At 41.0% G+C, this 62,071-nt stretch overlaps 5 protein-coding genes and 3 non-coding genes across 12 annotated transcripts; 3 read left to right on the plus strand and 5 right to left on the minus strand.

The window, feature by feature from the left end:
* Positions 1 to 10,659: 10,659 nt before the first annotated feature.
* LOC113747926 (U7 small nuclear RNA) lies at positions 10,660 to 10,717 on the plus strand. The gene has a single exon (XR_003463998.1). It is a non-coding gene; the product is annotated as a U7 small nuclear RNA (small nuclear RNA).
* Positions 10,718 to 11,132: 415 nt separating this feature from the next.
* Positions 11,133 to 11,190, minus strand: LOC113747924 (U7 small nuclear RNA). Its single transcript, XR_003463996.1, has one exon. It is a non-coding gene; the product is annotated as a U7 small nuclear RNA (small nuclear RNA).
* A 1,469-nt stretch (positions 11,191 to 12,659) lies between these two features.
* On the minus strand, positions 12,660 to 12,717 carry LOC113747925 (U7 small nuclear RNA). Its single transcript, XR_003463997.1, has one exon. It is a non-coding gene; the product is annotated as a U7 small nuclear RNA (small nuclear RNA).
* Positions 12,718 to 14,163: 1,446 nt separating this feature from the next.
* On the plus strand, positions 14,164 to 18,061 carry tpi1b (triosephosphate isomerase 1b). The gene is made up of 7 exons (XM_010747789.3): positions 14,164 to 14,389; positions 16,329 to 16,452; positions 16,546 to 16,630; positions 16,739 to 16,871; positions 17,025 to 17,110; positions 17,197 to 17,284; positions 17,376 to 18,061. The coding sequence occupies exons 1-7, from the start codon at positions 14,281 to 14,283 to the stop codon at positions 17,492 to 17,494; spliced, it is 744 nt and encodes a 247-aa protein (XP_010746091.1). The 5' UTR covers positions 14,164 to 14,280; the 3' UTR covers positions 17,495 to 18,061.
* Positions 18,062 to 21,127: 3,066 nt separating this feature from the next.
* LOC113747905 (zinc finger protein 436-like) lies at positions 21,128 to 22,353 on the plus strand. The gene is made up of 2 exons (XM_027289736.1): positions 21,128 to 21,420; positions 21,500 to 22,353. Exons 1-2 carry the CDS (start codon positions 21,258 to 21,260, stop codon positions 22,186 to 22,188), a joined length of 852 nt encoding a protein of 283 aa, XP_027145537.1. The 5' UTR covers positions 21,128 to 21,257; the 3' UTR covers positions 22,189 to 22,353.
* A 9,049-nt stretch (positions 22,354 to 31,402) lies between these two features.
* Positions 31,403 to 42,340, minus strand: atn1 (atrophin 1). 2 transcript variants are annotated; one of them, XM_027289704.1, is made up of 10 exons: positions 42,009 to 42,340; positions 39,987 to 40,124; positions 39,419 to 39,520; positions 38,941 to 39,060; positions 35,900 to 38,760; positions 35,557 to 35,773; positions 33,868 to 35,413; positions 32,810 to 32,953; positions 32,421 to 32,601; positions 31,403 to 32,021 (listed from the first exon to the last, which is right to left on the minus strand). In XM_027289704.1, the coding sequence occupies exons 2-10, from the start codon at positions 40,011 to 40,013 to the stop codon at positions 31,988 to 31,990; spliced, it is 5,232 nt and encodes a 1,743-aa protein (XP_027145505.1). In that variant the 5' UTR covers positions 40,014 to 40,124; positions 42,009 to 42,340; the 3' UTR covers positions 31,403 to 31,987. The 2 variants fall into 2 exon arrangements, with proteins under 2 accessions (XP_027145505.1, XP_027145504.1); XM_027289703.1 differs by having other exon boundaries at positions 32,786 to 32,953.
* A 2,647-nt stretch (positions 42,341 to 44,987) lies between these two features.
* LOC104932541 (gamma-enolase) lies at positions 44,988 to 51,376 on the minus strand. 3 transcript variants are annotated; one of them, XM_010747791.3, is made up of 13 exons: positions 50,325 to 51,376; positions 49,580 to 49,665; positions 49,256 to 49,351; positions 49,048 to 49,106; positions 48,890 to 48,959; positions 48,650 to 48,783; positions 48,342 to 48,564; positions 48,058 to 48,255; positions 47,454 to 47,530; positions 46,332 to 46,456; positions 46,144 to 46,252; positions 45,746 to 45,804; positions 44,988 to 45,572 (listed from the first exon to the last, which is right to left on the minus strand). In XM_010747791.3, exons 2-13 carry the CDS (start codon positions 49,662 to 49,664, stop codon positions 45,503 to 45,505), a joined length of 1,305 nt encoding a protein of 434 aa, XP_010746093.1. In that variant the 5' UTR covers position 49,665; positions 50,325 to 51,376; the 3' UTR covers positions 44,988 to 45,502. The 3 variants fall into 3 exon arrangements, with proteins under 3 accessions (XP_010746093.1, XP_019116814.1, XP_010746094.1); XM_019261269.2 differs by lacking the exon at positions 50,325 to 51,376 and adding an exon at positions 50,122 to 50,253; XM_010747792.3 differs by lacking the exon at positions 50,325 to 51,376 and adding an exon at positions 50,118 to 50,253.
* Positions 51,377 to 51,502: 126 nt separating this feature from the next.
* mlf2 (myeloid leukemia factor 2) lies at positions 51,503 to 59,381 on the minus strand. 2 transcript variants are annotated; one of them, XM_027289739.1, is made up of 8 exons: positions 59,032 to 59,381; positions 55,841 to 55,952; positions 55,699 to 55,734; positions 54,562 to 54,615; positions 54,327 to 54,455; positions 53,906 to 54,065; positions 53,501 to 53,715; positions 51,503 to 52,000 (listed from the first exon to the last, which is right to left on the minus strand). In XM_027289739.1, the coding sequence occupies exons 1-7, from the start codon at positions 59,073 to 59,075 to the stop codon at positions 53,504 to 53,506; spliced, it is 747 nt and encodes a 248-aa protein (XP_027145540.1). In that variant the 5' UTR covers positions 59,076 to 59,381; the 3' UTR covers positions 51,503 to 52,000; positions 53,501 to 53,503. The 2 variants fall into 2 exon arrangements, with proteins under 2 accessions (XP_027145540.1, XP_027145541.1); XM_027289740.1 differs by lacking the exon at positions 51,503 to 52,000 and having other exon boundaries at positions 53,266 to 53,715; positions 59,032 to 59,075.
* Positions 59,382 to 62,071: the final 2,690 nt, after the last annotated feature.

Here is a 62,071-nt window from a genome sequence, read left to right on the forward strand (position 1 = left end):
TCATGTAAGGCCACACTATGAAGAAGAACCTGATGGAACTGGATTGTCCCTATTCGTGCGGGCTGATCAGGGATGTGCATTGAACTTAATAATGCATGTGTAGGAGTGCTTGCATGGGTATGTAGAGGGCCCATGTTGTAACTGTGTTAATGCTCCCTCACAGCAAGTGTAGACTCGGTACTGTAAATACAAACCTTTCTACAAATGAGGTTTTATTTTGGGTACCAAATCATAGGCTGCTAGCTGTTTAGCATCAGGTGACAAACTTCTATGCACATCTTTTTGCCAGATTCAAGAGGTTACTTACCGCATAACCCAGCACTGACATATTTATATTAAATGACTTTACCCAAAGCAGAATAAACACCACAGCTGATACCAGAAGGGCTGAGCCTGTGGAAAGGACACATTGGTACATTTTAGACACTGCGAAAGATGCCCGAAATACTGAAAAAGAAGCAGTTGATGTAATGTCGTTCCTCACCTAATACTCATCGGTTAAGTAGTAGCTGTCTGGATAATAAGGACCTAAATATTGCATATATCACCAGGGCAGCGGAAACCTAAGCAAACCTCTTTATAGCCGGTATAATGTGGAAGAGAACGGAACAGATGAGGTGGCGAAAGTAAGCAGGGCTTACTTTTACAGAGATAGGTCATTTTTTTTTCATACTCTTCCTTTTCACTTCTTTACCTGTTCGGAGGTGTCCGGGACCGTCATGTGAGCTCCCCCGCCACCAGCTTTGGTAGCTGCGAGTGTAAATGGGGCCCACCAGGGAAGCTCCATAGAAGTAGGCAAAGCGTACACCTCGAGGCAGGGAGGGCACCGAGGAGGGCTGCACTCTTTTGTTCTAGACTTCAGCTGGGTAACTGAAGTTTAAGGATGTGAGAGGAGAAAGATGATGAATAAATTAAAGAAAGAAAGAGGATGATGGAGTAAAGGAGACCAGAAATGTCATTTCAAAAGCACATTGATAATGCCTCGGATGTATCTAGTTACAAAGATTTGACCACAATCTAGACTGACCACAAAACTCAATATGGACCACACTAAATTACTGGCTTTTAACTGGGAGGTACTGTGGACCCTGGCTTTCATTCGATCTAGATAAGCGCAGGTGTATACATTTTTAAAATCAGATGAAAAGTTTAAAACACAGAATTAAAACGCACAGCATCAACACTCATTAGAAATAAAGCACAGAAAGGACATTTAGCTTGCTGTCACAAAATGTGCTAGGCTGGCCTAAAAAGGAACCAAGTTGTTGCTGCCGATAAGCTCAGTGCCGGGAATGGGAACAGAAAAGCTGCTCGGACAGACAGAGTTACTGGAACTCAACTTTAGTTAAAAGGAAAGCCAGGGGACACAACATTGGAGGGGCAACCTGACGATTCAAATTTGTCGACATTAAGAGATTTGACTCTACAGTTCATACTGTAATTATCTCTCTGGTTGTTATTCTGCCTTAATGCTGGCAAGTCAATAATTGGACCAATAATGTTTTTGCATAGAGTAAATCACCGTTTAGGAATCAGTTATGGATTAGCCGAAAATAGTTACTCTTATAGTATCTGGTTACACCCTCATCAAACATTTACTGACATCATTAAATAGATACAATATTACATAAACCGTGGGGATGGTTTTTCCTGATTTCCACACCTATTTTAACAACATTTTCTGCTGACATTTCCTTTGCCCTTTGATTGAATAGCTTTAGCATCAAACAGGAGGAAAGTCGACGTAACAGGGCAGATACCTCCTCACAGCATTAAACTCGTTTGTTATGTTGGATGTTATTTCACTCCCTGGCTGTTAGTCTTCCTGTTTCAGTTTCTTGCTTGTTTACTTTCGGGACTGGTTTTGAGCTTGCTTGGGGTGTCAAAAGACCCTTTTCTAAGTTGTTTTCTAAGTTAGCACTGTTTGCTTTGCAGTGGAGCATTGTTTCGGAGTAACCTCGTGGTGTAATATGGTCTGTTAAAGTAACAAAAGCTGCCTCCCCATCACATGAGATTTATAGTATAGGTATGTTTCCACACCAACATAGCAACAACCTTGCTTGCAATACATGTTGCAGGCGATTATGATTTTTGTGTATTTATCAATCAGTTAATGCGACAAAAAATCAATCAACAAACCTTTTGACACGCTGAATATGACTTTTGTTCAGCAAAAAAAATACAAATATTTTCGGTTTTCAGCTCCTAAATGTGCAGATTGCAGATTTTCTTTTTTTTTAGATAATAAACGAACATCTTTTGTGTTTTTAACTGTTGCTTCAGGACATATGTCATTGGGTGCTAATGTTGGTTTTGGCTATAACTATTTTCTAAAAATGTATAACAAAAACAATTGATTGATGAATTAAGAAAATATTTGGGTGAATAATCAATGATTAAAAAATTAATGTTTAGGCCACCCAGCAACGCAGGGTGAAAAGATCACTTTCTTGTGTGGTTTTTGCCTGAGATATTATGGATTTAAATACGATCTCTTCTGTTTCTGTAGTTCATCTAACTTGTTGGTGGTGACAAAACTATTGAATTGTTTCAATCAAAAAAGTCTCTCTAACTCTCTTTCACATATGCCCTATGAACAAAAAGGAACAAAACAAAACAAAGGAAAAGCGACAAACGGAGCTCTAAACAGAGGGGATCAATGCGAAACTCCGACCACACATTGATGACATGATCAACAAGGTCAAGAGCAAGAGAGATCAAACCAACTCACTGGGTCCTTCCCGCCGTCATAGTAATCAAATGACAAACCTTGTAATCAGAAAAATGCAAATGGTGTCAAGCAAACATGTTCTGGTTGGATAACGGCTGACGTTCATCATTTGAATGAACACCGTAACGCCTGAAAAATGGCCATCCATGTCAGCACCAGTTTATCAGTGTGTAATCGTTCACTAGAGCACAGAGAGAGAATGCAGCAACAGAACAGAAGGATATCAAATCAGAGTGCAATCTGCTTAAAACAGGGGGTGTACGCAAACTCCACCGACGAGTTGAGCGTGAGGACAAAGTGAGGCATTGTCCATTTGATGTCGTACTCTCTGTCCTGTGTAGTATAGTAATACCCTGCAGAGGTTATACTACAGGAAGACAGAGTGAGACGGGTTAAAAGTCAAAAAAGACACATTTAAAACTTCAGTAGAAACTTAATGACAAAAGGAAATTGCCCAACAACAAAAATCGCAGGAAGTGGTGTTTAAAAACAGGAAATTCCCCAGTGGGCTATTTCTGGTTAGAAACTTGGTTTCGTTGGTATTCTTAAAAAGTTGCCGCACTAAATGCAGAGCAGCAAAAAATAAAGTGTGCAGCATTCCCACAGGAAGCACGTGGGACAACGTCACAGGATTATGGTTATAAGCATGGCCCCTTTTCAATACTGGTACAAACTGTGTTTAGGCCTTAACAAGTCATTTTTAAAAAGGAAAGGTGCAGAGCTTACAGAGCAGATATCAGATCTGAGGGGACTGTGCCAGACCAACATTACCTGCACCACTGCATAAAGAGTTGACAGCGGGCAAAAATAAATAAAGGGTGCTAAACGCTTATAAAGTTAAGCCTGGATGCAAAGGGGGCGAGGAAACCCCAGGACAACCTCACCATTTGAAAGGTAAAGCTGCACAGGACATTTGTTACGTCCTCCCTAAGCCCTCAGCAGCAGGAATTGGACAAGGATGACATTTACTGCGGATTGATAGATCTGAGAGCCTGGACTGAGACGGACAGAGGGAGAGGGGGCGGGAGGTTGGGACTGACGGTTTTGAGTGCAGGTCAAGTGTGACCTCTAAACCAGACATGACAACAGCATCTTCCCTGCCACAGTTCACTATCAGCCAAAGATGGAGAACAGACAACAAGGCAAATCTTACGATCCCCACCTCGACTCTTGAAACAAGCTTTCCAAAGAGGGTTGAAAGAAAAAAAAAATAAAAGTATTTCCACCAAGGAGAAAGTTTAAAGCAACAGACCTGCTGTAAAAATCCACGCGCAGCCAAACAGAAAAAGAAGAAAGAGAAAGAGATCAATGTAGCTGTTTGTGTTTACTCCCATTACGCCATCTTCATCTGTGAGGAAGCTCCATCCATTCATCTATCAAGAGGGCAATACTTACCATGCGTTCACTTGGCAACTATAAGTTATCTTACTGTTAGAGCTGTGACGGCCATAGTCGTTCATTCGAATAGAGATTTAGATTGAAAGTTAGTGATTCTAGCTTCTCAAATTATAAAATCTGCTGTTTTTACCCTCTATGATAGTAAATCACAGATAATGGTTTTTTTACTATTGCTAAAGTAGACAATAAATGTAAGATTGATTCGATTCACTGTTTGTCCGTAACAATGTCCGAAATATGCCTGTTTGTTTGTTATAATTTACCAAAGTCAAAAGACGGTCTCTTCAAATTGCTTGTTTTATTCAACCTGTGGTGAAACAGAGGTAGGAACACAGAGGCAAGCAAATGTTGGCATTTTTTTGGAAATGATTCATGAGCTCTAAATTTAAATCTCTGGGTTTTGGGCCAAACAAAACAAGCCATATCTGAAAAACACACCACAACACAACTCTTGGGAACTTAATGGGGAATTTTTCATTATTTGTAACATTTTTTTGCGCCTCTAACAACAAATTTATTCAGTAGGACCTATCAACAGATACTTCAATGAAGAAAAAAGTTTTTTTTACCAGCAGCTCTGACAATGGTCACAGGAAAAGTACATTTACATTTGTCCAAAACCTGCTGGTGTAGTTTGTTAACAAGCACCACGTTTACTTCCTCGTTCAACCCGAAATACCTCACCAATAGTTGATGATCCAATTCCCAGAAAAGATATTTGGTGGGGCACACTACTCTGTCAAGGACTCCTAACCTGTCTTGTGTTTGCGTGTTAAACCTGTCAAAATCAACATGTATGTTTCTTGTGACACACAAGAAAGTTAGTCAACTGTAATGACCATATGCAAAAGCAGACCCTCGCCCTAAGCATTAAGTATCGGGTTATTTTAGTTATGTGTTTGCATGTATCCTCTATATCCTGTATTGTTCGTTTTTCTTGAGCACGGATATAGTTTGTGTCGATCTGACGCGCGGGGCTGCCGTCGTGTCTTGCGGAGCATGTAGGGAAAACTGGCAGTGTTGGCAGTGCACGGACCAGCAGGCAAAAAAGAAGAGTAACCCCAGATTGTCCGATTCTCTGTGTCACAGTTCCTCGTGTGAAGCAATTGTGACAGCTTTATGGGGGAACTGTGGCCACAAAATGCCTCGGATATATATCTATATATATTGTATATATATATATATATATATAGATATATATATATATATATATGATATATTATATATATATATCTATTATATATTATATCTATATATATATGTTTGGAAGCTGTGAGTTTAAACTTTTTGCGGGTTTACATGAAAAATCACCAGGCAGCCCTTTAAAGAAGGCTGACACACATCTTTGCAAACTCAAAAGAATAGGAAACTTACCAGCCGATTATTTAAAACTCTGTATGATAATGGCAAACAAAACATTCTTGAATCATGCCATCTCATTTTCATGGGTGAATAATAACAACAACAACACGCCCTTAATCTCCCTCTCCATTCTCACCAAAGTTGAATGCTGCTAGTGCCAGCCCAGAGAACGCGTGGTGGAACCAATGTTATAAAACTGTGGCGGTGTGGGTGGAACAAGAATTGCCGGTATAACCAGTGCCACAGGGGATACCTGAAGGAAGGACAGCGAGAGGGGACAAAAAATGTTAGGTGGTAGCTACAGCATATTCCTATCAGCTTAGGAGCCGTTGTTGACAACTCCTGAACATTAACAACACTGACCTTGCTTTTAAAACACGTTACGACACCACACACCACACACACACACACACACCACACACACCACCCCACACACACACACACACACAGCCCAGACATTAGTACCATTTGGATGTAAGTGTTGCGGCTATCTGCATTTCAAGGAGAAAGGTGCTGTGGAAAAGACAAACTTTCATCACTCACCACCAGTTTAGTTTGGCTTGTTCTTGTTCAGATTTTGACTCTTCCATAACGTGATTACTGGGACATGTAGATATCTAAAACGCCTTCATAGAAATGCTATATTTGTCAGGATATATGAATTTGGGTGTGAATATGATCTACAGCCCAACATTTCAATTACTCTTCTGGCTGGACGAGAAGTCCCTTCACCTTTGCCTACCGGGACTAGCAAAAGATCTATAATTAGTGTCATCAAGGGGGGACGGCATAGTCACGTGCATGACAGCTGCAGACTTTTAAACAACATTCAAGCTGCTTTTCTGAGATACGTTAAAGTGAGTGGTGAGGGGATTTTCTACCTTTTTTTAGTTGCCAACAAGCAAGCTTGATACAGCTTAGCCCTCTTTGCCATAGACCTCCTTTATGTCCCAAACTAAACACACTCGATGGCCACATTGTTGCACTAGGGTGACATGTTCCTTCGCGAACGATGAAAAGAGGCACTGTTGTTCATTTGAGTCAAACCCCCTACATGCAAATCCTGCTGTCATAATACATTCCCTAGTGCAAGTGCATATTAATACCAGTGTACCAACATTCAGCTGAAGATACAATACTTACTGCTGCTTGAACAACGTTTGCATACAGTGGCCATGCTGTTTTAGGAGGCAGCGAAAACTATATCACAGAGGTGGGAAGTCCAAAAATCAGTGAGAGGCACACAAAAACATACATATCCTTTAAAAACATGTGTAATCCCAATAAGTTAAGTATAGAGCTGTCACAGGGCTACAATCCTCATAGCCACTGGGCTGCAGAGCTCCTTTGAAAACTGATTTATACTGTAGTGGCACCATGTTTTAGCAGATCCTTGATCTGTACATGTTATCTATATCAACTATCAAGTCCACGCGGTGCATTTACTATGCAGTCGCTCTTGCAAAGGCGTTGGCTAAATATGAGCCTATGTATAACAGAGGAAACAGCAACAAAACCAGTTGATATTTTAAGCTGCAAAGCAGTTACTATATGACTGGGATATTACGTAAGACACTGTTGAGCAACACCGGGGCAAGGAACATGTGACAGGCGCACTGAGAAGGGTTTGAGGCATTTCGCCAATCAAAGTCTGATGTGAAGGGCCACGTTCAGGTTGTGTTTTGTGGTTGACATGTCCCTGTGTCAGAGCAAAGTTCAGGAGAAGGAAACAAGCACGGAGGACGACCTCTTACCCTACGTCTCCACAAATAACTGAGGCAACAACACCACTTGTCCTAAATTGAGGCCTTGTTCCAAATGTTTTTTATCCCCCGTCATCTGTCAAACCCTGGAATGTAAAATGGAGGTTGGGGGGGGGGTTGACAAATTTTGGCAGCCTGTGCTTATTATCCTTGTCAAAGCATTGTCCCCTCTCTCCTCCAAAACAACACTGGGGACATTACTGTTTTTCTTCACGCCGTATGTAGTAACCACCATTGCAATTCTTTTCTTCTCATTTGCACTAAATCAACACTGCCAATTTGTTGTATTACTTTTGTACAATATATTTTATTTACTATTGCTATTTTTGATATTTTATTATGTATAGTTTGTTCTTTTATTTTTCTTATGTTGTGGTCTTCATCACTGGGTGTAATGCTGCTGCTGCCACTGAATTTCCCAGTATATCTATATATCTGTCGTCTGTTGTCTGTCTGTCTGTTATTCCACCAAACACCAGCCACCAGATACAATTATGCTAATCCCCACAGCTCAAAAACAATGTCATCCAAACTGCAGGAGGGGTTGTTGTGGTTAGTCCAGTGCCCAGCTCAACTGACCTAACTGTGCCAAGAAATTACCTAAGACACGGACACCAAACTAGCCGCATGTTCTGATTCATGTCCACCTAACACACATTAAGTCAGCCGTGTTTTAGGTCACTAATTGAAGGTTTTGGGGTGTGTGCCGTTTATTATCAATCAATCTGAAGCCGGCGTTAGTTCATGAAGAAACGGTTGCTGGCTTCACGGTGAGTCGGTTTAGTTTGACCAAAAACAACAGTTTGTTTGTTTTCAGTGAATACCTGACTGAGCCTGGTGTTAGCCTGCGTTAACACTCACCACACACACACACAGAAAATTAAGCCGTTTGCTGACCACAAGGTTTGGTTTGTTCGTCTCGGCTAGCCAAACCAGAAACAGACGGTGACCGACGAGTGAGGCGAAACTCACCGATTAAATAGTAAAATGAGGCGGACCCGCCGGCTCCGGGGAAACTAAGGACTCCGACAGACTCCAGCAAGGGAGCCGCCATCTTTCTTGTGGGCGGGGAAAACGTCTCTTCGCGACGGTTCAGTGAACTCTACTGATTCACAGCACACTCACACTCACACACACACACACACACACACACACACGCTCGCTTTTTTAAAGTTTCAGCTCCTTCCTTCGGTTAGAAAGCTGACTCTCCTCCCAGTCCACCCTCCCCCTTTCCCTCCCTGCGTGTCTGTCCGCCTTTAACTCCACTCCGACTGGGCTTTTTTCCAGTAACTAAGATCTGGACCTGTGTGCTGACAGACAGCAGCAGCAGCACAGTGATAAAAGCTGCTGGCAAACTAGTTCACCACCAGCAGCAAGCAGTGTGTGTGTGTGTGTGTGTTTGTGAAGATTAAACCCTCTGTGAGGAAAACGAGGTGTAAGTGTGCCCTCATGTGGCTTCATGCAGGTTACAACGTTAGTTAAAGACATGCTCAAAAAGTTCCAGTTACATAGTAAAGATTTTAATTTAAAATGGACTTAGTTTACTACTACTTTAATAATCCCAGGGGATAATTTTTGACAATACTTTGCAGATACACAAAAAGGAACCATCTATAAGAACATATATATATATTAGATATATATATATATATATATATATAATATATATATATATATATATATATTATATATATATATTATATTAAAGGTGTATAAAAGACAATTTACAGTCAAATAATGTGCAACAACTTAATTATTTAACTGTAATTTCTTAACTAATGCAGGTACAACGTTAGTTAAGACACTGCTCATGGTTATCCACAAAAATTCAGTTACCTAGTTAAAGATTATATAAGATATATACCATAAAGATTATATAAGTTTATATATGTAATATCTATATATATATATATATTTATATATATATATATATATATATATATATAATATATTATATATATATATATTAAATGTGTATAAAAGATCAGATTTACAGTTAAATAATGTGCAACAACTTCAATTATTTAACTGTAAATTTCTTTAACTAATGCAGGTACAACAAGACACTGCTCATGGTTTACCACAAAAAGTTCAGTTACATAGTTAAAGATTATTATTTAAAATGTACTAATATTGTCTTTTTCCTGAATAGGCACCTGCTTTTTTTCTCTTTCTCTGTTTCTTATATTTCATTTTTTTCTTTTCTTTATTTTACTGGACACAATATGTTAACAATATATTTTGCTACACATGTCTAATTTCTCTGTACATATTTTAATTTAGATTTATCCTCAGGTTAATTTTAACGTACGGTTACTGTGTTATAGGTTAATTCTAATGTATGTGTTCAATGTATGTTTGCATGCTGCTGGCAAAAACTAGTTAACCAGCAGTGTGTGTGGGTGTGTGTGCGTGTGTGTGTGCGTGTGTGTGTGTGTGTGTGTGTGTGTGTGTGTGTGTGTGTGTGTGTGTGTGTGTGAAGATTAACCCTCTGTGAGAAAAACAAGGTGTAAGTGTGCCCTCATGTGGCTTCATGCAGGTACAACATTAGTTAAAGACACTGCTCATGGTTTACCAGAAAAAATTCAGTTACATAGTTAAAGATTATTATTTAAATCAAGTCAACTTTATTGTCAATGCTGCTATATGTACAGGACATACAGAGTATTGAAATTTTGTTTCCCTCTTATCCCGTGCAAACAGCATAAACATGACATATAAACTATAAGTAAAAGATAAAAAATATAAAATAAAAATATACAAATCTATCCATCTATTCCGTGTGGCAATAGTGGCACAGTGCAATGTGAACAGAATTATCAGTATAAATATAAGTATATGTATGGCTATATGGCACTAAAATGTACTTAGTTAAAGACAGGTTAATTTGATTTTCTATCTGCCACTTTACTCACACTTGATATAAAGTGTTACATAAATCTGTATCTCATGTTAACTCTCTTTATACTGCTCACTTCAATACCTGTATATGTATTAGAACACTTATACACTTATTACATATTTTTTATATTCTATTTTAGTATATTTTATATCTTTATTGTTCTTTTTTAACCTAAACTTTTATAGTATTTTATTTCATTTTTAGCTTATTTTTATCCTTATATGTAGTGCTGTTACACTGTTTAGTGCTCTTATGCTGAGTTCCTCTTGTCTCACAAATTTCATTGTATTGTTGACCCTGTGTTCACTTACACTTGACAAATAAACCTGAAACTTGAATTCTTGAATTTTGAGTTTGAAATGTGTCAAATTATACACATCTTTACATACAGTTTTTGTTCTTACTGACATTCTGTTTGAGTTGTAAAGTAAATATAATTTGGCACCATAACAATGGAGAATGTGTTTGGAGTACTAATACTGTCAGAGGACCTTTGACACTTCAGGAACCAATAGCTCTTTAGATATTTCTCTAGTAGGTTTCTCTGTTTGAGAAGCCCTCCAGTGCTGTTAAAAATAAATGATTATCAGCTGTCTGTGTGATTTGTATGTCAAATCTCACAGCTGCGAGTATTTAAACTAGAGTAGTTAAATAAATAAACAGATGTAAGAGAGTGGCCAAAAAACATGAATCCTTGTAACGTAGCATAGGTTTTTATGATTATATAGACATAAAATGTTTCAATATGTATATATATATCACATTATACATTTTCTTATTTCAAAACATTAAACTTAGTTCTTATTTTATATCATTTTAAGTGTACTTACTTTTGTTTTCAAAACAAAGACATAAATATATAGCTATATTACACATAACTAGAATTAATTGCAAATATACAGGGACTACTTAGAAACAACATATATGCAAATGCCTTCTGGTAAAATATATATTAGTTTTACTTTCAACATAGATAGAGGGCTTCTCTGTATGAGAAACCTACTAGAGAAATATCTAAAGAGCTATTAGTTCCTGAAGTATGAACAGCACCCTGACATGATTCGTACTCTGAACACACTGTCCATTGTGATGGTGCCGGATTATATAAACTTTACAAACGAGCAAAATAAAATCAATAAAAACAAACGCTGTTTACATATTTGTGTGTAACTTGACAAACGTCATTTTAAGCTCCTCAAAATTGTAAATTTAAACTTTATTTGTGTAAAATAAAACGAGTTATACCGCAGTGCATGTCGGGTACATAAAACTGTGCTGAATATCCTCCAATCAGAGAGCTCCATACTCAGACAGCACAAAGGGGGCGGGACTTTAGTCGCCAATCAAACGGTGACTTGTCAGTCACGTCCTGTGAACACACTGCACAGCTGATCGACTGTAGTGATACTCTGTGTTATTATTACGTTTCTTGTACCAAATTATGACAGTGTATGTTTTAACCGTTTTTAGTACAATTGACACAGTAAGATCATTTTTTAAATGTATTTAACTTTTGGGAAAACAAACAGAAAAATCAACTGTCTAGTACTCTTTAGTTCTCTTTTTATTGACAAATTCTTGTCAGTAAACTTATTATTACTAACAAAACAAATGTACCTCTTGCAGTTTGAGTTTTCTTTGGTGGTTGAGCCTTCTGTGCCCAATTACCTGTGATTGGCTAGTTTGCTCTATCAATTGACATCACAGTTAGAGTTTCAAACAGCTGGATTTCCAAATACAGTCTTTGATACTGATGGATGTCACATTACCATTTATATAACAGTGTTGTGAAAAACATTCATATTTTATTGAAATCACAAACAGACACTGTAACCTGTCTGAGTTTTGTGGTATCCTGGTCGTCTGGATGGAAATGGGACCAAGCTGACTGCTGTGGTAACTGGTCTGTTTCAGGATCGGGGCTTGGGGCTACTCACTCACACTTGATGGTATCTTTGTCGTCTCTCAGTGTAACTATAACTTCATCCATTATTGCTGGTCAAAACCAGGTCCTGCAGGTGTGTTATATACACAGTTTCATAACATGAATTAAGCACACGCCTTTTACAACAGACTGTGGTCATCACAGAATCAGCCCCTAAGTCAAATGTACTGAACAAGTATAGCCTACAGAGAAAATGAATGTAAAGGCAACTTTCATTTTAAAATCATACAAGCATATATTTAATAAACTGATTAATAATGGGATATACCTTATATACTTTCAGTGAAAAGAACATAAGACTCTGTTTCACTTTTTTAAATAGGTTTCCTGTCACGTCACAATAGTTATAACCTGTATTATAACTATACATATATTTTATTTAGTGTATATGATTTTTAAGTGTACTTACTTTTGTTTTCAAAACAAAGACATTGCAAATATATATGTATTCTTACATATAAGTAGAATTAATCATTAATATACAGACATCATATATGTATTTACATATACCTTCTAGAAGAACATACAGAATACTTGCTTTTATTTTTAACATTGATAGAGGGCTTCTCAAAATGAGAAACCTACTAGAGAAATATCTAAAGAGCTATTGGTTCCTGAAGCATTATTGGCACCCTTACATGATTCGTACTCTGAACACACTGTCCATTGTGATGGTGCTGGATTATATTAACGAGCAAAGGGCGGGACTTTTGTCGCCAATCAAACGGTGAATTGTTAGTCAGGTCTTCTCAACACACTGCACAGCTGATCGACTGTAGTGATACTCTGTGTTATTAGTAATAATCCTTTAAACCTTAAACTTTAAGCCTTAATATAATTCAAACAGCTGAGTTATATAAAAAAAAATCTGTCTCGTTACAGTTGTCATGAACGGGAAAATTAGCTATAGAGACCAAAACCATTTTTTGTACCAGGCTGTAAACATGTTTATTTCTTCTGTGAAGTTTGACATTTTATGGAGATTGACTCGTTATGTAGCCAGCCTCAAGTGGCTGTTTGAGGAACTGCAGTTTTTGGCATTATATTATATTATTGTGAATACTGTATGAGTACTTTTACTTTTCCGGTACGTTTATAAGTAACAAGTACTTTTACTTGAGCATTTCAGTACTTCTGTCACCACTGGCCCCATTCTTTTTTTAACTTTATTGCAAAATACAATACAAATAAGCATATTCAAATACAATAACAAAAGTTGTTGCTTTCAGAACTGAGCGTTCTTACATTCAAGAAGAATAGGGTATTGTTAGGGATAAATATTTCACCAGTAATACAAGTGCTGTATTATATCAGAAAACAATGAGTGTTGTTATATTACTTAACATAAGTGTTATGATGCGGTCAGCCACATAATAAGTGTTGGCACATTAAGGGCGTGGTTGGTTACACATAGGTTATTGTTATTAAAGATCTGCACACCCAGGGTGTAATATCTTCCTCCCCAGGTTGCTGCCCCTTCAGATTGGCGACTGGAGCAGAGGACGGACATCAAGATGGACTAATCAAGGGGGAGCTAGGTCTAAATCACGGCACCTCTAGACCAATAAGATAGTAGCACATTCTCATATAAAAACTATGTTTACCTGTAAGTTAGGCACTTGTTTTGGGGACGTTGGCTGCAGCAACTCGTTCACTCCTAGAGTCAGTGTTAATTCTTCAATGCTCAAATACATTTTTTAAAACAGACTTCTGACTTTGAGTTCTCCTTACTTGCAAAACAACGAACGCGCTTAACAGTATAAACAGAACAACAATATAAAGTAAAGCAATGGAAAGAAAGATTATTTTTTATAGGGGATAAATCAAAAGTAAAAGTTGATAAACAGTCATAGAGCAATAGGGCTTGCTTTGATTTCATAAGTTTTAAAGAATCAAAGTAATGGTTAATCCATATTCACACACAGCACTTGAACGCAGCGTGACATTTTGCTCTTCCCCTTCCTCACATATGCGGTGATGCGTTTACGGGCGTGCCGCCTTACACCAATGGAGCCGAGAGAGAGGAGGGGTTAAATCTTCCCCATGTTCATAAATACTCTGAACTGCTCTCTCACGTCCGCTCTCTTGCCCCCAGACGAAGTGCACCCCGGTGGGTTGTTGTGTCGCTACTGTTTGAATCCTTTTTTTAGGTTAAACTCGCAAAAAAAAAACCGCAATCATGAGCAGAAAATTCTTCGTTGGTGGAAACTGGAAGATGAACGGAGACAAGAAGAGCCTTGGGGAGCTCATCCAGACCATGAACGGCGGAAAGGTGGACCCAAATGTCGGTATGTGGATTTTGACAGCCGTCTTTAATTTAACCGCACATCTTTATCATAATTAAAGCTTACATTGTTCGCTGCTGTTTAACATTTTTATTTGTTGTATTAATTCACACAACTGATTTTTTTTTCCCACCCGGAACCAAAATGGCTCTGTCATTCAATAAATCACTGACTGCATTAACATCTCTCCCTCATTTCCCTACCTTAATAAAGTTACATTCAAGTGTGAGCTGTGTTATCAGGGGGTGTTTTAACCGTTTTCTACCTCAGACAGACAGAAATTAGTGAGTACAGATGATGGTTTGTCTGTAATGTCGGAGGTGGTGGGTGTGCGTTTGCAGCGGCACGTAGTCTCTGTGAAAGCATGCTGCGTTCAAGTGCGGCCGCTCGTTTAACATCTATACATGATGCAGTAGCCTATTGTGTGCGTCGCTTTCAAGTTATTTTTAGGTTGTTGGACACAGTAGGAAAGCCGGGCAGCGACACTTCACAGTCACGGAAGAAATTAAACGACTCAAAATCTCATAAAAACATGTTAATTTGTCTTGTTAATGAGTTTTCCCACGTGACTTGAAAGCAGCATCAGCAGTGGACATTTGCCCTGTTGCTGCCTGCTTCCTGCAGACTGGAAACAAACTACACATGCTCCTACCTGCTGCTGTTTTATCAAGGCATTATTCTTTTTTTTCTTTTTTTAATTATTCATTCAATGCACTCTGCTGACAGTGAACACACGCTCAATGTGTTTAAGCCTGTTTCCTGCTGTCATCAGGCCAGCAGTTGTATTTTTCCTGCAAGTTGATGTTATGCAACTGTAATGTTGTGTCACAGGCCTGCAAACTGTAGCTCTCTCTTGCAGCCTGCTATCCTCGGACTTTGCTCCATTAATGAATCCGCCCCCTCTGCAGCGCCAGAGAAACTCAAGCAGGCTGCTTTCCCCATTGGACCCTTCTGCACAGCTTTAAAGTCAAAGTTCAGCTGATTCCTCCCCAGACCGACTCTCTTCACATGTTATCTGGTGGTTCTTCTGTTTTTTCCTTTTTTGAACGCTGTCTCGTGACTTTCCTCTGACCTCTGCAGTATGCAGCCATGTAGGCGACCTTTTAGGAGGCTGAACTCAGACCTTTTAGTGCGGGGACGTTTGACTGTGGCCGGGGAGAAATGACCTTTACCATACCAATAATAACAGGGGGCTTTAATATAGACATGCATAACCCCAAAGATATAGTTACATTTTGAATGTCAGTGTCTTCACTGTACTGTACTCTGTTTGACCCGTGCTGTCTGTAGGCCTACTACTATCATTGCACACAAGTGCAAACATTTTAGGCTACAACTCGTATCAGTTCAAAGAAAGTTACACAACTTGTAGTGAGTTTCATAATACAGATAGTAATTTGAGTTGCAGCAGCACTATATTAGCAGTATATTGATGTTTTTGGCTGGAATTACAAATCTGATGCTTGTGTCGCTTTAGTGCTGCTGCACCGAGCATCACTGAGCTGAAGAAGCCTTCAACCACATCTGAAAACACTTAGATTTAATTACATGTAAGGCCTCAAATGTTTACATTTGGAGCATGGGTTGAGCTTTTAAACACCAACACAAGTGTTTTACTGGATTAACTGGGCTGAATTTGGCTCTTTTATCCCCACTGTGTTGTAATGTGGTGGAGAAAGTGCTAATGTAGTCTTGTCCTTGTCTTGGCAGCAGTTTAGGGTGGTTCTACAGGGTGTTCTTTTAAACTGACAGGCCGGTGTAAAAGCACACATTTTGGCACACTGAAGGGTCTTTAGAGTGATGCCTGGTTCTAACCCAAAACTCTGTCAGATGATTGACACCGAATGAGCTGGGAAAATGTCTTGATTTGGTTTTATGAATACCTCTCAGTACTATTAAAAACCTAAGCATTGTTTTTCTTCTTGTTCTGCTGTGTTGATAGAGGTGGTTTGCGGTGCTCCATCAATCTACCTGGACTTTGCCAGGTCCAAACTGGACGCCAAGTTCGGAGTTGCTGCTCAGAACTGCTACAAAGTTGCCAAAGGTGCCTTCACTGGGGAGATCAGGTACGCCACGTGTCGATCAAAGGAAGTATTAAAACTGTTTTCAAATGGAGCGTCTTTGATTGTGTTTATTATATGAATATTATCTACCTGCAGCCCTGCGATGATCAAGGACTGTGGTGTGAACTGGGTGATCCTGGGACACTCTGAGAGGCGCCATGTCTTCGGCGAGAGTGACGAGGTAATTCTGGATGATTTGTCATCTTTATTTTTGTTTAGTAACAACGCCATGAGTAGAAAACGCATTATCCCTCCCGTTGTGATTAAATACTTCTGTGTGTTGTGTTAGCTCATTGGTCAGAAGACGGCCCACGCTCTGGAAAACGGTCTTGGTGTCATCGCATGCATTGGCGAGAAGCTGGACGAGAGGGAGGGCGGCATCACCGAGAAGGTCGTCTTTGCTCAGACCAAGGTCATCGCAGGTACGTGACTCCTTTACAGTCCCATTGTAGAGTTTTATATGCGCAGGAGAGAGTCTGAATGTTGCAACGCACATTTCAGGGGCAGTTAGTGTTGTGGAAATCAGAAAAGTTGAGAAATACAAATTTGAGTCTTATCACACGTCTCTTTCACAGACAATGTAAAGGACTGGAGCAAGGTCGTGCTTGCTTATGAGCCTGTGTGGGCCATTGGCACCGGCAAGACCGCCTCCCCACAGCAGGTAAGATAAGTAACCACTGAAAATGATTACGACAGTCTGTTTTTATAACTCATCGTAATGTGTCTGTTTCCTGTGTGATATCTCAGGCTCAGGAGGTTCATGAGAAACTGAGGGATTGGCTGAAGACCAACGTGTCTGAGGCTGTGGCCAACTCTGTGAGGATCATCTACGGAGGTCAGTCACTGTGGCAAGATAAAGTTTGCGTCTTCTTGTTTTGATTTCCCTTGTCGATCTCTTCTCATGTATCTGATCTTCTTCTTCTCAGGTTCTGTGACCGGTGGTACCTGCAAGGAGCTTGCCTCCCAGAAGGATGTTGACGGTTTCCTTGTGGGTGGAGCCTCCCTCAAGCCAGAGTTTATCGAAATCATTAACGCCAAGGCATAAGAAACCCGGCAGCTACAGCGAGACAATGTCCCGATCAGAGGCCAGCTCCTTTCATACAATCCAGTACCATCACCCCTTACTCTCAGCACTTAGTCCTCTTCCCCTTTTTTGGTCAAAGTATTCGTGTAATGACGTCATTCCCTCCTTTTCCTTTATATTTTTTTGGTATATTTCGTCAAGAAGAAAAGGGACAGGTTGACACATACACTGTACTGCACTGAAAAGAGTTAAGTCCACTGAGAATAGCCTGTGCGCATACTAACTTCCACACCAAGTGCTCAAGCTGTAAAGACTGAGAATTACACCTTGAGGTGGACGGCCAGTCCACGCCTTTACTTGAAAAGTTTACAAACTTTTATTTTGTAAACAGTGTCACAGCTCCTGTCAATCAAATTTATTCGTCTTTATAATATTTGTGTCTCTTTTTGTGTAATTATGATGTTCTGTGGCTTTTTCCCCCCTGTAGATGTGCATGATCAGTTTCCATTTCATGTTAACCATATTGGCCCATGGGTAAAAGGGTGGGAAGGCTGTAAGGAAACATTATAATAAACGGTTAAGAGACTGTTTTAATGTTCTGTGTCTTGTTTTGCTTTATTCTTGGTGTAGTCTATCCTCTGTTTTCTGTATATATACACCAACAGACTACATAATCTGTTCTTCAGACTCAGGATGGCAAGGAGAGCGTATCTTGTTACAGTAATGAACTCCTGTTAAGACAATGCCATGCAGAGAAGCATTTACTGCTATTTTTATCACAGCCCTGAAGTAAAACAGACACGCAGCAGTGTCTCAGAGGAAAATTGTAGCTTTGCCAGTTGCAAACATGAACAGAAACTAATGTTTATTAGACTGTAAAATAGTCACCTCATCACAACATCTGCTGTTACAAGGCATACATACAGGTTTTATTATGTCTACATACAGTGAGGCTTTAGACTGGTTTCTAACAAACTCCTAACACTTGTCACTCACACACAATACTTATATCGTATTGGACCAGGAAGCAAAGATATGTGTCGTAGGAGTTAACTCTGACAAGACAAAGATTATAGTGGGTTTTTTTAATTTTTGGGAAAGAGAAGTATGACATGGCTTGTCCAGGCTGTACCCCGCCTTTCAGCCAAAGTCAGCTGGGATAGGCTCCATCTCCACCATGACCCTGATGAGCGGTTACAGAAAGTGAATGAATGGATGAATTGTCTGAGAACAGATAAAATATACAATAAGTGTGAGGCTGAGGTATTTATGCTTCTGCTCTGTTCTGTTTCTGTATGTTTGTCTCTCCATGGCCTTGAGCTTGATTACTCAGTCTTAAGGTAAGGTACGATGACTGAAACAAAAGGACAGTGACTGTCTGTAGTGTGCCACATATGGGTTAAACAGGGTCAAGCATGTCTTGAGGTCACTATGAAGTCACTGTAGGGACAGTGTTAAATCTTAGGTTGTTATGAGAACACTTAGTTCTGTTCTTGAGACACAGAGCGGCTGTATGTTTATGTTCAGGAACGAAGGCACCATTCTGATCATTACTATGGTAACCAAGGTTAGGACATGACTGTCAAACTCCCAAGACACAACAGATCGGTTCATAACATAGACATAGCTGTGAAGGATAAACATATTTCCTTGTTTATAGATTTATGACCAACTGGTAGATACTTTATACTGTAGATGCATTGAGTATGCTTATTTATGGACATAAAGTATCCTGAGAGCATATAGACGAGCCAGAGAGGACATCAGATCTGAGGCAGCATCATGTCATGATAAGCGTACTGATAAATCCCGTTCTCCTTGGCAACGCTTTAATAAACCTTTCTGCATAAACATCTTTCTCACCACTGACTGAATAGACCATTTATGAATAAAAGTCTAAATATCAGTAACAGGTTGAATCATTAATAGGACATATGGTAAACCAGATACAGGCAGATAAAAGGGAAGTTATTGTGAATGACCTTGAGGTTACAAAGAGGTTTTGATATTCCAGATCATTCCATGAGACTTGACTCCTGAGACAGTGAAAGTTTCATGATTTGGGTTCCTGAAGCATCAACCTGGAGCAGCTCAGACTGAGGTTATAATTTAAGTTTTGATTTAATTCACAATCTTCACGTCTGTCTACAGCAAATACTCGGTTTTAACCAAATATTTGCTCGTCCCAGTGTCTTTGTCTTCTTTATGTTCTTAGTGTGTTGAAACAGCCACAGGCCTGAACCACTTCCACAATGCTGTAGCTATGTACAGATGGAGAACGAACTACACAACAGCCCTTTTTTCTCCCTACATACAAACATTATAAAAAAAGATAGCAACAGTATCAAAACTACACTGCACATCAACATGACACACAACAAATTAAAAAAAGCTGCATGTTTGTGATAATGTGATTAAACACAAATGTCATTGAACATAATTTCAACTGAAATATCAAAAGTATTAAAACAACATTTAGTGATTGGGCACCTCTACAGCATAAAACAAGCTCAACCTCATAACTGAATTAATTAAAAAATGCAGGAGCCACCCATGGGCATTATCATTTCAGTTTTAATTGTGCTTCTTGTGGTACAAGAAATTTGTAATTAATTAAATTACCACAAAGTAACCTGGGGAGTTAAGGCCCCCTGAGCAGTCCCTGACCAGTTCGTAGTTGATTTAGATGCACAAATTAATTTCCCTTTAAAGCAACAGTGTGCAATACCACCATCTAAGTATGGGCATCTGTATGTGTGTATTAGTTCAGAATACATTACTTATGATCAAAAACTAGCGAGTCGACAACTAACAGAGTGAAACATCAAGTAGGTGCAACAACACAGGACAGCAGCCAGCTATGGTGTCTGTCTTTCAGCTCTCACCAATGACTAAAACTCAGATTTACTGTCCTCTGTCCTTTACTCTCTCTCCATCAATGTCACCTTCAGTCTTTTCACCTCTGACATCATGTCCATCGAGGCTGCTGATCCCTGTTACATTGTCTTCTCCCACAGCTCCTGTTCTGGCATGACAGACAAGCACTGCTCCCTGTCAGTATTCTCCCGTGCCTGAAAACCTCCTCATCCTGGTGGCCCAAAACAAACACCTGTAGTAAAAAACACACTGTGCTCTGAGCTCACAGTTCAGGCAGCCCAGCTAACAAACTGAGCTAACATTAACTAACAGCAGCTATAGTTTGCAACAGTTTATTTTACTGGAAACTCTGAAAATCTAGACATCAGAGGGAAAACAAAAAAACCAAACATTTTATCCATAAAATATGATTCAGTTTCAGTAAAATAGTTGGTGATGTGTGACTTAAAGTGCTGTAAAGTGTTAATTACACTTCAATGTAACATCAACATCTGTTGGTTTATGGTAGAAAAGTTACACAATGTTGCAGCAAACTTTCATTTTAGGCAATAACAACTTTTGTACGGCTTTAATGCTAATGTATGTTTGCATGTTTGTGTATTGCACTAAATAAGATTATAAGGTGTTCTGTTCGTTTAATTTTATTTATTTATTTTATTTGTTTCATTTGTGTGTGTGTATATAGTTATATATATAATATATAATCTATATATATATATATATAATATCTATTATATATATCTTTGCACCTCCTGTCCAGCAAGGGGCGGTAGTTGTCTCACATTGAACCTCTCTCTCTCTATCTCTCATGTCCGTGTTTACAAGTGAAGCGTGACGTTCACGGACCGACAAGAAGACGTCTCGTAGCTCCACTTGAAGCTGTTAATTTTCACCAGAGGCGTCCAGCATGCATTCACTGAAAGCTTTCCTCAGCGAGAGACTGACGGCGGCGGCGGAGGAGATCTTTGGAGCTGTCGAAAAAACACTAGCCGAGTACAAAGAGGAGATTTCACGCTCAAAAGATTTGGAAATCAGTCGCCTCAGGATGCAGCTGAAGCTCCTCAAGTCAGGTTGGTTTCTAAGTGAATCTGCTTGCAATCAAAGCTCATGCAGCTTTAACTTAAATTGATGTTTTTTTGTGTGTCTCAGAGCCACGGTTGGATAGATGCATTGGAGCCCAGCTGCAGCAGCACACCCATCACCACCATCACCATCCTCCTCCTCCTCCTCCCTCTCTTCCTCCTCCACAGCAGCACCATCAGACCCTCCCTGCAGTGGAGCCTCCAGAGTCCCAGCACTGTGAGGAGGATGAAGGCAGCAGCATGGAGCAGGAGCACCCAGAGTCCTCACATGTGAAGAAGGAGCAGCACAAGAGCCACAGGGATTTCTGGATGGGGCACGACGCGGAGCAGCTCGAGGGTCTCGAATCAGACATCAAAGACTTCATCTCATCTCCGTCCGGCCTGAGAGGCAGTCTGCAGGACCCCACCTTACCTTTCCACCCCAACCATCACAACCACAACCACAACCACAACAACAACAACCACCACGGCGACGAGAGCAAAGAGAAGCCCTACTGCTGCTCCGTCTGTGAAAAGCGCTTCAGTAACTGCTCCCACCTCGCCGCACACATCAGGACACACACAGGGGAGAGGCCTTACAGATGTGAAATATGCAGGAAGACTTTTATCACAACAAGCGCTCTCAACAGACACCAGACCATCCACACCGAAGGGAAACACTTTGTGTGTAATTACTGTGGGAAATCCTTCAAATGGATGGAGTCTCTCGGCCGGCACGTGAGAAGCGTGCATAAGAGAGAGAACATGCCTGAATGACTCTAATGTCCGACAGATTCATGTCACTGTATGTTAACCGTCTCTAATCTCAAAGAATGTAATGTCTGTTTTCCATGTTTAGTCGTGTGTGTAATTGTGCATGGACCTCCACGAGTCGTGTGTGCATAAACACTATGATGTGTAAATAAATTGTAAAAGCACTCACACTGTTTTTTTTTTTATAAAGAAATGATGGTATTCTTACACAATAAAATATAATACTCTAAACACTTTGTTTGGTGTTCTGCTTTCTGCTGCAGGAACATGAGAAAAGGGAAGTTGCACAGAACTCCAATAGGTGGCAGTAACAACATTTCATTCACAATTTCCTATCAAGCTTCAGGATTTGGCAGTGAACACACTCTAGTGTCTAATGTACTGAGTATGTACTGCTTTTCTGGGAACTGACACTACTCTCCGCCAGTAGCCTTCCTACAGTCATAGTATGAGCGGTGGAAAGTAACTGAAGTTCTGCACTGCAGAGCAACTTTGAGGTACTTGTACTTGAGTATTTAGATATATGCTACTTCATAGTTTTACTCCACTACAGTTCAGAGAGAAATATTTATCTGTACAATTATACTCTACAGATTCAGATTATTAATACAACATATAATCAACAAGTGATAGATGATGATGTGTTATTATGTACTACTCTACTGAACAGTATTTTAAACCATCCTCATCTTTACCAGCTGCAACATGTTGCGTACACATAAATGCATCAATAATTATAATCCAATAAAACACATTCTTACAGTCTGTATAAGTACTTAGAGATGGGATTATATATTTTGATAATTAACACTAGATTTGGATGTACAACCTGTAAAATATCTGAGTACTTCTTCCACCACCCATTTTATTGCCATTAAAGTAGCATTTTGCTTGGAAAATAAAATTATTCTACATTTTCTGACAGTATCATAGTTTACATGTCAGCTTGAGTGAAATATTAAAACGCAAGACTACAAAGATTCCATAATTTTGAACACACTTCCTCAAAATTCAGCCTGACATAGTTGGTCTCTCGAAACTTGGTGATTTATTTATGTTTGTATTTGGGTCCCCATTAGCCACTGCTAAGGTAGCAACAACTCTTCCTGAGGTCCACACAAGTAAAACATCACATCATCATCGAACAATTAACAATCCAAGACAAAGGAAAGAAAACAAGAAAACTACCTGAACAACGAACAATGAATAAGCAACAATAAAACCAATAATAACAACAAATAGTCGGAAAAAAAATATGGCTCAAAATACTCGTAGTATGAGTAGTATCAGCATGTACAGTTACTGCGGAAATACAATGAGTAACTTAAAGATGAGAAGAAAGTTCTTCATTCATGATCTAAAGTATTATCCATTATGGAGGAGAGGCTGGTGTTCTGTGTCATTAAGTATTTCCTTAATTATTTTACCTTTTCTTGTTAAATGCGTGATTTCAAACCACTTAATGATTTAACTTCTCTGTTACCTTGATGGGGCTTTGTATCTAGCAGCACAGCATGAGTTTGTAATAATAATAAAAATGTTAAAATCAGGTAAAAGGAACACATTTTCACATATTATTCTCATCAGACGAGCTTTAGGATGACCATATTAGGAGTGTTCCTATTTATATTCGACAAATCGCTGTATTTGCACATCAACAGGTCTTTTCACAGCAGACGTTTTGACTTGTCGTAGTGAGAAAAGCACAGGTGTTACTAATAACATTTTTAACAACTTGGTTCTATTTAAGTGTCTCAGTAAGCACGAAATGTGACAGTGAGCAAGCATGCACAAGCAGAATTGCTTTTAGTCTGTGAACCTTTAAGTTTACACCTTCCAAATGTCTCGGTGAACAACTGCACGCTTGATAGTCCATCATGGACTGAAGGGAGGGAAAGCAGCAGTGTCCCTCCTGGTGAATGTCATGAGTTCAGACAGAACATAAAACAGGTGTTTGAAGGAGCACAGATCCAAAAGCACAGTAGTATTAATTAGTATAAATTAATTTTAACTTGGCAGCTACTGGAAGGTGGGTTGGTAGCACACTGTTTGTCCTGGCTGATGGTGCATGTAATGACGTCCAAACTCACTGGCAGGTTTGGCAGAAAAGCTTCAGACTGTAAATAGATTTGTTTTTTTTCTCTCTCCTAAAAGTTATGCTTCTTACTAGTTCACAGCATATAACCACAGGTATGTGGACAACCCTTTGGCGAGGTATATTTTTAAAGACATGTCACAGTAGGAAAAACAACAAGTGTAAATAATAAAATTAACGATGGCTTAATTCCACTTAGATGCTTCGGTTTCAGTCCTGGTGTTGTGCATGCTGCTTCACTGCTTACTTACTGGAACACTTAAACACACCGGAGCCGTCGTTAATGTTATTAGTAACACCTGTGATTTAAGTCCTCAAGAAAAAGGTATTTTAGTCTACAGCTCCAGTATACAATGATATTTCAGACCAGTGGCTCCCAACCTGGGGGTTGGGACCACCAAGAGGGTTGCAAGATTATTTCTAGGTGAGTGTGGAAAATAAAATAAAATAACATATTTTGGCAAACAGTGCAGAATGAGAGACAGGAAGTCGAAAGTGTAGGATATTCTGTTTTTACCAATATTTCTATTTATTATTGTTGTTTTGGGCTTAAAAGCAGACATGGTGACTGTTGACTGAGAAGGTTAAGGCTAGTTGTTGTTCTGTCTGTGGTTAAAGCAATGGTCCTCCTTATATGACAGTGATGCCTCAACAGTCTCAGGTAGAAGGGAGGTGAGTGAAATGTTTTAGACAAAAGTGTGCATCATTTTGAGAAATCCCTCGAAGTTACAGTGTGAAAACCAAACATTTCTTATGTCCTTTGGGATGAACTGGATTGTGCTGTGAGAATTGATTGGGCCAGTTCTTATCGGACAAAAGTCTACAAACATCCTGTGGAAAGCCTTTTTTTTTTTTTTGTGGCTTTAGGATGAGATGAAAATGTGGGTCTAATATTCAAGTGTCTACACACTTTTCACTATGCAGAGTATTTGGCACAAGCTATAAACCTGGATTGTAGCTCTGATTCACGCAGTGAGTAGAGTTCCCTCCTCAGGGTGAAATTAGATGGGGCTTCCCCCTGCTGCCCTTTCTATTTGCTGTCATTATGAAGCCATTATTTATATTCAGGGGTGAAATTGAGATTTGTAATGCAGGGGAGCTGAGAGTCACTGTGTTGGCCAGAGATGGTGGAGGAAGAAGTGTTCAGATCCTTTACTGAAGTAAAAGTAGTAATACCACACTGTAAAAACACATTATGAGTAAAAGTCCTGCATCGCAAAAATGGTATCACTTTTATATATTATAATTTGATTATTATTGTGTATTAATATAAAAGCAGGATTTTACTGTTGTATTTGGTTTAGATGGAGATAATTTTGAACTTTTTTGCATAAGAGTGCAACTGATTATCTTAATTATGGATGAATCTGGTGATTATCTTCTTGATTAATAAACTGATTACCCAGAGACCTTAAACCATGATTTATTTTTTACGTTTTTGCTTCAAATTTAATTGGTTGTGGTTGTTGATGAGCAAAATAGTTGACATTTAATTTTCTGTCCTTTAACTACTCAGTTAATCGACTAATTGTTTCAGCTGCACTTGTACATATTGTTCGGCTGTTTAGTTTATACCAAAACTTCATAAAAGCTGTATGTAGTAACTAAAGCTGTCAGATAAATGTAGTGGAATAAACATACAGTACTTCCCTCTGAAATATTGTGGAGCAGAAGTAGAAAGTGGCATGAAAGTATGTGAAATTTGTACTTAAGTACAGTACTTGAGTAAATGTATGTAAGCAGCAGTGGAGGGTGTTTTGCGTTATTAATGGTAAATAAAAGTCCTAAATGAGCTCATTCACAGGTGAAAATATTAAACATTAAAGTTTAGTTCTTACAGTACAGCTGAGTTTATTGTTGTTATGGCCAGGTTCATGGAGCCAGCCCACACACATTTCAATAATCTTTTTCAATTGTGCATTCTCTAAAAAAAACAACCTTGAGATGCTGATAAATGCTTGAGGTAAGTGGTCGGCGTCCAACACTAATTCACGTCTCACGATGTTGTAGAACACATTGTTGAACTGGATTATTATTTCAGGGGACACTCGATCGTTGGAGAGAGTTTGGAGAGAGCTCTCGTAAGTGCATGCAGGTTCTCTGTGCAGTAAACCACTTAACGACAAGGGTGCAGAATTAAAATGACGACATAATATCTCTTTGAAATTGAAAATTTGGATTAAAATGAAGACAAATTATGTATCACGACTCTTCTCCAAGAGGACTCTCCAAGGACCCGAGTGCTCACCTCTGTCTATATGGAGAAGTTATGTAGGGAGAGAGGTTGTAGGACAACACTTAGTGACTACTTGCTGTTTCTACAGTGGAGATGACCCTGTTGTACAATTTTACAACCCAGTCTGCAGCTTTTCTGCTGTGTTACTGTTTAGTGGAAAGATTCAGAAAATACCAGAGATACATTTTACACAGAATCTCCAAAAGTGCAATGTGCTTCCCATTAACTCTGTGGCCAAAGGGCTCCCTTAGTCTTTGTTCCCATTAAATGGGTACACGATGTTTCAGGTATCAGAGGAAACAAACATATTTGCTGTAAACATGCTTGCAAAAATGGCTTTATCGTGTATCCTAATTAAGAATATTGTTCTACTCACAACTACTACTACTACTACACTTTCCTTTACCAGTTTATCAGGTCTTTGTTTGGTAAATCTATTTTTTCCTACATTAGGATAGATTTTATTATATATACAATGTACATCCTGAAGTGTAATGCAGCACTTATTTCAAACACTGAACTTGTGATTGTTTGAATCCTCCAGTATTTGAATGAAATCCTGTTTATTTGGACCGACTGTGAATGATTTTATCAGCATCAAAAGCTTTCTTTCCACATGTGCTGCTGTCATCCTCCACAAAACCAGCAGCAAATCGTGATATCAAAATATTCATTCGGTTTTATAAATATTCCATGTCTGACTACACCGCCTTTAATAACAACTTTCCACCCTGTTCAAACTCAACATTGTGTTTGGTGCCAGCAGAAACTTTACCACAATTTATGATCAACCGGTGATTTTTTTTATTTTTTTTATTCCTTTCTTCTCTGTTTCCATTTCTATTGGAGTATTTCTCCTTGTGATTCTGAGTGTTTTTTATTCTCAGCCTTGAGAAAAAAAATATCTGCAAAGCTTTTACAGACGTCAGTGGCGGACTGTGTGGAGGACAGGGGTGAAAAACATAAAAAGGCCCCAGCTGCTTGCGATGGAGCACCATCGTGCAGAAAGTGAAACAGATCCAGACTCTAACTTGTTAATGTTTAAGTTGTTTTATCATATGATTCCAATTTAAAGTTCAGCTACTACAGATAAAAACATAATTATTTAAACATTTAGCAGCACATAAAGGACAAATAATATTCTAGCAGACTTGCTTTTTTGTGATGCTGTGTATTCATCTTTTTTTTATTCTTTTACCATTAACCAGATCTGACGTTTTATGTCAAATTTTCCCCTTTTATTCCCCTGTCCTATATATATTTATACTTCTTATTACTGCTCTGCAATTCTTTTATTTCTGAGATTTTAGAAAGTTTTCAGTTTTCTATCGCTCTGCCTGTTTTGGTTTACCTTTCTTAACTTGTTTGGCTGTCTGTTTGGTCCTCTCGTCTGCCTTGTTTTAAAAGATGCTATATAAATAGAGTTGTTATTATTAGTCATTATATCACGCTATATGACAGTGCATTGCATTCTGTCCACTGGAAGGGCACTGTAGAGGGCACTTTATCATGTTTTACCTACCACAGGGGCATCCAAGAGGGCACTTTTGGTACCAGTGAGAGACACTATAAACTACTGACCTGAAAATATTAACGGGAGGAAGATTTAGGTGTGAACCAGTAAGAACCAGCAGCAGGTTCACACTGAAGATTTCTTTTTCTTAATTGTAGTACATATTGTAGTACAGGAACATATACTCCTACATACATACACCCATCCATTTCTAACAATATGAAGTATGCAAAGACACAAAGTATTACCATAAAAGGACAAGCTTAGCTTATTTTGAACCTTGGGTGCCAGGAAAGACAATATTCAAAGTGGAACTTTCCATCCAGGATAGATGAGTATCAAACAGATACTATGACTGCTTCTCCAGCTGTTGTCATCACCTTGTGGTGTTAAACAGCTGCTGCTGTATGTAGGTATCCTGTTCAACCCCCAGTGAACACCATTTTTCAGGCCAGACCATCATGTAGCTGGTTGCAGAGATGGTGAGGGAGCTGCCAGACTGTGGGCAGCGAGTTGTGTGGTGGCAATTCCTCCAGATGAATCTGTGGGATCGTATTCTCCTGGCTAGAACGAAGCGAGCAAAAGGTCAGAAAAGATTGGTTGTATGAGTGAGAGGAGGTGAAAAAGGCCACAGACTCTGTTTTCAGTCGGCACTTGTGCCACTTTGCAGCTTGTCTGTGGATGCTGCCGGCTGAGATGGCACTGCTGCAGATGAATGAAATGTTGGAGGGTTTGCTGAGGCGGAGATTTCATTAAAGAGAGTGAACATAGCTCCGTGAGATGGGAAAAACATTCTGTATCTAATTGAATGAAACAAATAGACGAGCTGCAGTGTAAAATTGGACATGACAGTCTAAAGTCCTTGTAGTTCGGTGTCTACAGTGTCAGCTGGGGTGAAAATGGACCACAAGAGAAGCAGAACACAGACGGCGCTCAGACACAGTGGACAGGTGCAATTAATAGTTAGTGGTGATCATAGGGCAGATTTTATAGAGTATGACAGCACCAGCAGGAGGAAGAAGATGGTTGTTGGGCAAATACATTAGCTGGACACAGCAAAATATGTTAAAACTGTCTCCAGCCATCCATTTTTCTGTAAACTATTCCAGCTGACTTAGGGCGAGAGGCAGGATACACCCTGCACAAGTTGCCAGCTCTTCACAGGGCACATAGAGACAAACAACCATTCACATGCACACCTACGGGCAATATAGTGTCACCAATTAACCTATTAAGTGCATGTGCTGACTCTGGGAGGAAGCCGGAGTACCAGACACTAGAAGAACGTGCAAACTCCACACAGAAAGGCCCCAGCCGAGGTTCGAACCAGAAACCGTCTTACTGTGAAATTTGGTGAACTCAAGAGAGCTTGAATGAAAATGGAAAGTGTACAGAGGAAGACATGGACATGGAAACTAAACCCAATTAATCTTAGTTTAAGAAAGGACACCATACAAGCATCAAACCCAAACACAGGATCTCTGTCTGTGGTCACGTTTGGACGTTTGTGTGTCTGTATTCTTTGGATTTTGGCATCTCGACGCCACTGCATGTAGAGGCAGTTTCACATTAACTTGTTTTGTATGTATGCAACGTATACTACAAACGTGAGGGTGTTTTGTTATTAGTTTTATTTTTGCTTTTGATTAAGTTGGAGCAACTTGTCTGAGCTTATCGGCAGCTATGAAGAGAGCACATGAGAGATAGAAAATGGGGAACATTTTAGATTTTATTAGACTTGTACGACTTTGGCATCGCCTCTTAATTAAAACCTTTACAATGTAGTTAAAAACTGGGCCTGATTAGATGAGAGTGTGACTTTAATCATCATATAATAAGTTGATCTGTGGCCTTGTTTTTTTTAATCTAACACAAATTGGTATCACATGTGGGACCAAAAGTGCTGGCAAATCGATTGTCAATCTCACTGCCGCCAAACTGAGGTCTGTTACTGATGACAGTACAATTAATTACACACGATTTCATAAACCACGGGCGGATGTACTTAGAAATCCTGAACATTTACTTGACACTGTGCTTTATTCATTCCTATCTGATAGTAAAAGTAGGTCAAAACGAAGAAGAAGAAAAAGAACAATTTGCAAAAATTTGTCCCAGATTTGAAAACAACAGCTGCTATTAATATTAACCTTTATTTTACATCCAAAATTGCCACAAAAAAAAAAGAGATGCTGCTGTACAAATATGAGGTCTATATGAAACGCAGCGTTCAAACGTCTCTCATCTTTCATCCACACCTTTGACGACATCAGGAGAAAGGACTGATGAAGTGCTAAGAATATACCCCAGATGTGATGTCACCAGAGGGGAAAATCAGATTTGTCCTGCTAGAAGATACTTTACATTATGTTGACACACTTATTCAAGGTGACTTTTAATGACACACAACCTACATACCAACTCACAGACATGTCCTATACAGTCTATATTTCACACACTGAAGCATGCCTCTCATCCAATCTCTCTGGCTCCTCCAGATAAGGCTATCAATCAACGCCACACATCAGTGTGAGGAGCTTTTAATGCATAAAAAAGGGAAAGGGATGCAGACTTTAGTCAACAGACAGATTTAAATAGACAGAGTGCATCTTCAGAGCAAAAAACGACACTAGTGTGAAGTTTGTTTAACCAGATCTAATGTATGTGTCCCCAAATCTGCGAGCAAGCAGTGATTCTGTCTTGCATGCGAAGGCCGCATTCACTGATCCATGTCCGTTTGAAGGAGATTCCTCCAGCCGGACACGGTGAGAACACACACACACACACAGCCCTGAGCCCTTCAGCAGTGTCCGTAAATCACAGTCTCACAGCTCCTCCTTTTCTTTCTCCCTTTTCATTTCTCTCTTTATATTTTTTTTTCTTTCCTTTTCATTTTTACAGTGCAGTAAGGAATGCTCGCTCTACAGGGTGGCTGGTGTTCACTGGAGCGACTCAACTCCCATGTCTCACACTCATCCCATGTGTCTCCTATTAGCTACACTCACCAAGAGAGGAGGAGGAGGTGAAGGAGGAGGAGGAGGAGGAGGGACGGACCGACGAAGAGAAAGAGGGGGAGTCTGAGAGAGAGAGTGAGCGAGAGGGGGGAGGGGGAGGAGAGAGTGAGGAATTTGATATGCTTTGTGCATGAGTGACTTGTATAAAACAAAGAAAGGGCAAAATAGTCTGAATGTATGTACACGAGAGGGGGCGGAAAAATAGCGTACGCATGAATACGCAAGAGACTAGCAAAAAAAGATTATAATTTATTTCCAGATTTTTTTGCCTTCATTTGCATCTTGTTTCACAAGGTAAATTGAAAATAAAAAATAAAAATAAAAACCGACTGCCATACCATGAAAATGTAAAAAAATAATACAAATAATATGTACTGTATATATAATTATATCATTATCAACAAACAGACAACATTAATCATAATAACAATACTATTGATCGTAAACATAACATAACACTAAATTGCTGGTCTCATGCATATAGAACGCCCCTCAGATACAAAAGAGGGGGGAATTACTAAAAATAGAACCAAAAGTTCCACCAGTTCAGAATAAGCGCCTAGCTACATGCAATGACATAAAAGAGACTCATGTACACATTCCTTCTGGCATCAAGTATTTTACACATACTGTACTTCACTATTGCCGTCCCCATCTAATATACTGTACAGAGCACGATACAAAACAGAACTGGAGTTTTCAGAACATTATGCAGGGAAGCGCTGGAGTCTGGACCGTCTTCAACGTGGTGCAGTTAGCAGGGACCGTGTGCAACATCCTTTGAAAAACTCTCCTCGTTGTCTTCAGTCGAATTCCCTTTAGTCCATCGGTCCAGCTTTTATTTGAAGTTCCTTCATTGTTTTCATCAGTGCTTTTGTTTTTACTCTTGCACACATTTTCTCCCACAGGTTTTTCTCCATGCTGCTCTTTGTCGTGTCCCTCCCTCACAGGGATTTGTCACTCTCTTTCTTCAGGTGACTAAAAAAAAAAGGAGAATCCATGTTAATGGATGTTTTGAGTGTAAAAAAAGTTGTATATTTATATATTTGCAGGGTTTAAATGTAGGTGGAGAAAACACCACATGTGCCATACAGCCAAGCTACCTTTTACAGCTGAGATGCATCATTACTTAGCCAGCTTTATAACTACATTTTCCTTTGGTAGGCTGGTGAAGTATTACCACTAATGGACAGTTTGTGGACAGGCCAAGACTGCCAAATGTCAGCAATAATGGACATTTTCCACAAAATTAGATTTAAATTATATTAATCAAATGAAACAACAATAAAATAATAGTTAGTTGCATCCATACAGAACATATTCAGTCTCTACTGCATTAACAGTGGCAGTTACAATGAACACACAAAGTGTCTTTACCTGTAATACTCGTCCTGGGTGAGGGAGTGGTGGTGATGGTGATGGATCCACTGTTGTTCCAGGGCCAGTCTCTGGATCTGCAGCTCTGCGCTCTGGGCCTGCTGCATGGCCTGGAGCTGATGGGCTGCTGACATTGGACCAGTGAGGGAGGACGGCTGGGGCAGGTCACGGAAAGGAGCACCTGTAAACGAAACAGAGACAGAAAAAAAGAAAGAAGAGGAGGAACAGGTGGAGATACAAGAGGAAAACGGAGGAGGGAAGGAGGGGAGAGTGCATCGAGGTCAATCATCACGATCATATTCAAAAAGTGTTTTCATAAACTTTCAGCACTGTGGAGTTTTTAGAGAAAAAAACTGAACAAGTACATGGACGAGGAGCCTTCTCCTCACCGAACAGCTGTTGGCGGAGCACCTCGCTGTCAGTGAGGGGGTGAGCCAGGATGGGGGTGCCTAGTGTGGCTCCTGGGTAAGGGAGACGTGCCAAAGGAGACCCCGACGCCAACGGGTCCATCAGGGGGTGAACCCCGCCCGTCGCTGGATGCCAGTGATGTAATAGGAAATACAGGATATATTCAATAAGAGTCAAATCATTAAATTAAAAAACGGTTATGATGCAAGTGGCATAAAAAGGCATTAATACTCTTAGATTTCTAATAAATAAAGCAAAACTAAAGTGACCCAAATAGGTACACAGACAAAAGGAAAAGACACACTGTACTGTGTGTATAAACACATGATCACTGTGCCTACTGTAAATGTTAACTGCAGATATTGATGTGCACATTTAAACTTTAAACATTATTTCTTTCAAAGAGACAAAGGGATTCTTCAGCGAGCAAACAAGTGAACTTGAACAAATGGCTCAGATGTGTGTGACTCAAAATTATAACTCAATGTCATTTGACACCGTAGATGTTGAACCACACTAATACAAACATGATTTGTATTTGAGTTAAAGGATAAGGCTGCCATTGTTCTTTGTTGTTTTTTCCCCTGTCCACAACTCCCATGAAAAGATCATCAGTGTTAGTTTATCTCTCAATACTTTCCTACTTCCCCGCCCCAACTGTGGCAAACTAAAAAAACGAAACCCATTTGTTCCCACTGAAGATATAATAAATAAATATAAAAATCTACAGTTTTAAGGGTTCAGTAATACTCCTAAAACAGCTGGGTGTCGTAGTTTTTAGCAGATCTTTCTCAAAGAGGAGTAAAAGTGTGGATTAAGACACATTTGGTGTGTCAATCTTACTGTACGAACACTGTAACATGGTGCATGTAGGACCGTCTCAAAATAAACTACAGTACCCATGATCACCGTAAAAAAAAGTAACATGCCATAGATTTGTGTTGGATTTGTAGAATATTGGCAGCCTTATCCTTCAATGTTTTCATACACAATACACGAGGCAGTTGATAATGACAGCATTGTTAGTAACAGTGGGTACCTGTGTCTTGCTGGTGCAGGTGAAGATGCGAGTGGATGTGTGAATGCTGGTGGTGATGAGGTGTCACGTTTAACATCTGAAGACGCCCCAGATTCTCTCCTCCACCTCCTCCACTTGTTCCTCCTCCACTTCCCCCTCCTCCTGCGCTTCCACCACTTCCTCCCCTTTCTCTCTCCCTTTCTCTTTCTCGCTCTCTGTCCCCAAAGGACGGCAAAGTTGCTCTGTCTCTCTCCCTCTCCCGCTCTCTTTCTCCACTCCTATCTCGCTCATAAGAGGCAGGGGAGCGAGTGGGAGTGGGGTAGGTCTCAGGGGGAGCGGCTGGAGCAGGGGCTGGAGGCAGATGAGAGGACAGGGAGCTGGGAAAAGAGGAATGGGGGACTGGGTGATGAAGTGAGGCGGCATTGGAGGTTGGTGGAGCAGGTGGAGGAGGAGCAGGCGGAGGTGCAGCAGGGGCTGCTGGGGCTGGGGGTGCAGCCGGTGGTGCAGATGATGGGTGAGAAGGGAGAGAGGGTGGAAGGAGTGATGCAGGGGGTGGATTGGACAGAGACTGAGGGGCAGGAGGGTTGGGAGGTCGAGTTACCGGTGCCAGAGTTGGATTCTGGAGGTGTGGGGGGCCAGCAGGAGCTGGGGGAGGAGGAGTGCCATAGAGTGACACCTCATTAGCTCCCGCTGCACCTCCTCCAAGGAGCAGGGAATGTGCATGCGCTTGGGCATTGGCATGAGCATGAGCATGAGCATGAGCATGAGCATGGGCATGGGCATGGGCATGGTGAGAATGAGAATGAGCAAGAGCGAGAGCCGCATGATCAGGTATGGACCCTGGCGGGTAAACCCGCTCATCGCTCTTAAATTCAAATCCTGGCTTTATTCGATCTCGATGTGCTGCCATTGCATGTGGAAAGCCAACTCCTCCTAATCCTGCACCCCCAATCCCTCCAGGTATTGGGCCTCCTGCCACCCCAGCGTGGCCTCCAACACCTGGACCCCCTTCAAGGCTGCCACCATACAAAAAACCCAAGATGGCTGCAGCTGTAGCTGCATCAGTAGGCAGGTGGTGTGGGTGACCTAAAGCATGATTCTGAAACTGAGGGAGGAAGAATGAGGGGTGGACATGCGGGTGGCCATGGTGAACTTGTGCGTGGTGTGCCTGGGCGCGACTTGCAGCCCCCAGGGGAGACATAGCATGAGGGCGAGCATACTCGCTCAGGGTTCTCAGCGCTGGGGTGTCAGGTCCCAGATATGGACCTCCTAAACCTATACCCAAGGCTCCCTGAGGGCCAACCACTGTTGTTGTCCCACCCATGGACGGCAGGAGGAGGGAGTGCGGGATAGTGTGAGCGAGGGTGGGGTGGAGATGGTGTGCTGGAGCAAGGTGAGCATGCGGGTGTGAGGGATGATGCTGGGGGTGAGGAGAAGCGTGGGAGACAGAGTTGACCGAGGAAGACGAGGAAGAAGACGAAGGGTCGAGGATGATAGAAGACGAGGAGGGGAAGAAGAGAGAGGAGCCCTGGCGACCTCCTCCAGCGGCGTTGACATCTTTCTGCTGCTGCAGGGAAAACAGTAAAAAGACAGTAAATCACATCTGCCCTGTTCTGCTTTACTCCCCACCCATTAAAGTGATCAATTTAATCTACATCAAATCCATTAAACCTGACACGCTACATAATTATCACGCTCAAATGTGCACACCTGTAGATGTCGATCCAGTTCCCTCTCGCGCTCACGCTCCCTCTCTCGTTCCCTTTCTTTTTCTCTTAGGTCTCTGGCTCGCTGCTCGACCTCCCTGCGTGCCCTTTCGATCACCTCATTCCTCTTCTTCCACAGTTTGGAGCCGTCCAACGGGACAAATAGAACGTCGCTGCGAGCGCAGGAATTCCCACTGCCACGGTCAAGGACCTTGTGAAACCTAGACACAAAGTGACACAGCAGTCATTACTACAACCATCAGGAATCAGAATCATCATTATAACAGTTACCATTACTGTTAATTACATCTGATTACATTAAGACGGACTGAACAGAGTGACTTTACCGTGCTGATTGGCTGGCGTGGATGGGAATGTCTACAGGTTTGGGTTCAGGAGAAGGGCTTCTCAACACGGGTGGCGGGCTTTCATTCTCTTCCCTTTCTTCTATTGGTTCCTCTTTGATAACCGGTGTTGGAGGTGCGCCTGAATCCGAATGTCCTTCTCCACCAGGGAGTGAAGAACTAGAGGCAGGGGTCGTAATGTTGTTGTTGTTGTTGGCTGAGTTACTAAGAGGTGGAGGTCCTTTGGAGACATTTTGAGGCGAGAGTGATTGTGAGTTGGTATTGCTGCTATTGGGAGCGCTACTGTTGCTATTGCTGTTGGCCATGTTGCTGCCGCTGTTCCCGTTAGAGTGGTATGTCCCACTGAATGAAGGGTGGCTGTTCAAAGTGCCATGAAAAGGGGGCGGGCGACACCCAGGTGAACAACTAGATGACACACCTGGCCCAGAAAGTGGCATGTTGGGCCCAGAGGAGGAGCCGGGGGGAAAAGATGAGAAGCCTCCCATCTGATTTGTGGACGGGCTGGGTAACGGTGATAGAGGTGTTGGAGGAGTCTGGTTGGAGGACTGGTAGTGTGGGGGACGTACACTGGGTGCCATACCTGATGGGGGTGGCTGGGTATGGGAGGTTTGAGGTGGGACTAGAGGAGGCTGGGGTGGTGGAGGTGGATAAGGAGCATTCGGAGGGTGTCCATGATGGCTGGAAGAAGAGGAAGGAGAGAGCGCAGGGGGTTGATTTGGGCCTCCACGGTTTTGGAAGAGAGCAGACTCTCGCAGGTTTGAGTCTCTCTCTCTGTCTCTGGGCCCAGACTGGTAGTGGGGGTGAGGTGGGTGGGGGTGATGGGTTCCTCCAGGCCCTGAATACTCTCGTCCCAGGTTTGGAGTCACCCCAGGGGGGCTGAGATACTCTCGATTTGTGCCAGTGGACGGAGGCGCCCCAGCAGGAAAGTCTTTTCCTCCGGTGGATGGGTATTCTCTGTGAAAGTGGTCTGCTCCGGAGGAGGGAGTTTGTGCCTGGTCCATGGGAGGAGGGAAGTCTCGGTTGGATGAGTTTGGGGGATGAGGGTGGGTGTGTGGGGGCAGGGAGGAATGGGAAGAGTGACTGGGATTGTTTTGGGGTGATGCAGGTGGGTCTCGGTTCAGCATAGGGGTGACAGGTAGCCCACTGGTTGAACATGGGGGGTTTCCCTGGGGGATAGAGTTGTTATTTGGGTTACTGTTAGTGCCTACAACCTCTCTTGTCTGGCCTCCAAACTCCCCCCATCTGCCTCCATCTTTGTCTCTGGGATGCCCCCCTCCAGTTCCATTGGGGCCAAAGTCCCTACTCTGGTTTTGGTTTGGCAGAGGAAACTCCCTCCCTGCATCTCGCTCTCGGTCCCTTTCTCGCTCTCTGTCTCTGTCTCTGAAGGCTGGACCAAAGTCTCTTCTTTCAGGACCCAAGTTAGGTCCGTCTCTTCCAGAACTTTGGAAGTCCCGGTTCTGACCGACTGAAAGACCCCCAAACTCCCTGCTTTGGATGCTGTTTGACCCAGCCATCCCACCACAAGTACTATTACTATTACCCCCACTACTATTGTTGCTGCTGTTGCCAATGGGAGCAGAGAACTCCCTGTTGATCTCCCTCCCCCCACACTCCCCCCTCACTACCCTCTCCCTCTCTCCTGCAGCCCCCCTCTCTCTGTCCCCTCCCCCTCCAGCGTACCTGGGAAGGTACTCCCTGTGGGGGTGAGGGTGAGGATGGGGAAGGTAAGAGGGGTGGGAGGAGGAGTGGCGAGAGGACGGAGGGTTGTAAACAGAAGGAAGTTGCTGCTGCTGCACAGGGGGCTGGTGCTGCGGTTGGTGCGGGTGGTGGTTTCCAGGGTAACGGGTGTAGCCCCAGCTCCCCTGGCAACCAGTTGCTGTGCCACCCTGCCAACTGGTGGAGCTGTAGTGGTGAGGGTGGGTGGAGGGTTGGGTCTGAGACTGGGACTGGGACTGTGGCTGTGGGCCGGTCTGCGGCAAGAGCGAAGGAGGAGTGGACTGAGCCTTGTCCAGGAGTTTGTCTGCCTTTTCTATTTTGTCTCTCTCTGTCTTAACCTCAGCAGGCAGGTTTTGTCCACCGAGCTCTAAGGGCTTCAGCGCAGGTGGAGGAGGAAGAGGAGGGGGCAAAGAGTGGGGAAGGTTGGGGCTGTTATGGGAAAAATCTCCTCCTGATATAGTTGTCTTGGTCACACACTGCGTGCTGGCTTTGGAATTCATTCTGTTGCCGCTGAGTGCTCCGTCAACACCCGGCGGTCCACCATACTCAACTTTACACATTAATTTGGAGTCCAGGGAGAAATATGACTTCCTCCCGCTATTGCTGTCATTTGACGAATCCCCTGCTCCACGGAGAGAGGGAGTCATACCCGAGGAAGAGCATGGAGTGGACGGGGGTTTAAGGGACGGACAGTCTTCAATTCGTGCATCCACATCCCGCTTTTCCCCATCTCCACACGACTCCTCCCCTCTCCCGTCTCGTAGCGGCCTCCTATCCTCTCCTGCCACCTTCCCCACTCCTCCCTCCTTGCCTTTCTCCCGTTCCCTCTCTCCTTGCTTTGGTGAGTCGGGGCCATCAGAATCAGAGTCCAGGCTACCCAATGGGGAAGCGGAGAGACTTGGGGATGAGGAACGATTGTCCTGGTCTATATCCCGCCCACTGCTCAGACTACTGCTGCTATTGGCCAGGCTCCCTACAACTGAACTCCTGCTGCCCTGGGATTGGCCATCTTCATTGTCACTCTCACGGGATTGGCTGGCAATCGAGGTTGGAGGTGGGACAGTGGAAGGAGCCGAGCTGTCAGTCGAGAGTGTTGATGTTGGAGGGTTTGGGGTAGAGGCCGAATCCTGTCGGACAAAGAAAAGATAATTTGTTGATGAGGTAAAAATGAGCATTTTATAAATGTGTGGTATTATAATGTGGTATTATCCTCTTATTGGCATAGACAGTGCCTTTTGGATGATTTAGCTGAATCAAAGCTTTATAATTATACTTTATATAACAGGTTGATGAAATCTAACACAAACCTGAACTTTCTGCCTCTTTGGAGGAGACACAAGTTCCTCCCCCTCACTCTCTGATGAATCATGGCCTTGTGATCTGCGACTGAAGCGATTTCCAGCCAATTCCTCACCAGCACCTCTTTGCTAAAACAACACAAGACTTTTAATTTTCATAGTGATGCCTCTGAATCCCTCACAGGCCTATGACTGTTTTTAGAACAAAGCCACACGCACAAAACGTAAATGTCAAACACGAAACATCAAAGATTTCAAAGTGCTAAGCTGTAAAACACACTATCGAACAACACTGACACTGCAAGGGTATGTCTGTGGCAATCATACTGATGACTCATACACAGACAGCACACACACATACTCACACACAAAATTCAGTTCACAGAGACAGTTCTTTATTCTTCATGACTCTTGGACTTGCATGCACACACTTATGGCCAAAAGAGCGATGGGGAAAGGAAAAAAGACAAAAGAGGTAGGCTCTAACCGTCTGTCTGTCGTTGCGTTCAGGACGAGTGGGACTGGGGTGCGGGCGTCTACCCCTTCTCTCCTCGCTTGCCCCCCGCCGTCGCCCACTGCGCATGGGCATCTGCAAGAGTCGGGCAAGAGAGGAAAATATGGAGGAGAAACGGGAAAAACATTAAATGTTAAAACAAGATAGAAGTGCATGAATAAAGAGCTGTGTCGATTGCAGTGAAAAAAGAGTTAATACAAGTCAAAGAATGTCAAGTTCGTTGAATTCGAGGTGGAACGTAACAAAGGCAACAACAGTGAGGAACAAGAGTAAAAAGTGGAGGGAGGTGAAAAGAAGAACAGGGCATAATCGAGAGAAGGCAGGGGGACACAAAAAACAGGGAAGCTGAGGAAAGAGTGAAATATAAAGGTGGAATTTCACAACCAAATAAATAATTAACATCTTAATCATCTTGTTATTTTGTAATACTATCACACATTGAACTAATTATAATCTAGCCAAATCCACATACAGTACAAAGAATGAGGCAGGTACACAATCCCTGACATTGTTGTGAAAAATAGGCCTTGTGGGTTCATACCGATTCTTTGTGTGTCCGTGTTTTCATTATTTCTTCTTTAAAACGTCCATTTTACAACACAAGCCATTGCAGGGACTGAACTGGTTCCTGTTGCATACTGACTGGGCTGAGTGTTAACACCATGAGAGCTAGCAAAACCTGTAAAGAAGCATAAACAAAGAAGGCATTATTCGGTCTTTATCTCCATTGAAATCCTATAGAGAATCCAACGCTTCGCTAAAAGGACATGAGTTCATGTGAGGATGCAGCAATAACTGCAGCAGTTGCAGGAATTTGTGACATTATGAGAACATCTTGAGTTTAAAACTGCAAAAGCACTGTTACAATATTTAAATTCCCAGCATGCTTCGCACTGTATTGGCACAACTGCACTCCAAACAGTTTACTCTCTGCCTTCACTCTTCACCACAGCAGTGAAAAAAACCCCACAAGCACAACAGGTTAACCCACTCACACACTGGTTTTGGGTATAGGATAATTGGGTGATATGACAATGAAACAACAGATAATAGGGGCAGAGCAGAAAAGGTGATAATTGGTAGACTGCATTTTGGATGGCAGTCTGCAGGAGACACCGGCAAACATCTTGGAAATATGGGACCACACCCCCCCCTCCTTCCTTCTACCTTTTCACCACAACAACCGAAAGCCACAGCCACTTGTGGTTAACCCACATGACCTGGTTATGGCCTAACGCTTATTTATCCAGCCAGTCAACCATGAGGGAAATCTACAGTGTCAAGATCCGCTATCAATTTGGGTGTGCCTCACAACATAGGTGGACTTCTTTGCAAGGCCTTGTCTTATCCGTCCATTCATGTAGCACTATAATGAAAAAAAATGTCTCATGTATTTTGAATGAGGATATAAATAGTGCACACCACCACTGGGTGAAAAAAAAAAAGGATATATTTTGGCTGAACAGTTAGCAGAGCTAATGCACGCTCTGCTATGCAGCCAATAAATATAGTAGCTGCACACCGATGTGTGTGTGTGTGTGTGTGTGTGTGTGTGTGTCAGAGCAAACAAGCTCCTGTAAATCCTGTAGCTGCTCCACTACACATGGCTATGCATGAATTATTAGTGCATGCTGCAGTGACTGATTCAACCAGTCTTACGAGTAAAAATTCAACTGCCACTCGTCACTGTTCATACTTTATATGTACATAAAGGCAGCTTGATTTACATACACAGGAATGGAAAACGTTCAAAGCTCAGTGTATACATCATGCATCTCAGTTACAGGTGGCTGCTACTGGCCTGTCTGTGGTCCACTGGCAGGTCCTCGGCTATGGTCAGTAAACAACTAGGACACATCACTACCACACACGCATAGGAAGCACATGCATTATCAACAAATTGACTCACTGCATGTGATGCAAAGCAGCAGCATGCAGTTGCTCTGCTTACATCACCCCAGCGAGGGAGCGAGCGAGCGAGGCAAGCACTGCAACGACTCTTTTCTTCTTTCTTCCCTGCGAATGTTATTGATACACATGCAGAGAGAGAGAGGAGACCGGCCAAAAAAGCTGCTGTAACAAGCCCCTGTCTCAGACTAACCCAGTCGGGGTGGAACAAGAAGAGGAGTCGTGCACAGCAGCAGCAGCAGCAGCAACACATACATGTTCACAATCAGAATGGATGCCTTATGCAGTGTTTTTTTTTTTTTTTTTTTTAAAAACCCTGACAATTTTAAAAAAAAAAAAAAAAAAAAAAAAAAAGAGAAAGATGATATGGAATGGCGAATCATAGCATTTCACACCGGCTCTCCCTTCTCCCCCCTTTCCACGCAGGAATGTGGGTGCGCGTCGTGCACACACACACACTCTCTATTAACATTAATTCACCGGGACATAATTTAACCATAACGCATAAGGAGTATAATGATAATTAACGCACAAAGGAGAGAGAGAGAGAGAGAGAGAAAAAAAAACGGGGAGGGAGAGCACAAACGTGGCCAGCTCCAACAAGGAATAAGCTCCAAACACAAGAGTATAAGCATCCATTTTTTTTTCTCCTTACCTATAATATCCAGCGATGCGTGCTCTCACTCTCACTCTCTCCCCTCTTTTCCTTTCTCTCCCTCTGTTTTGTCGTTTCTATGTTGCACGCTGACACGCACACCTCAGAGCCCAGGCGTCTGTCAACAGAAGCTTGTGCTGGCTCATATTGCAATCGGGCTCCGGTAATAACAATAATGCAGGAGAAGGAGAAGGAGAAGGAGAAATCTCTTTTCTATTCGTTGCAGGAAGAAAAAACAGGGGTGCCAACTGAAGACTACAAATTGATGCGTACCCTCGCCTCTTCCCCACCCCCTTTCCCCCCCTTTTTTTTTGCCCCCCCCTCCTCTCTCTCTCTCTCTCTCTCTCCCACCCTACCTACTCCCCCTCTTCCTCCTCCTATAAGACGACTTGCACTTTTTTTTTTTTTTTTTTAATACCCCTCTCCGGTCTTACAGTCACAATTTTTTTTTTTAAGCGGAGAGGGGGTGAGCCAGGAGAGTAGGGGATGCACGTCGGGTGAGAGAAAGGGAGAGAGAGGAGAGGGCGTGATTTGCATGAGGAGAGAAGAAGAGGAGGAGGAGGAGGAGGAGGGAGAAGGAGGAAGAGAGAGGCGCAGAGAGAGGGCCAAAACTCTGAAGAGGGAGGGGATCAAGAGGGAGGGTCTCTCTCCCTCTCTCTGTCTCTGTTGCCTAGTCCCTCCAGAGTCACCTTTACTGTATGGAGAGAGGCTCTGCCTCACACTGAATAACTCGCCGTGTGTGTGTTTGTGTGTGGCTTTATCTCGCGATGAAGCCCCGAAGAGGAAGAAATGTCCTGCAGGTCTTTGTTCTGAAAGGCCTTCACTCGAAACTCAAATCAGCTGAGTGGTGGACAAAAAGAAAGAGAGAATACGTGCAGATAAATGTGTGAGCGTGTTTTAATGTGCGTGTTTTTGGATTAATTAAACAATTAAGAAATGGACAATTAAATCGTGCACTCCATGTCTGTCTGTCTGTCTGTCTGTCTGTCTGAAGCTTGCAGCGGTGTGTCCAGTCAAGCGGCTCTGCAGACCTCCTCCTCCTCCTCCTCCTCCCTCCCCTCCGCTCCGCTGCTGTCGTCTCTCTCTCTCTCTCTCTCTCTCTCTCTCTCTCTCTCTCTCTCCCCTTCACGCAGCCCCCTGTCCCGTCTCCTATTGTGTGGTAACCATGGAAACCCGGCCCGGAGACTGTACCCGTTGCGCATGCGCGGCTCCAGCCAGTCCCTTCATCATCATCCTCCTCCTCCTCCTCCTCCTCATCATCATCATCATCGTCACCACCAAACCGAGCAAAGCCAGGCACGAGCAGCAACGAACGAGAAGAGACCCCCACGTTAACGCTGCTCGCGCTCCCTCTGCTGATGCGTTTGCGTCATAACCTAACCGGCGCGTGCATTGCTCGTGATTGACGTAATCAGCGTCAGGTGTGAGGCTCGTGGTGGCTCTCATATTATGTGTAATATTTTGAATATATTCCAACCTAATATAACCGATACAATATATATAAATAAATATTAGCATGTGGCTCATTTGACTAATATATCTACACCCAACTTTAATGTATTTAATTGATGATGTATTTATTTTGTATATTTATATAAATACGTCATCTTTCTTATATGAATATGAATAGTAACCTAAATACTACTACTACTACTACTTCTATATTAATACTACCATATTTACTATATACTACTACTACTACTACTACTACTACTTCTATATTAATACTACCATATTTACTATATACTATACTATATACTACTACTACTACTACTACTACTACTACTACTTCTATATTAATACTACCATATTTACTATATGCTATACTATATACTACTACTACTACTACTACTACTAAGTATCTGGGACTCTTCAGTAGACAGTTTTTCAGAAGGTATGACTTGTCATAGCTGCACAGGTGCAATCTGCATTATTATCTGCAGTCGCTGCTGGGGAGGGGAAAGCACAGAGACTTAACAAACTGGTAAAGAGGTCCAGCTCTGTCCTGGACTGCTCCCTAGACTCCATAGAGGAAGTGGGGGAGAGGAGGATGTTAGCAAAGCTGACAACCATCATGAACAACTCCTCTCACCTCCTGCATGAGACTGTGGAGGCCTTAAACAGCTCCTTCAGCAACAGACTGCTACTCCCACCATGTAAGAAGGAGCGCTAACACAGGTCCTTCATTCCAACAGCTGTCAGACTCTTTAACACCAGCATGACATCATGACTATTTGACTTCTTGACTTATCTTACCTTATATAATGACTCCGTTTTAGTTTCTCAGTAACCATGCCAGTGTCACAAGATGCACAGTACAAGGACAGAAACATCTAAGTGGAATGCAGCCATCAGCTGAATCTATCCCGTATTTTTATTTTAATGGACAACTCCATGTACAACAGATCGCTCCTGGTACATATTTTTGCTCTTATCATTCTGCATATGCAGAGGTATGAGACGTGGCCATAAATTATTGCTTTAGTTCCTTTAGCTGGCATCATGCAGGATGTACCAAAAAAAAAAAAAAAAAAAATCCCGCAGGACAAAAATCCTTCTAAATTCCTGCAGAAATGGTTTCTCATTAAGTCCTGCAGGATTTTATGCTGAATTCCTGTTGGATTTCCTCATTATCCTTAAAACGTTTATGCTGAATTCCTGTTGGATTTCCTCATTATCCTTAAAACGTTGTGCAGAAAAGTGATCACCAAAACACTGTGGAATGTGTAATATTCTTGCAGAATGAACTTTACTTTTTTGGCAGGATTCCTGTTTTTTATTAAACAACGGCTGTGACATTGATATTTAGTGAGGCCGGTGCAACATGCTTGAATGTTTCTACTTTATAGAGAGGATTGCGGAGGTGGTTTTCAGGTTTTAAGCCACATTTGATTGAGTGATCACTTACCTTTGAAGCAAGAGAAGGTATAAACGACACAGCAAAGTCTCCCCTTTAAAGAAATACACGGAGAGCTTTGGTTCCAGTTAACATATATCCATTTATTTACTTTATTAAGCTTAATCTCAGACAGACAATGTAACGGATACAATTGCGTGGCAAGCTGCTGAGTGTTCACATCAAAAACAACATGAGGAAGAGGAAACGACAGGGCACAAAAGATCAAAACAGTTTGACTCAGAAGGAGACAGTCAGAGGAAAGAGAAAGAAACTAACAAGTGCATCAGGGGAAGTGCTTGTCTGCGAGGTGAAACACTGACTTTTTTCCTCCAGGCTTTGCTGCAACTGGCACTAGTCAATTAAGTCAATCACTTGCTGAAGCATTGGATCAATATTCTGTAGCTACAGTGCATTATCTGTGCATTGTAGTTATTGAAAACTAATTAGTCTTAATGCATTTGAGTGTGTGTTTGTGTGTTTAGAGATTTGGTGATTGTGGTGTCATTATTTCATAACTGTATGTGTCAGAGAAATATAACTTGATTTGTTTATGTATGTGTGCTTTCTTATTTGCCAGGGCTGATGGCTCTGGCACTCAAAGGGCACTGGGGTTGCGGAAGTTATGCCCAGCAAAGTGGGCCTGGTCACCCAACTCTTCCTCAATCCTGAGAGGAAGAGGAGGTGAGAGAGAAATGTAGAGCAGGCAGAAGTAATGTGAATGAGGACAAAAGCGGATGATAAAAGAAGAAGGAAAAAATACAGAAAGCGCTGTAAGTTATGTTTAAAGACATTCAGTGTATTTCTCTACATACACAAATCAAGCTATGAATATACACACCTCATGAGCTGATTGTATTTGGCCAGACGTTCTGATCGACAGGGAGCTCCGGTCTTGATCTACAAGGAGAATACCAAGGATCACAGAGAGTTACATTATTTAGTCAAATTATTACCAACACGTGGTATTTGAAATGGTCTTTTGACTGAGTTAAATCTGGGGCAACTGGACCAGGTTGTAGATCCGTGGAGATCTCATCTTCTTTGAGAGTTAAAGAGGAGTTAAACGTTTCCATGTTTAACTCCTCAACTACTTCAAAAGTTGAATGTTAAGATTTCTTAGACTGATCAACAGCCACCAAAACAAAAGTATTCACATTTAATGGAGGGGCAGAAATCTGGAATATTAACATTTTGAAGCTGCATGAGCAACTAAGTCTTTTTATGTGTGTGTGTTACCTGTCCAGTGCAGAGACCAACCACGAGGTCAGCAATAAAGGTGTCCTCCGTTTCTCCTGAGCGGTGGCTCACCATTACACCCCAGCCGTTCTCCTGGGCCAGCTTACACCTGAGATGCAGGGTGTATTATAAATATGATGCATGCTCTCACATGCATACATTTGTGTGCCTACGTCCAATCAACTCACGCCTTGATGGCCTCTGTCACAGAGCCAATCTGGTTGACTTTAAGCAGCAGGCAGTTGCAGGCCTTGTCCTCCACAGCTCGTTGTATCCTGCGTGGGTTAGTGACTGTCAGATCGTCTCCAACCACCTGCACAATGTGTACAACAAAGTGACAGACAAATGGAAGTGCATTTTGTTACTCACCCTACACTTTGCATTGGCTACCTGTTAAATCTAGAATACAATTTAAAATTCTTCTCCTTACTTACAAAGCTCTTCATGGTAAGGCACCATCATATCTAAAAGAGCTCATAGTACCTTACTACCCCCCTAGAACACTGCGCTGTCTGAATGCTGGGTTCCTTGTGGTTCTTATAGTTTCCAAAAGTAGATTGGGAGCCAGAGCTTTCAGCTACCAAGCTCCTCTTCTGTGGAACAAAGTACTATTTTGGGTTCGGGAGGCAGACACGGTCAACAGTTTTAAGAGCTTATAGTTAGGGCTGACTCAGGTCATCCCTTAGTTATGCTGCCATAGGACTCTCTCTCTCTCTTGTCCACTCTCTCATTATTGCTACCATATCTCCATTACAGTTTATAGTTAGATAATGATTTGCTGCTGCCAATCATTTTATCATTCATTGCAATTGTACAATATGTTTGTGTTGATTTGTTCTGTACACGTGACATCTATTGCACGTCTGTCCGTCCTGGGAGAGGGATCCCTCCTCTGTGGCTCTTCCTGAGGTTTCTTCCACCTTTTTTCCCTGTTAAAGGTTTTTGTGGGCAAGTTTTTCCTCACTTGAACTGAGGGTCTAAGGACAGAGGGTGTCACTCCCTGTACAGATTGTCAAGCCCTCTGAGGCAAATGTACTTTGTGAATTTGGGCTATACAAATAAAATTTAATTTGATTTGATTTTGATTTAATGATACTAAAGAAACACGTGCACAGAGTTTGGTAACGTGAATGTTTACCAGGCAATGAGAATCAGTGAAATACACTATCTGATATTATAGAATCCAGCATTTAGCAACCATACTAGCGACTAAAACCATTTTCATGGATCAAGTGCAATTCCTGTAATACCCCTTTAAGTACCAGAGCTAATTTAGTTCCACATGACAAGGACAAAGTGCAGTATCTAACCTGGATGCCCACTGAGGCAGTGAACTGTGACCAAGCAGGCCAGTCGTCTTGGTCAAAAGGATCCTCGATAGACACCACTAAAGGAAAGAGAGATGGCTAAGATCATTTATTTGCATGAATTTAATGTTACAGTGACCAGTGACATTGCTGATAAATGGTTCTAATGGGAGTAATGTCCTAAAAATGCACACACAAACTCATTTGTCCACACAAGCAGGAAGCACACCATTGACAGGCTAAGGAGCCACATCAGAGTAGGTCCCTGCTTGCCAAATGTGCGCTGTAGCGCATAATTAAAACCTCCTTAACAGGCCCGAGTGTCAGACTGAGGAGACCAGGCTGTGGAAACATCAAGCTCTCTTGTTCTCTTAGTTGATTTGTCTTAAGATGTGATGCAAGAAATATGGCAATTGTAGAAAAATTAAAAACAGGATGGTGTGTCCAGTTGCTGAAAGAAGTTTGATCAGCTTTCCATGAGCCTGTGTCATCTGTATAACACATTTCCCTTACTTTAAAGGTCCATGATGAATAGCATTATGTTCTACCTATAACAGCTGTAAGAGAAACACACATTTAATGGCTGAAATCTGACATACAAACTCACCTGGGTAGTTGTTAATGAAGCCCTGGTAGATGCTGGCCAGCTCGTCAGCGCTGATGTTGCGGGCAGCGTTCGGTGGAGACTTAAAGTCCAGGTCGTACTTGCCTTCAATGAAAAACTCAGAAGCGGCAACATCCATCCCGATCACCACTTTGTCTGTGAAGCCAGCTTTTTCTATGGCTGTCTTTATCAGCTCCAGGGCTGACAGAGAGAAACACAAAGATGGGTCGGTAAGATCTCAGGAAATCAGGGGAATGTTGGATGGTTTGTGTTGCGGTTGTGCTTACCTTCGCTGTTCTCTTGTATATTAGGGGCAAATCCTCCCTCATCTCCCACATTTGTAGCATCCTGACCATACTTCTCCTTGATGACAGCTCTCAGTGTCTGGTAAAGCTCCGCCCCCACACGCAGTGCATCACGAAAAGACTCCGCCCCTACAGGAAGTACCATGAACTCCTGCATAGCCAGCCTGTTACCAGCATGGGAGCCCCCGTTGATCACATTAAAAGCCTGAGTGAGGCACAGATAAAGGGAGATGAGATTGTATTTGAGCTGTTGTGTTTGGATGAAGTATATTTTTGCACACAGGACTCACAGGAACTGGGAGAACCAAATCTCTATTTCCTGCCAGATCAGCAATGTGACGGTACAGAGGGACACCTTTCTCTGCTGCGCCAGCTTTGCATATGGCCAGTGATACTCCGAGAATAGAATTGGCCCCAAACTTAGCTGGGAGAAACACAGAAGCAGTCACACATGGATGCAGTCAGTGGTGCGGAAACATGTCATTGTACATATATGCCATCACGCCACATGAGATGTGACTGAGGCTTACATTTGTTTTCAGTGCCGTCCATTTCAATCATCATGTTGTCCAGTTTATCCTGCTCCAACACATTGATCCCCTGAAAAGAAAGACAAAATGTCACCAAACAATCCGCTTCATTCTTCACTGTATTCTTTGACCACTTCAAATTCTGCACAGCTACTCACAGACTGAACAAGAGCAGGTCCAAGGGTGTCATTAATGTGACTAACAGCTTTGGTTACACCTTAAACAGCAGGACAGAGAGAGCTTTTTAGACCCATGGAAAACTAATAGCGTCAGATAACACAAAAACACTTAAAGCAAAAGCTGAGACAGTCTGGGACACGAGACAGAAGATACGAGACACAGATACATCTCATTACAAGTGCTTACCTTTGCCCTTGTAGCGACTCTTGTCTCCATCCCGGAGCTCCAGAGCCTCATAGATGCCTGTGGATGCACCGCTGGGCACTGCAGCCCTGAACAGACCTGGAATGGATTGGTGGGTCAAGAGAGAGGTGGGTCAAGAGAGAGAGAGGTGGGGGTACATGTTCAGGGATTAAAGGTTGAAGTGGCATCAAGAGGGGCTGGAAAAGGTCGAGGCTCGCTTGTGTGAATATCTTGTTTAGATTAGAAGGTACACAGTCAAGCCCACTATCAGACAAAAACACAAACACAGCATGTGAGTGATGCTTTTTAATGAATTCATTGTATAACCTTTGCCAGTATGCAGATCTACTTCCACAGTTGGGTTTCCCCTGGAGTCCAGGATCTCCCTGGCAACAATATTCACTATAGACATCCTGTAAAAAAAAACAAAAAACAGAATAAGAAGCCATTACCTTTATTTAACTATTTGCACTGCACATCAGTGCTCATATACAAAATTTTACAATCGTTTCATCTCGAATTGCTTTAAAAAAAAAAAAAAAAAGGTTGATCACAAACATGGGATGGGTGTACAGAGAGACAGATGCGTATGAAAATATCAAACGTCCAAAAAAAAAAGCATTTTTTTATGAGCTAAGAGCAGTGTTGACGTGCCTCAATTTCACATTAGTCACAAGCTCTTCACACCCCTCTTCCTCTTTCTCACATGCACACACACTGTGATGATAGTGACGCAGCCTTAGGGATGGAAAGCTGTGGAAGAAATGCTCCCTAGGAAGATGCTGGCACGCACACACACACACACACACACACATATATATACACACAAGGAAGGAAACATAAATCAAAAGCTAATAATGCATACCTACTTATGGATCTACTGTCAACCTGTTCCGGACCACAAGCCAGTTCAATTTTCTGTGCTGTTTCAGTCAGTAAATATGAATATGGACCAATGGAGAGAGGGTGAGACGGTGAGAAAACACAGAGCAGGAGGAGATGAGATGAGGAGAAAAGTGGGGGAGGGACGATGGAGGGAATGAACAAATAGATCAATCTTTTTAGACGTTACCTGCAGTGTGTTTGAAGCCTGGTGGAGAAAGTGAGTGAATGTGGGCAAGTGAGAGATAGAGGGACGGAGAGGTGGGAGGAGAAGGGGTGAAAACATATGACACAGGGGGGAGGGGGAGCGTGTGAGTCATTGGAAGATGCAGAGAGGAGGGGAGGGAACGAAACAAGGAAAGGAGATAAAAAAAAGAGGGAGAGAATATTGAGAGCTGAACATATTTTGATTTAATAAAAAATGCAAGAAAATATGTCTAAGGAAAACCTGAGCAGGATGTGTTGAGATGTGCATTGTAACCTTTCTCCATGGGCTCCATTTTAAACATTTTCATTTAACATTCCTGACATCTGAATTCCTACAAGTCCTGTTTGGCATTCCTCATTGAGCATACATCTGCTAATCTGCCAACTACAGCAACATTCATGACATGTGTGCAAATATTGTCCCAGCAAACCCGCTAACATGAAACAGTAATTTATGGCTGCTGCCAAATCCAGGCGGTGCCGCCATCCTGCAAAGAATGTCATAACTAGCTGAAGAGCAGGGTTTTTACTGGAGGAACGGAAACAAACATCTGTGTATTTAAACGTGGATGTCAGGCAGAGGATAACAAAACAAAGAAGCGTTGAGGAGGATACATCTGAGCACAGACAGATGCACAAAATTAGCTGCCTTGTTGGAGCACCTTAAAGATCTAATGATGGGGATTAAAGGAGACAGGAAGACAGGTAGACAGGTGACAAGAGCAGTGCAGCTGGTGAGGGGGTGGGCGGATGTGCATTTAAAAATAGTCGTGGATGTAATTAAAGATACAGTAAGCACAGACGGAGGCAGGCAGGGAGCCTGCTGTGGGAGTGATTTGTCTAAAGAGAGAATGCTTTTCATTGGCCGCTCCACTTGTGCGCTCCATCTGGATGTCACATGACCTGCAGACATGGTGGCACGAGGAAGAGGAAGCATATGAATGCAAGCATATGCAGCAGTGGGGGGAATGTATAGCTGATCATTCAAAAAGCAGCAGAATTAAGAGATTTTGCACATGGTACAGCTGCAGAGAAACAATCAAAAAATAACCTTATTGACAGATTCAATTTCATATCATATTAAATGCTTTCAAGCTGCATTTTGTGCAGTTTTATAAAAACACGTTTAAGACATGCAATTACAAGCACAACAGAGACAGATTGTAATTATCTAACAATGTTTAATGAACTTTTATTTAGTTAGATTAATTAGTTAACAGTATACAATTCAATTCACTGACACACTAGTGTCTTCACAAACATAAAATGGACTGTACAGCAGATGTACTGTATACTGTAGCACTTTAGTGCAGTGGGCAAAAACACATGTCAAGTTTTGAGAATGAGTATATATATATAAAGTGAAGTGTAGTTATACCCATGTTTGCACAAGGGTGTGTGCATGTGTGCGTGTGTGTGTGCGTGTGTGTGGAGTGTAACAGTGGAGAAGTAGAGCTGTAAATGTAACTATCAAGTGGGTGGGGTTTTGTTTGTGTGTATGCGTGTGTGTGTTGTTTATGTAAAGACAGTCCAGTTATATCAAACATTTACAACGGTCAGTTGGCGGCGATCGACAACTTCCGTCTTCAGCGTTGTTCACAGCATCGGGGGAAAAATCTTCCCTCAACTCCTTCCATCAGGTCGGGCCACGTGTGACACCTGCAGGGACAGTCAACCAATGCCACAGTGTTTATTCTGACAGAAAGACAGGAGGAAGTAACAGAGAAATCCTAGATGGTTCTGTCAGACGCGTCCAACAACAGCCACTTTGGTGATTGAAGACCGCATCATAATTCTGACAGTATGAAAAATGTATGAGCTGCTGTCATGACCCATATCTACACATTTTCTTTTGGTACAGAGGGATGGCGAGTTGTTTCTCCTTTTGCATTTACACTGTAGAGCTGCTATTCATCAGACTCTCATGCATTATAACACACAATGAACCTGCAAGATATATTGGAGTACTAGTTCTATGACTTCAAAAGTGTTGGCTGCCATGTCTTTGGAGTCTGAGGATCACTCAAATTAAAGTAATTACCTGGAGCTCAATTTATTTTGTTTAATCACGTAAAACTGATCAACCAATAAAAAGCAAAAGAAGACGTCCAAATGTGTCTTACTTCAATTAAAACCTAAAAATCTAAGATGAGTTAAGTGACACCCAACTCAATAGTTTCTGCACATTCGTCCAAGCAAAAGCTACAATCATGACCAATAACAATCACTGAACAAGACAAACAGTCGGTGCTCAATATGTGATGGTGACCATGTTGCAAAAACTAAAAATATTTTTGGCATTTCTGTACCAAAACAAGTATACATGCCATTGGCCAAAACTGGTAGCCATGACAATGTATTGGTATATTTCAACTGAAGTTAAGTAATTAGATCCTCCACTAAACGCATCAGGTCAGGCTGGAGAGTCAAAGCTGTAAATACTCAATGCTCCTACGGGGTTCCAACTCTTTTTAAATAAATCATTTTCCAGGATCATTCCAGGACATTTTTTTTAAACAATAAAAGGACAGCAATTGCTCACAAACAGTTTTAATGGTAGGCCTAATACTTGGTTTATTACCAGTGATATTACTGGTAACTGCTAACTGTACATGTATAGTAATGTTAAACATGATTATGGTTATGAACCAAAGCTTCAGCAGAGATTTAGCTGTTCTAACTAGCTGCACACTGAACCGTATGACAGCATCATTCACTGTGATAAATAAAGAAATCATTCAGAAACAGTAGCTTATCACGCTCCACATAAGCTCGCTTTCGTGGCACACTTCTCCTCACAGTCGATTTTCCCGTGGTCCCAGTAGAGCGGAGCTGGGGTCTCCAGGGAATTGACTACAGTTTATGACAATTTTCCTTTAACTGTAACATCATTCTGGCCACAGCCCATAAAAAAGTTAAAATCAAGCAGTTAGTGATGTCTTTTATTTTACAGAAAATTCATCTTTTGTAGAAAGTAGAAAGTGAAAATGTTTGCGTTGTAATTAACACTGCTGTACAGAAAAGCGTAGATCTTTTCCAGGATGTTTCATCATTTTAATCATTTTCCAGGTGTTTCCATGACCGCAAAACTAGTCTCTAAATGTCCAAGTTATCCAAGATGTCCAGGATGCGTGGGAACCCTGTCTTGCTCACTCTTACCTCTCACCAATCGTAACGTGGACGGGTTTGGGGCTGACGGTGTCTGGGGGACTCGTGCCGATGGCCTGGTGGGGACATTGAGCTGGGAGGGGCAGTGAGAGCCAGTTGCTGGCCTCCTCCCCGTCGATCTCGGCTGTAGTCCAGCGCTCGGGCATTCGGGGGAACATATCTTCCTGCCTCCCTCCTCCACTCCTCATCAAATGCTGCAGCGTCAGCTAATGGGAAAAGTGCACGGGTTATAAAGTGTAAAATAACATATATAATGTTAATGTAGCATTCTAGGTAATTGAATAACTTTAGTTTCTTGTTTTAACTTGTTGTTCTCTTTGACATTCAAAGATTAACAGAGAATACCGCCCCTCTTGCGTCATAAACAATCATTATCTCTCTGGTCCAGCGACTCACTCTCATCAAGGTTAATGAAGTCTTGTCGTTCCTCACGGTCTCCAGTGCGGCGATTTCGTGAACGCTCCATTATATGTGCGCGCTCCCCGATGTGGTGGCCGATGGCGAGACGCTCGAGGCCGCTCTCGCTGTCCCTCATGGACTGTCGTGTCTCACGAATCTGAGGTGAGAAGAGGAGAGAGCAGCTGAGTTTACTAAAACAAGAATGATGCCCTGCACTCTGAATGAACTCAGGCTGAAATGTTTGTATTACAACTGTGATATTTATACTGTACATAACCTATTTATTGTCACTACAATTACGAAAGATTTCATGTGTTAATGAGGCCAGAAGGCCGTGTGTCCAGCCAGTCTTGCTCTTGGAGGTTGAGAAAAGTAATCATGTCCTGTAATCATTTCAACAACGGTTAGTTATTCTCACCCCTCCGGGGCCTGTTCTCGTTTGACTGGTCTGCTGATAAACTTCAGGAGCCCCCGAGTCTGTAGAGGAGTAGGAGATCACTGTTGAAGACGAAAACGTCTGACAGTTTGGTGAACCGGACATTCTTTCCTGTAAGAAGAGCGTGATAAAAAAATAAAGTCAGATGGAGTACAGGTTTCATTCGTGGCGGTAATTACTTTCTGTTTGTTTGAAATTGGTTGACAGAACCACTCACCATGTTTCCCATCATCTCTCCCATCATTCCAAACATATCCATGAACCCTCCACCCTGCAGAAATAAATTAAAGGAGATCTCTTAAAGTCTCGTTTGATGAAAACATCAAGTATAAACAGAGTGTCACGCCTCCAAAACAACAGCATTTATCATCAGTTCACTGGAGTCCATCCAGCCTCACAACCTTACTTTCACTTTCACAGATGCACTAAACACAATTTGTGTAATCATATTTTTTAATGACAAAGCAAAAATGGTTAGTATTTTTTAGTACAGATTTAAATACATACCGTTTACCTGTATTTCTCAACTTGTTGTCCATGTACTTTTGGCCGTATAATGTATCTGTGGCCATGTTCACCTTCAGTTTGGATTTATAACTCAGATCCTATTTTATTTGTTAGTCTGTTCACATAATTTTTATAAATGTTGCCAAGAACGTACATACTGGTCATTGTCCTGAGGTGACCTACATGCAAAAAAGTACAATAACATACAACGTCACATGATGCACGCTGTTGTACAGACGTAAACACAGAGGCCACTGAAGTCAGCGTCTATGGTTTCAAAGTTGATGTGCAGTGGAAGCCAGCACATTTTGATAATGAGAATGAGGAGAGCCACATTTTTAATTATGGCCTTTGGTGGAGAGATTTGTTTGTAGACTTTCACAACGTGAAGGGCTACCTTTAACTACAGCTGTCAGCACCTCTCTAAAAGACTCACAGCACAACACAATATAACTGTTCAGACTGAAGTCACATTGCACAACTTGTCTGGGATTTGGACCACGTATGAAAATGTCCCAAACCAGAATAAACAATAAAAAAAAAATCAATTCAATGTGACTAATGCAGCAAAACAAAAAAGTATTTGTCCACTTGTACCAACAGTGTGAACTGGTAAACCCAGCTTAATTTGAAAGCTCATCTCGACCATATGGGAACCTATTTTAAATCCTATTCAATTAATCCTAAACCAGAATAACTGTTGACTATGTTTCACATAATACTGCAGTTTCCTCCTGAAGCTTTTTTTTGCAGACACTGTTAAGTCATTTGTTAGTACACGTGTAATCTGTCATATTAAAAAGGACACACACAGATCTTGAAGGAGGTCACAGAAGCAGATACTCACCATTCCCATCATGCCAAAGGGGGCCAGTGGGCCAGCCTAGAGAAAAAAAACATACACCTTAAACTCAAAAATATGAATGATAAGCTCAAAAACTTGATAAAACACATGAAACACATAAAGCACCATTAACATAGACAGTTACCTGTCTGCGCGGTGCGCGGGGTGGCTGTATTTGGGGGGCGAGGGCAAAGGGGTCCATGCCAAATGGACCAAACAGAACCCTCATCTGCTGCCTGTGAGCAGCAAATGGATCCCTGGAAGAAATCACAGATTACACTGAAGATGTTTGACAGGGTGTGGCTGGGTCACGTGACTCTAATGAAGAATGTGAGTGTAAGCAGAAAATAATGTAGGGAGGGAAACTTGATAAATTTTAAAGAACAGGACAGATTGTGTGAGTATCAAAACTAAAGCAGTGTGCAGAAATGTGTCCATTGTATGACGTTTGGTGCACTGACCACTGTAATGTGTAAATCAAAATGTCACGTTTATATATTGTTTCATTTTAAAAAGAGCTTTATTTAATTTAAATTGAGAATTTCCTTCATTAAAGGAAAAATTAGTATCTATCTATCTATCTATCTATCTATCTATCTATCTATCTATCTATCTATCTATCTATCTACTTTCTGACTTTGCTTCTACTAATCACATCACAGCACTGTCACGTTTGTCCTGTAATTTTGTCTTTCTCTTGGCTAGTTCTATTGTTTCTGTTTCTATTTAGTTTTATTTTTTCAATTTTATATGAGTCTTATTATTTAACTTTCTATATTTATTCGTACTTATTTCTGTCTGTGTGACAAGTGTGAGAAAAAAAAAGACATTCAATTTCTGATTATATTAAAAACACTAAACCAGCAAATCCCCAGGAGGCATTTTTACTTGTGAAATGTTACATGTTGAATAAATTATCAAGTCTATTTAATCCAATTCATTTTCCGTCAATTTACTAATTAATTAAGTGACTACTCTTTCAACTCAACTCTTTTTTTCTCTCCACAGAACATGAACGGAGCTCAAAGAAGGATTTATTCAGCTGCAATAGTTTAGTCCATTCATCAACAAGCAAATCAACAGAAAATGAACCGACAACTGTTGTTTTTAAATTTAAAAAATGTAAACTATTTGCTGTTTCCACTTTCCCAAATGTGAAGATTTGATACTTTTCTTTGTCATACATGACAGCAAACTGAAGATCTTCAGCTTTTGGACTGTATCAGACAAGAAAACATCACCTTGGGCTGTTTTAGAGACAAATGGGCTAATCAAGGAAACAATAATAATGATGATGTTAAATAACTGTAGAATTAAAAACAATGACAACATGTTTCTGACCCTATCTGACTATTTATCTTGTAATGACATTATAAACAGTGGAGGTGCTGATGCTGTGACAGGTGGTGAACATGCTAGAAAAACATCCAAAGAGTTACAGTATTATTTAAAAACTAATAATAAATCTTGTGTGTTGATGCAGCACGTATATGCAGGTGAATCCAGATTTGCACATGCTTTAAATCACATGTTGTAATGAATGTACCTTCATTATAAATTATATTTAACATATAACAGGTGGGTGATCTTTTGTTATTTATATTATGGTCACTACTCTTGCAATAATATTATTATTTGTATCATGGTCACTTTCTTTGCAATATTTCTTACACTATGGTCACTTTACATCACAATACTCTTTTCATGCCACTTTTATCCTCATACTTGTCTGTTATGAAGGTCGTTTGTTTTTCGTGTTTATTGTGTTTTTTTTTGTTGCCTTTTCTACTTTGTTCTAATTCTGTAGTGTGTGCTACACTTTCCTCTGCTGCTGTAACATGTAAAACTCCCCGTGGTGGGATGAATAAAGTATATCTAATCTAAGAGAGCCACCAGAGTTACAGTATTATTTAAAAAAACTAATAATAAATCTTGTGTGTGTTGATGCAGGTGAATCCAGATTTACACAGACACCTGCTTTAAATCACGTGTTGTAATGGATGTACCTTCATTATAAATTATATTTAACATATAACAGGTGGATGATCTTTTGTTATATTATTTATATTATGGTCACTACTCTGGCAATAATATTATTTGTATCATGGTCACTTTCTTTGCAATATTTCTTACACTATGGTCACTTTACATCACAATACTCTTTTTATAGATCATGCTTTTATCCTCAGTACTTGTCTGTTTTGAAGGTTGATTGTTTTTCATGTTTATTGTAGGTTACAGATATTTCTGTCTGTTTATTGTCCGTGTTGGGATGAATGAAGTATATTTAATCTAAGAGAGCCACCAGAGTTACAGTATTATTTAAAAAAACTAATAATAAATCTTGTGTGTGTTGATGCAGGTGAATCCAGATTTACACAGACACCTGCTTTAAATCACGTGTTGTAATGGATGTACCTTCATTATAAATTATATTCAACATATAACAGGTGGATGATCTTTTGTTATATTATTTATATTATGGTCACTACTCTGGCAATAATATTATTATTTGTATCATGGTCACTTTCTTTGCAATATTTCTTACACTATGGTCACTTTACATCACAATACTCTTTTTATAGATCATGCCACTTTTATCCTCATACTTGTCTGTTTTGAAGGTTGATTGTTTTTCGTGTTTATTGTGTAGGTTATAGATATTTCTGTCTCTTTATTGTGTTTTTTGCCTTTTCTACTTTTTTTCTAATTCTGTAGTGTATGCTACACTTTCCTCTGCTGCTGTAACATGTAAAACTCCCCGTGGTGGGATGAATAAAGTATATCTAATCTAAAAGAGCCACAAGAGTTACAGTATTATTTAAAAAAAAACTAATAATAAATCTTGTGTGTGTTGATGCAGGTGAATCCAGATTTACACAGACACCTGCTTTAAATCACGTGTTGTAATGGATGCACCTTCATTATAAATTATATTCAACATAACGATCAGCAGGTGAATGCTCTTCAGGTGTTATGTAAAGATGCACCGCCAGTAGATTAACCAATTACCACCTGCCATCAATTAGCTACATCTTAACGTTATTGAGGAAAATAACGGGACATTTTAAGCAGTGATAACTGGATATTTCCAGCTTCTGGTTTGTTAATCAAGTCCTGTTGAGGTCTGACAGCTTCTTCTTTTTTTTTGTTATTGTCTTTCCAACATGGTGGACCACTGAAGGCCCCCCACAGCTGGCTGGAGTAACGTGAGGTACCTGCTCAAGCCACAGTGGGAAAATGACAACTTATCGAGCCTGTGTGCGTGTTTTTAATGTATCACAACACACAGAGCGAGAGCAGTGAAGCTAAAATGAGATTAAAGTCAATACTTACATCATGTAAGGGTCGTCATCGACGTCATTCAGGAACCGAAACATGCTAGGTGCTTTAACTCAGCTGGCTGATGCTAGCCAGCTAGCTAGGTAAACAGTCGTTGTTTTTTTCAAGGATGAAAATAAAGATGACGGACTCAAAACTCAACCCGGGCCGAAACAAAGCACCTTCAGCCGGCTCCGTCACGACGACACCGAACCGCTGCTACTGTTTGTCAGCGTGACAAATGGCTCAGTCTCACAGGAGAGTAAATTCCAGAAACCTGGACCAAACATGAAAACGGAAGTCGGTCCTCTGACAAAGAGAAGCAGCACCACTGTCAGGTTAGCATCGATGCTAATGACGGCGACTTCCGGTGTGTGCGCGTTTTTCAAAATAAAAGTGTTTCCCTAGAGGCTTTTATAGCAAGATTTTTTTTTTGTAACGTTTAATAATGATTTAACTCACATCACACCACTGTCACGTTTGTCCTGTAATCTTGTCTTTCTCTTGGGTAGTTTTATTGTTTCTGTTTCTATTTAGTTTTATTTTTTTCAATTTTATATGAGTCCTATTATTTAACTTTCTGTCACGTTTATATATTGTTTAATTTTTAAAAAGAGCTTTAATTTAAATTGAGAATTTCCTTCATTAGTGAGTATCTATCTATCTATCTATCTATCTATCTATCTATCTATCTATCTATCTATCTATCTATCTATCTATCTATCTATCTATCTATCCACTTTCTGACTTTGCTTCTATTAATCACATCACAGCACTGTCACGTTCATCCTGTAATTTTGTCTTTCTCTTGGGTAGTTTTATTGTTTCTGTTTCTATTTAGTTTTATTTTTTCAATTTTATATGAGTCTTATTATTTAACTTTCTATATCTATTTGTACTCATTTCTGTCTGTGTGACAAGTGTGAGAAAAAAAAAGACATTAAATTTCTGATTATATTAAAAACACTAAACCAGCAAATCCCCAGGAGGCATTTTTACTTGTGAAATGTTACATGTTGAATAAATTATCAAGTCTATTTAATCCAATTCATTTTCCGTCAATTTACTAATTAATTAAGTGACTACTCTTTCAACTCAACTCTTTTTTTCTCTCCACAGAACATGAACGAAGCTCAAAGAAGGATTTATTCAGCTGCAATAGTTTAGTCCATTCATCAACAACGTGTAATAATGATTTAACTCAGGGGGTGTCCAAACTTCTTTTTAAAAAGGGACAGATTTGACAATGTGAGGATACTAACATTTGGAGTACTTTACACCATCAGGAAAGGAGGATGCTGTCTAAGGTGTCGGGCTATTTATTTTGGACTATGACTCCCACCCACTCCATGAGGTGCTGGACAGACTCACCTTCAGCCAGAGACTGCTGGCACCAAGATGCTCCACAGAGAGACACAAGAAGTCTTTCCTACCTGTGAGCATCAGTCTCTACAACTCCTCCGTCAAAATATCAGACACTCCAAGTCAAGTCCAGTAGCCATCGAACTGGCTTGTGCAATACATAAGTGAAATCTTCCACGCATGCATACTGCACTTTAAACATCAGTGTAATCTCTGTACAGTCTCTCAAAGACTAAATTTCTTTATAAGGTTTTAGATTGACATATTGCATAGTTCACTGTTACTGTTTTTATTTACTGCTACTGGTTTTATTTAACTGTTATTTATACATGTGTATATAGTGTTAAAATAAGATATCTTATAGGTGTATATTGTTAAAGTTTTGTTTTCTTGCTATCACTTACTACCTCACTTACCATTTGGGAGCTGCTGTAACAAAAACAATTTCCCTACGGGGATTAATAAAGTATTTCTGATTCTGATTCTGATTAAAAATTGAAAAACATTAGTATGCTTTTGTGAGATGAGAATTACTTTTTGTGAAGATTTATTTTATATATTACTTTATTCTGCTGAGGTTTAGTGAGAAAATTTGTATAATTTAATTAATAATAAGTATGTATGAACACCGTGAACGATGACTGCTGCTTCTGTGCCAGACTTGTTTTGATTAATTTCTTGATTTTTTTTTTGTGCTATTCTTTTGTAAAACATAAGTCACTTTACCCTGTCTGCAAAAAAAATGCTATATGCCAGGACTGCTGCTATAGTACCAGATGCAATATCCCTGTGTGCACATGTCACTCTACTCTTATTTTCCATATTTTAAATAGTGTAGTTCATCCTACTTATATAGTATGTTCATATACAATGACACTTCTCAAATACTTGTATATACTTGAATTGAAGTAATTAAATACAATTATGTCATTATTTTACACCATCAAAACATCTCCCATTAAAAGGGCCTATCAAGGCTGGATTACTAACTGGGAAACTGGTGACCAAGACCCTAAGAGGGGGATCCCCAAGGATTCGGGTCAGTTCATGATAATTTGGTTGATTTCACAAACTTGAAATTTACTGTGGTTATCAGTAGCTCAACAACGACCTAAAAAATAAATGTAAATTTAAACATATAGCTAGTATTAGTAGTGTGGGAGTGTATAGAAGTGCAAAGAAATATTGTATGAATAATAATTAACTCTATACACAGAGGTGGTTTTGTGCACACTGTGAATATATTTACAGTATGCAGTCTGCTTAAACTGTGAGCAAAAGGATATTATGTACATTTGCACAGTGCTTGTTGCGCTATTATGTACATACTTTACTGCTGCAGTGTTATTTCACAGGAACTGTTCTCACACCTCTCATGGAGAGAGAGAGAAAACTGTCAAGTGGTAAACTGAAACATTTTAATGTTATAAAATATAGATAAGATGTAGGTTAAATACATTTTAAATGATAAATAAGGTTGTTTTTCTTCCTGGAAATAGCCCAAAAGCTTATTTATAATAAATCTGCAGCAGATAACAAACTGTATTTTTTATTTATTTTTACAAATGATACTAGCACTGTCCTCATTAGGACGTTATAGGGTGTTGCATTTAACAGCTCCTACAAGACAAAGATCTAGGTCTTTTATGAAACACTACAAGACAATTACGGGAGGCAGAGATCAGCTCATGTT

Source organism: Larimichthys crocea, chromosome XVI (genome assembly GCF_000972845.2).
Source record: "Larimichthys crocea isolate SSNF chromosome XVI, L_crocea_2.0, whole genome shotgun sequence".
In the NCBI taxonomy this organism is placed as follows: Eukaryota; Metazoa; Chordata; class Actinopteri; family Sciaenidae; genus Larimichthys; species Larimichthys crocea.

Excerpts from the sequence above, each read along its gene's own strand:
- tpi1b (XM_010747789.3), top strand. The coding sequence starts at position 14,281 with ATGAGCAGAAAATTCTTCGTTGGTGGAAACTGGAAGATGAACGGAGAC. Across the intron at positions 16,872-17,024 it reads TCAGACCAAGGTCATCGCAG|ACAATGTAAAGGACTGGAGC; the intron begins GTACGTGACTCC and ends TCTCTTTCACAG. Across the intron at positions 17,111-17,196 it reads AGACCGCCTCCCCACAGCAG|GCTCAGGAGGTTCATGAGAA; the intron begins GTAAGATAAGTA and ends GTGATATCTCAG.
- atn1 (XM_027289703.1), bottom strand. The coding sequence starts at position 40,013 with ATGAAAACACGGACACACAAAGAATCG. Across the intron at positions 39,521-39,986 it reads CACGGACACACAAAGAATCG|ATGCCCATGCGCAGTGGGCG; the intron begins GTATGAACCCAC and ends CGACTCTTGCAG. Across the intron at positions 38,761-38,940 it reads CAAAGAGGCAGAAAGTTCAG|GATTCGGCCTCTACCCCAAA; the intron begins GTTTGTGTTAGA and ends TTTGTCCGACAG.
- LOC104932541 (XM_010747791.3), bottom strand. The coding sequence starts at position 49,664 with ATGTCTATAGTGAATATTGTTGCCAGGGAGATCCTGGACTCCAGGGGA. Across the intron at positions 48,565-48,649 it reads ATTTGGTTCTCCCAGTTCCT|GCTTTTAATGTGATCAACGG; the intron begins GTGAGTCCTGTG and ends TGCCTCACTCAG. Across the intron at positions 46,253-46,331 it reads GTGACAGAGGCCATCAAGGC|GTGTAAGCTGGCCCAGGAGA; the intron begins GTGAGTTGATTG and ends CCTGCATCTCAG.
- LOC113747905 (XM_027289736.1), top strand. The coding sequence starts at position 21,258 with ATGCATTCACTGAAAGCTTTCCTCAGCGAGAGACTGACGGCGGCGGCG. Across the intron at positions 21,421-21,499 it reads GCTGAAGCTCCTCAAGTCAG|AGCCACGGTTGGATAGATGC; the intron begins GTTGGTTTCTAA and ends TGTGTGTCTCAG.
- mlf2 (XM_027289739.1), bottom strand. The coding sequence starts at position 59,075 with ATGTTTCGGTTCCTGAATGACGTCGATGACGACCCTTACATGAT. Across the intron at positions 54,456-54,561 it reads GAGAGATGATGGGAAACATG|GAAAGAATGTCCGGTTCACC; the intron begins GTGAGTGGTTCT and ends CTCTTCTTACAG. Across the intron at positions 53,716-53,905 it reads CTTCATTAACCTTGATGAGA|CTGACGCTGCAGCATTTGAT; the intron begins GTGAGTCGCTGG and ends TTTTCCCATTAG.